At 44.5% G+C, this 72,089-nt stretch overlaps 1 long non-coding RNA gene across 1 annotated transcript; it reads left to right on the top strand.

Moving 5' to 3' along the window:
• Nucleotides 1–37,469: 37,469 nt before the first annotated feature.
• On the top strand, nucleotides 37,470–40,256 carry LOC147711255 (uncharacterized). Its single transcript, XR_015295683.1, has 3 exons — nucleotides 37,470–37,628; nucleotides 39,400–39,477; nucleotides 39,959–40,256. It is a non-coding gene; the product is annotated as an uncharacterized LOC147711255 (long non-coding RNA).
• The last annotated feature ends 31,833 nt before the right edge of the window (nucleotides 40,257–72,089 follow it).

Here is a 72,089-nt window from a genome sequence, read left to right as displayed (position 1 = left end):
TCGACGTGGTTAAAAATCTGGGAGTCTGGCTGGATTCTAATCTTTCTTTCACCAGCCATACGAAAAAGATAGCAGCTACCTGTCATGGTATTCTGCGAGGACTCAGACCAGTCCTCAAATTTTTCGATCCTCCCACACGTCAACTGGTGGTGCAGGCCTCCATCCTGTCTCGGATAGACTATGGGAGTGCCTTACTACTTGGAGTCAACCAGGCGGAGGCGACTAGGCTCCAGAGGGTGCAGAACGCTGCTGCACGGGCCATTGTTGGCCTCCCAAGACGATGTTCGGTTTCTCCCGTCTTGGCCTCTCTGCACTGGCTTCCGGTCAGACAGAGAATCAAATTCAAGGCTCTCTGCCTGACATTCAAGATTTTAAAACTGTCTTCTCCCCCGGCCTTGACAGGCCTTGTCTCTTCTTATGCCCCTACACGATCTCTTAGATCAGAAACCCAGTTTTTGGCGAACAAGCCTAGGTTCAGGCTCAGTAGGATGGGAGGTCGTTCCTTCCGTGTGATGGCGGCGGATTTATGGAATTCTCTCCCTGTTCAAATCCGCGCCCTTGACAGCCTGACCCTTTTTAGACGGGTCATTAAAACCCACCTATTTACCTCTGTCAGTTAAATATCCCCCTTGTTCAGCTTTGATCTGTTATGTTGCTGCATATGATCTGGCGCCAGGACGCCCCTTCGCTGGGGCAGCTGTTGCGCCTAATAAATGTTATTAACATAACATAACATAACATAACATGTGGAAGGAGAGGCAGCAAAAGGAGATGCGCAAGCAAAGGTGCATGGAGGTTCACAAGTGCCCACAATAGTTGTTCCTCCCGAAGTAGGGGCACATTTGGAAATCGACATTGAAGCTGAGGTATCATTGGAAGCCACTCCTCCTGATGATCATTCATTGTCTTCCACATCCCTAGCAAGGAAAAGATCAAGGGGGGTGTCTACATCTTCTTCAAGCCCACCTCGTTCTGGTGCAAGTGATCTGTCTTGGGAACCACAACAACTGCGGTCTGACAGTGAGGCAGAGGCACACCATGATCTGACACCGGCACCTAAGCGTAAAAGGAAGGTCGTCCAAAAACTCAAACCTATGGAGTGTGATGAGGCTCAACAAGAAGTGACAGATACTGCTGGTGATGAAGCCTCTCACGATGACGACGAGCCAGTCATCACAAAGGTCACTGCAGCCCCACCGGGCATGCAGCAAAGAGACATTTTGACCCTATCCCGAGAAGCTGCTGAGCGTGATGATGATGTCGGCGAGGAGGCAATGGAAATGGAATCATTAGATTTGGAGTTAAGTAGTACACCAAAACCTACCGCTTCCATATTTCTTCGCAAGAAGGTACCCACCTCGTCCTCGACCTCAATTCGTGGTGGTGAAAGTGCAAAACGTACTGAAGTTCGGCAATCCACATCCTCCACTTCATCTGTCATTAGCAGCAGGACCACCACCACCAGTATCGCCGCCTCCTCCGGCCCCCGAAGACATTTCAAGTCTCCAGTTTGGGACTTCTTTAGTGTTTGCCCAAAAAAGGAAAACATAGCCATTTGTAGCCTTTGTAAGCTTCGATTTAGTCGTGGTAAGCTTGGTTCTAACTATGGTACCAGAGGCCAGAGAGGTCATCTTGAGAGAAGGCACGCTGTCGAATGGTTTCCGCACCTAGAGGCGGTCAAGAAAGCCGGAATTGCACGTAATTAAAACGTTGATTTGTCATCTGCTGATGACGAGGAGGTAGAAGAAGACGATTCAAACACTTCACTTACACCCAGTTCCCATGTCAGCAGCACACCCCATGGGAGCCACACTAAGAGTGTGGGAGAGAGTGAGACATCAATGCGGAAAAGTTCATCAGCGAGCGTAACTGGGTCGAAGAGATCATCATCATCCCGTAAATCATTGGTCCAGGGCAACATTAAAAAGATGTTGTTTACAGAAGCGCAATATGAACGCAACCACCCAATGACCCGTCTGTATAACACTAAGCTGGCTAAAATGCTAGCTCTGGACCTTCTCCCTTTTTCTTTTGTAGAAGGGGTTGGTTTTCTAGAATTAGTGGCAGTGCTCTGCCCTAAATGGAAGGTTCCTAGCCGGTTCTATTTTGCCCGAGTTGCGGTTCCAGCACTACATGAAGATGTTCTGAAGGTGATTGGGGCAGCTTTGCAGAAGAGTGCTGTTCACACTATACATCTGACAACAGACATGTGGACCAGTGGCGCAGGCGCTGATTACATGTGCATCACTGCACACTGGGTCTCTTTTTCAGGGGCTAAAGCAAAGCTAAACTCAGGTGTTGACACTAACATTGTTTTTAAAGGTGCTCGGAAACATGCAACACTAGCCATGTTTGGTTTGGAGAAACGTCACACAGCAGAAAACATTTTGGATGTCTTTAACACAAAGGTCCTTAACTGTCTGTCCCCACTAAAACGCAAGGTTGGTTATGTTTCCACGGACAATGGCTCCAATATAGTTAAGGCCATGAGGGACGGTTACTATTTCAGAGTGCCGTGTTTGGCGCACTGTATAAACCTGGTTGTCCAAAAATTCTTGGGTAATAAACGCAGTGCAGCGTACAGTGTATTGGAGAACTGCCGAAAAATTTGCAAGCATTTCAGGCATTCTTTTAAGGCCCGCAAGCAGCTGAGGAGCATGCTATATCAATGTCAAATGCCAGTGAAAGCACTCATCCAGGAGGTGGTAACACGTTGGAACTCAACCTTCTACATGCTTGAGCGTCTGTATGAGCAGTATACGCAACTCGATCAATATTTCTTGAAAAAGGGTATAGAGGAGCTGAGGATGGGTGGGCCGCAATGGAACATAGTTGAAAGCCTAACACGCACGCTTCGTCCTTTTGAGGTCTTCACGCGTGCAGTCAGCAAGGAGGACTCTAATTTGGGAAAAGCTATCCCATTGTTGTACATGCTGGAGGACCAACTGAAGGAGGTGTGTTCTGTGTTTCGAAAAGATGACAAAAAGAAAGACTCTTTGCTTCTGGCTGAGCAATTATTAGAGCTCCTACAAGGTGATGAACGTCTTAAAAAGATCCACTCAGAACAGCATTACATTTGTGCTACTATTCTGGATCCACGCTACAAAAAGGCGCTGGCAGGCAGAGCATTCTTTCCTTTTGCTGATGAAGATGTTACAAAGTACAAACGTTGGCTAGCCTTGTCAGCCAAGAAGTTTGAAACAGAACGGCTGGAAATTGAAGGAAATGGCAGTACATCAGCAGGCCATCCCCAGTCAAAACAATCCACTTCTGCACCTGTGGCTGTGGCACAAGTGACCTCTCAGCCGTTAAAGACACCGGCAACCGGATCATCTGCACGAAAGACAACAGAAACATTGGAGGCTGAAGAGGATTGGCTAGCTCTGCGTGGGTTTGGTTCTCAAAAGGTCAGAGGCACAGCAAGAGCTACGCAAAGTGGAGGAACCTTGGAGGAGGACCTTGAGTCGATGGTGAAGGACTATCTGAATGACTCCACAGAGGTCTATGTTAATTCTGACCCATTGGCGTATATGCATGGGAAAAAAGAATTGTGGCCACAGCTCACCAACCTGGCTTTAAACTACTTGTCTTGCCCACTCGCAAGTGTGTCTTCTGAACGGGTTTTCAGTGCGGCTGGTGGGATTGTAACTCCCAAACGGAGCCGCCTCTCGCCCAAAAATGTGGAGAGGTTAACAATGATCAAGATGAATCAGCACCTCATACCACCAGATATAAGAGTACGAGAGAGCGTGCCGGATGAAGAGGAGGTGGCCAGCACCATAGATGAGGGAATTTCTACTCTGTCAGGTGGCACTGACCTCACCCTGGCTGAATTCGCAGAGTATGATGACGAAGCCTTATTCTTATTCCTGGACCGTGATACCGACTTCGAGCCCTGAAAATGAGACAACGAATCAATAACTTTCTTTTTCATCCTTATTCACTTTTATTCCTGTGTGTCTGTCTTTCTTTGTTGTGCACAGTTAATATAATTCAAACTTTAATCAGATAATCACAAAAACAAGCCCATCAGCAGAACTGTCTTCACTTGTTTGCTAATTTATTTGAAGGTGCCGCAGTCTGCATTCCTCAGGTTCACAAGTTCAGAAGAACATGCTCCTCTATCCTCCTCCTCCAGACTCCTATTTCCATCAAAGCAGAGGGCTGGTTTACGCCCAATGAAGAAAGACTCAGCACTTGTGGGGGTGTTGTTCTACCTCTTTGCAGGTGAGTTGACGGGTCTGGGGCCATTGCTGGGAAGCACTAAAAGTGGTTTGTGCCAAATCCGAGGCGGAAAATTTTTTGTGTTTTTGATGACTTGCTTGCCTTTGAGGTGCTCTTAGGGGGGGTTCCGTCTGTTTGTGGGTGAGTGTCGTGGTCTGAGAGCATTGCTGGGACACTCTAATCTTGATTGCATTTGCTTTTCAGGAAATCCGTCGTGCCAACCCCGACTTATGGCCTAGCTACGCAGCGCGTTTGGACCGAAGGCCCAGAAATATTGCAAGTATGAGATTTTGCTTTTGGCCTGTTTGGGGGTGTTATGCTTCTTGGCGGGTGGGCTGCCGGGTCTTGGGGCATTCCTGGGAAGGTCTAATACCGGGTAGAAGTGGTTGGGACAAAATTCAGGCCGATTTTTTTTTGGGCTATTTCTGACATTTTGCTCTATGTAGCGTTTTCGGGGGCCTGTTTGGGGGGCTTCCTGGTGTTTGTGGGTGAGTTTCGTGGTGTGGGAGCACTGCTGGCTATATATACTTTACTTTGCAAGAGGTTTGAAGCAAATCCATGGTGGCTGAGGGGACTTAGGGCCTAGCTGCAGAGCGCGCGCGGAGTGATTTGGGAAATTTGTGAAAAAGTGACTAAGTCCCCATTTTTGTACTTTTGCTCTTTGGCTGTTTGGGGGTCTTCTACTCGTTTTCTCCTGGGTTGACGGCTCTGGGGCCATTGCTGGGAAGCTCTAATACCGGATAAAAGTGTTTTGGACCAAATCCCAGGCGGAATTTTTTTTGTGTTTTTGATGACTTGCTTGCCTTTGAGGTGCTCTTAGGGGGTGTTCCGTCTGTTTGCGGGTGAGTTTCGTGGTCTGGGAGCACTGCTGGGACACTCTAATCTTGATTGCATTTGCTTTTCAGGAAATCCGTCGTGCCAACCCCGACTTATGGCCTAGCTACGCAGCGCGTTTGGACCGAAGGCCCAGAAATATTGCAAGTATGAGATTTTGCTTTTGGCCTGTTTGGTGGTGTTATGATTCTTGGAGGGTGGGTTGCCGGGTCTTGGGGCATTCCTGGGAAGGTCTAATACCGGGTAGAAGTGGTTGGGACAAAATCCAGGCCGATTTTTTTTTGGGCTATTTCTGACATTTTGCTCTATGTAGCGTTTTCGGGGGCCTGTTTGGGGGGCTTCCTGGTGTTTGTGGGTGAGTTTCGTGGTCTGGGAGCACTGCTGGGACACTCTAATCTTGATTGCATTTGCTTTTCAGGAAATCCGTCGTGCCAACCCCGACTTATGGCCTAGCTACGCAGCGCGTTTGGACCGAAGGCCCAGAAATATTGCAAGTATGAGATTTTGCTTTTGGCCTGTTTGGGGGTGTTATGCTTCTTGGCGGGTGGGTTGCCGGGTCTTGGGGCATTCCTGGGAAGGTCTAATACCGGGTAGAAGTGGTTGGGACAAAATCCAGGCCGATTTTTTTTTGGGCTATTTCTGACATTTTGCTCTATGTAGCGTTTTCGGGGGCCTGTTTGGGGGGCTTCCTGGTGTTTGTGGGTGAGTTTCGTGGTCTGGGAGCACTGCTGGGACACTCTAATCTTGATTGCATTTGCTTTTCAGGAAATCCGTCGTGCCAACCCCGACTTATGGCCTAGCTACGCAGCGCGTTTGGACCGAAGGCCCAGAAATATTGCAAGTATGAGATTTTGCTTTTGGCCTGTTTGGGGGTGTTATGCTTCTTGGCGGGTGGGTTGCCGGGTCTTGGGGCATTCCTGGGAAGGTCTAATACCGGGTAGAAGTGGTTGGGACAAAATCCAGGCCGATTTTTTTTTGGGCTATTTCTGACATTTTGCTCTATGTAGCGTTTTCGGGGGCCTGTTTGGGGGGCTTCCTGGTGTTTGTGGGTGAGTTTCGTGGTGTGGGAGCACTGCTGGCTATATATACTTTACTTTGCAAGAGGTTTGAAGCAAATCCATGGTGGCTGAGGGGACTTAGGGCCTAGCTGCAGAGCGCGCGCGGAGTGATTTGGGAAATTTGTGAAAAAGTGACTAAGTCCCCATTTTTGTACTTTTGCTCTTTGGCTGTTTGGGGGTCTTCTACTCGTTTTCTCCTGGGTTGACGGCTCTGGGGCCATTGCTGGGAAGCTCTAATACCGGATAAAAGTGTTTTGGACCAAATCCCAGGCGGAATTTTTTGTGTGTTTTTGATGACTTGCTTGCCTTTGAGGTGCTCTTAGGGGGGGTTCCGTCTGTTTGCGGGTGAGTTTCGTGGTCTGGGAGCACTGCTGGGACACTCTAATCTTGATTGCATTTGCTTTTCAGGAAATCCGTCGTGCCAACCCCGACTTATGGCCTAGCTACGCAGCGCGTTTGGACCGAAGGCCTAGAAATATTGCAAGTATGAGATTTTGCTTTTGGCCTGTTTGGGGGTGTTATGCTTCTTGGCGGGTGGGTTGCCGGGTCTTGGGGCATTCCTGGGAAGGTCTAATACCGGGTAGAAGTGGTTGGGACAAAATCCAGGCCGATTTTTTTTTGGGCTATTTCTGACATTTTGCTCTATGTAGCGTTTTCGGGGGCCTGTTTGGGGATGCTTCCTGGTGTTTGTGGGTGAGTTTCGTGGTCTGGGAGCACTGCTGGGACACTCTAATCTTGATTGCATTTGCTTTTCAGGAAATCCGTCGTGCCAACCCCGACTTATGGCCTAGCTACGCAGCGCGTTTGGACCGAAGGCCCAGAAATATTGCAAGTATGAGATTTTGCTTTTGGCCTGTTTGGGGGTGTTATGCTTCTTGGCGGGTGGGTTGCCGGGTCTTGGGGCATTCCTGGGAAGGTCTAATACCGGGTAGAAGTGGTTGGGACAAAATCCAGGCCGATTTTTTTTTGGGCTATTTCTGACATTTTACTCTATGTAGCGTTTTCGGGGGCCTGTTTGGGGGGCTTCCTGGTGTTTGTGGGTGAGTTTCGTGGTGTGGGAGCACTGCTGGCTATATATACTTTACTTTGCAAGAGGTTTGAAGCAAATCCATGGTGGCTGAGGGGACTTAGGGCCTAGCTGCAGAGCGCGCGCGGAGTGATTTGGGAAATTTGTGAAAAAGTGACTAAGTCCCCATTTTTGTACTTTTGCTCTTTGGCTGTTTGGGGGTCTTCTACTCGTTTTCTCCTGGGTTGACGGCTCTGGGGCCATTGCTGGGAAGCTCTAATACCGGATAAAAGTGTTTTGGACCAAATCCCAGGCGGAATTTTTTTTGTGTTTTTGATGACTTGCTTGCCTTTGAGGTGCTCTTAGGGGGGGTTCCGTCTGTTTGCGGGTGAGTTTCGTGGTCTGGGAGCACTGCTGGGACACTCTAATCTTGATTGCATTTGCTTTTCAGGAAATCCGTCGTGCCAACCCCGACTTATGGCCTAGCTACGCAGCGCGTTTGGACCGAAGGCCCAGAAATATTGCAAGTATGAGATTTTGCTTTTGGCCTGTTTGGGGGTGTTATGCTTCTTGGCGGGTGGGTTGCTGGGTCTTGGGGCATTCCTGGGAAGGTCTAATACCGGGTAGAAGTGGTTGGGACAAAATCCAGGCCGATTTTTTTTTGGGCTATTTCTGACATTTTGCTCTATGTAGCGTTTTCGGGGGCCTGTTTGGGGGGCTTCCTGGTGTTTGTGGGTGAGTTTCGTGGTCTGGGAGCACTGCTGGGACACTCTAATCTTGATTGCATTTGCTTTTCAGGAAATCCGTCGTGCCAACCCCGACTTATGGCCTAGCTACGCAGCGCGTTTGGACCGAAGGCCCAGAAATATTGCAAGTATGAGATTTTGCTTTTGGCCTGTTTGGGGGTGTTATGCTTCTTGGCGGGTGGGTTGCCGGGTCTTGGGGCATTCCTGGGAAGGTCTAATACCGGGTAGAAGTGGTTGGGACAAAATCCAGGCCGATTTTTTTTTGGGCTATTTCTGACATTTTGCTCTATGTAGCGTTTTCGGGGGCCTGTTTGGGGGGCTTCCTGGTGTTTGTGGGTGAGTTTCGTGGTCTGGGAGCACTGCTGGGACACTCTAATCTTGATTGCATTTGCTTTTCAGGAAATCCGTCGTGCGAACCCCGACTTATGGCCTAGCTACGCAGCGCGTTTGGACCGAAGGCCCAGAAATATTGCAAGTATGAGATTTTGCTTTTGGCCTGTTTGGGGGTGTTATGCTTCTTGGCGGGTGGGTTGCCGGGTCTTGGGGCATTCCTGGGAAGGTCTAATACCGGGTAGAAGTGGTTGGGACAAAATCCAGGCCGATTTTTTTTGGGGCTATTTCTGACATTTTGCTCTATGTAGCGTTTTCGGGGGCCTGTTTGGGGGGCTTCCTGGTGTTTGTGGGTGAGTTTCGTGGTCTGGGAGCACTGCTGGGACACTCTAATCTTGATTGCATTTGCTTTTCAGGAAATCCGTCGTGCCAACCCCGACTTATGGCCTAGCTACGCAGCGCGTTTGGACCGAAGGCCCAGAAATATTGCAAGTATGAGATTTTGCTTTTGGCCTGTTTGGGGGTGTTATGCTTCTTGGCGGGTGGGTTGCCGGGTCTTGGGGCATTCCTGGGAAGGTCTAATACCGGGTAGAAGTGGTTGGGACAAAATCCAGGCCGATTTTTTTTTGGGCTATTTCTGACATTTTGCTCTATGTAGCGTTTTCGGGGGCCTGTTTGGGGGGCTTCCTGGTGTTTGTGGGTGAGTTTCGTGGTCTGGGAGCACTGCTGGGACACTCTAATCTTGATTGCATTTGCTTTTCAGGAAATCCGTCGTGCCAACCCCGACTTATGGCCTAGCTACGCAGCGCGTTTGGACCGAAGGCCCAGAAATATTGCAAGTATGAGATTTTGCTTTTGGCCTGTTTGGGGGTGTTATGCTTCTTGGCGGGTGGGTTGCCAGGTCTTGGGGCATTCCTGGGAAGGTCTAATACCGGGTAGAAGTGGTTGGGACAAAATCCAGGCCGATTTTTCTTTGGGCTATTTCTGACATTTTGCTCTATGTAGCGTTTTCGGGGGCCTGTTTGGGGGGCTTCCTGGTGTTTGTGGGTGAGTTTCGTGGTGTGGGAGCACTGCTGGCTATATATACTTTACTTTGCAAGAGGTTTGAAGCAAATCCATGGTGGCTGAGGGGACTTAGGGCCTAGCTGCAGAGCGCGCGCGGAGTGATTTGGGAAATTTGTGAAAAAGTGACTAAGTCCCCATTTTTGTACTTTTGCTCTTTGGCTGTTTGGGGGTCTTCTACTCGTTTTCTCCTGGGTTGACGGCTCTGGGGCCATTGCTGGGAAGCTCTAATACCGGATAAAAGTGTTTTGGACCAAATCCCAGGCGGAATTTTTTTTGTGTTTTTGATGACTTGCTTGCCTTTGAGGTGCTCTTAGGGGGGGTTCCATCTGTTTGCGGGTGAGTTTCGTGGTCTGGGAGCACTGCTGGGACACTCTAATCTTGATTGCATTTGCTTTTCAGGAAATCCGTCGTGCCAACCCCGACTTATGGCCTAGCTACGCAGCGCGTTTGGACCGAAGGCCCAGAAATATTGCAAGTATGAGATTTTGCTTTTGGCCTGTTTGGGGGTGTTACGCTTCTTGGCGGGTGGGTTGCCGGGTCTTGGGGCATTCCTGGGAAGGTCTAATACCGGGTAGAAGTGGTTGGGACAAAATCCGCGCGGAAAAGCCTTTAGTTTTGGCACTTTTTGTAACTTAGGGTTCGTTAGGGTTAGCCCTAGCAGCAGGATTGCATGTGTTTCTGGGTGTTCTAGATTTTTCAAACTGAGTTCTGGGGTCTTAGAGCACTCGTGAGAATGTGTAATTTTGGTTGCAAGTCATTTGAAGAAAATCCATGGTGGGAAAGGGGGGATTTGGCATAGTTAAAGAAAGCCTTTGCCACTATTCTTAACTTAGGGTTCGTTAGGGTTAGCAGTATTTCTATTGCATGTGTTTGAGTGGGGGGGATTTCGAGTCTTGGAGCGATGCTGGCTATGGCTACTTTTGCTTGGTTGCTTGCAAGTGGTTTGAATGCAATCCACGGTGGGTAATGGGTAATTAGGGTACTTCGGCCTACTTTTACTTTCAAAGTAAGTTTTGTCACCAGTTTTCTGCTAGGCCTCGTTTTTTGAGATTTGATTGGGGGTCTTCTACATTTTTGCGACTGGCTTTAGTAAGGGTCTGGGTGGGAGCACTGCTAGGAAGATCTAATTTTGTTCTAAAACACAGTTTACAGCCTACATACCTTATATTTATTTATCAGTGGTGTTGTAATATTATATCACTTCCTGTTTTTCGTTGAATAATTACAGGCCGGGTTTCAGTCTCTGCAATGGGGAAAAAAGGATGGAGTCAGGCTTCACAGTAGCGAGCCACAATTCAGCATCAGGCAGGCAGTGGACAGGGTGTCTTCTGGTGACCAACATCGATGGACGAAGCGTCGGCTGCAATGGAGGAGTGCCGCTAATAGGAGGATTTTTTTTCTGCGGGCAACTTACTTACCACTTCCAACAGGACCACTACAACCACATAGATACAGTATCCCTTGCCTTTTTCTCTGACTGTGACTGCATTTCTTGGCTCTCTCTCTGCTTCTACATTGATCCCTTAACACATCACTTAGTCCACTCCACTATCACATCTGCACCACACATAGTCATTTGTAAGTGCTCCTACGTAATTCGCAAGTCGCAGCACGCCCCAGGCCGTAGAGGACTGGGATGGCCCCAATGATGAAGCATGTCACCAAGGGGCAACCCTGGTGAGTGAGGGGACACCTAGAAAAAAAGCAATTTCTCCTTTTCTATCTACTATACCTTCTGTCAGGTTACGCAGCCCCTAAGCGCCTACCGTACTATGAAACTACATTTCCCATGAGTAGGCGGGAGACTTGCAGACTATTTAGTGAGACTATATGAGAGTACCCTTGTATGTTAGGACAGCACTTCACTGATGCCTGTCTTGTCTTCTGTTACAGGTATCCTTTCCCTGCTGACCCTACCTTTACCCATCCCACATTTTTTATTTTAGTTTGTTATTTTTCTCCCCCGCCTAATGCCTCGAACACCCTGTGTTTACACTTCTGGGTGTTGGTGACATTTGGAGGTGGAACCATATTTGCATCGACTGGATCACGGGGAGTAAACCTGACACCTTCCAGACCAACCCCATTGAGTGTTGTTGTGAATGGATTTATAGTGACCAGCAAGCCTCTCAGGTATCTGGCTACAGAGACCTTATGTTGAATATAGTTATCAATATTTCCACCCACGCCCTGTACTGTCGCATTCTTTCTTCCACAGTTGTCGAAAGTACTAATTACTTTTAACTGACATGCATGCAGTTACAGTAGTGTATGCACTTTCAAAGATTGATGGATAGGTTTGTACCCAAAGATTTGTTTATGTTCACAATTGTTCGTCCATGCTGTGCTACTTTTTCTTGTCTCCCAAAACCTTTCCCAAAAACCCCCGTACCCATCCATTTTTCAAACCCTAACCCTCTTCCCCCGGGCTGTGTGGTTTTGATTGATGTGTGACTAAATTACAGCAATAAATCCACACACTTGCTGGGGAGGATAAGGTGATAGCAACAGGCTGGTGAAGAAATCCGAGGATATATTCTTACTCTGCTTGACAAAGACCCATGGCTAATGTCAAAGAACTTCAACCGAATTAGTTATACTTTAACATTTGTTAGGCTACAACGTGGCACTGTTCTAGTGTACTTCTGTCACCTGCTATATTCTGTATTGTACCTTTGTATTGCTCAGGAGGACAAACCAGATTTCATTTTCTTTTTTTCATAGGCAAGCAACTGCCACTGTGTCACACCACTAGTACCACCGCTATGAGGAAATTTTATCCGCCCAGGATTGCCAACCTTATTTGCTGTTTCCCGTGGAGCCAGCCCTGGGCCTAGCCCTACTTGCAAACAGAAATTACAGGTAAGATAGGCGTTTGGTTGGAGGTAGTATAATGGAGTATTAGGAGAGACGAGAGATTTGATTGACGGTAGTACTACTAAAGTCCTAGGACTATTCAGGAAAACAAACTTACTGTTATGTTAAACCCCCACCCACCAGACTCAAAAGCAGTAAAAAACAGGTATGGTCAGATAAAGTTTCAAAAAGTATATTTTTATAGCCCTAACAAAAGAATCTCCCGCAAGACCCTCCCTAACCCCAACGATTGTCCTTCAAAAGTCCCCAAAAATCCCAACTCCCAATTCCCACCCCCCAAAAGTCTCTAAAAAAGGGGCAAGGGACACTATGGCAGGGTGCTGTTGGAATTAGCAGCCAGGGCATCATGCTCCTTGCGGAGGGTGGCAAGTTCGAAGCGGAGGCCCTCCACCACGTTCTTATAATTATGGACCTCCTGCTCCAGGTAGGACAGTCTGAGGGATAAGCGGCGCCGGTGTGCCTTGCAAATCCTGTGAGGGGCAGCTGCTTTCTTTGCTGCTGGGCGGTGGCGTTTGGCTTTGGTAGCCCGGCTCCGTACCGCTGGAGCACTGCGCTGGCTGGCAGCCCGCACGGAGGAGGAGGCAGCTGTCCCAGTGGACGTTGTTGTTGTTCCAGACTGCGTCTCCTCCTCCTCCAGGAACACCAGCCGCCGATATTCAGCAACAGTGGCATCCAGCCTCCGTTGCCGGGCCATTCGAGCCTGCTCCTTCCTCCTTGATGGTGTCTTGGATTTGGAAGGAGCAACTACATGAAAAAAGAAAGACATAGTCTGTAACCAATGCTCCTTAAGATTAACACAAAATGATTGAGCAGAAAGTTGTCACAGTACAAGTAGCAAATTGAAAGCACAGTGCATAACTATTGAGGACAGTATCTATGTAACCTCCGACTTCTTCATCCTTGCTCTAACATTAGTGGGAGTTTAAGGAACAAATTCTACGAGCACTATGGACTTCTATTACAGTCGACTATGACAGTACACCACTCTTATTCTTCTTCTTCTCTCTTGTTTAGGAAAATTGGTACGTTATCTTATGCAAGCCGGCATAATGCCAGCGCAGTGAACTTGCACCCGAGAAAAACAGACGCACACCATGGTGAGTGAGACAGACTTGCGTTACTGTACCGGTCCAGTACATGCAGGTGGTGAAGCTCTTACTTTTCTATTACGGGTGGCACTGAGAATACTCTGTTAAAAGGGCTACTGCTTAATTAATTTAGCTTTCACCCTACAGTGCAAATGAGTATTAGAAAAGGAAAATGAAGAAGCTAAATTATCTGATTATCTATCACTTCACATGGGATGTATTTGATGACATATGGGATGACTTTAGGTGCTTTGCTTATTATTGAGTGAACAGTGATACCCCCACACATGAATGACGTACTACTACTAAACTAAAGTTATTAAGGGAGGTAGGGAGTGCCCACCGTAATAACTGGATATATGCTGTGCTTGCAGTTGCAATACAAACTACTGCTACTATTCATGGTAGTCTTTGGACAACGTTACAACTTCTTTTCCTTGCCTTTCCTACACTGGAACGGACGTGCGGGACGGGTGCGGTGTTACATGCTCTTCAAAGTAACACTTAGTTCATCCAGTGACCGTCTACTCTCTCTAGATTCACATATGCTATCTAAGAGTCAGATAGTACCATGAATGATCCAGGCATCCATCCATTCAAAGTATATTGCACACATACAGTTTCTGTCTCACCCACCCAGGCTGTTCTCCTTCCACCCATCCTTGCTTCATCATTCACCCAGCCATGCACCATACCATTTTCTTACCTTCCCAGCCACCTCGGGGACCAAGCAAACACATATCATTCTTCTTTGCCAGTCATCATTACATTTCTCGTGCTTCCACACTTACTTACACCCTTCTTTCGCTTTTCGTTCATCCCATCCATCAAGTTCACCTCAGATCTGATTGGGATTCTTCTCGCCAAAAACTTCACAGCTAAGTCGAAGTACATTTAGAGGAGGCTACTACCTGCTTTTTTTTATAATACACCCGTGCAGAAAGCACACTCTGCAGTCTTCAATCTCAATGACTAAGGAATGTATAGCTTACCTCTGCCCGCCACCACCGTGTGAACCCTCACAGGCATGTCCTTTTCCGGCACTTGCACCGCCTCCTCCCCAGAGTTGTCCTCCTCGTCCAATGCCACCACCTCCGCGCTGGCCCCGTCTCCAGATGTTCCACCTACAAAGTACATTTAATAATGTTAGAATACACCACTCACTACTATATAATATTTGGTCTAGGAGGAAGAAAGAAATGTGAAAAAAAGTGTACAATTTAATAATTTTTGACTGTGTACTCTAGAGTAAAAATGTCCCTTTTTCCAGGGAAGGCTGTTGTCTTGCTGCACTTTTTGGCACAACTGATGAATGTTTGCTTTTTACTTTTTAACACGCACCACTTTTTCTCCTAACAGCCAGAACCTTGACTTCTAAGAACACGAGCAGGATCAAGTTCAAACCAGGTGAGAGCTCGGCTCGACCACAAGAAATGTGTCCAATTAATCGTCAGCACTAAGCACTTTTCCATTTTCAGTTACACGTTCACTTTTATGACAAACTTGAATTTAATAAATGTGTTTACTTTTAATAAAGCTTTTAAACTTAAATAGACTCTGTGGTTTTTGGTCCTCCAGACTAGAGTGGATGAGCTAAAGGTTTTCGAATTTTTGCAAGCATGAGTCCGTGCCTCTGCCATCGGTGACTTTGGGAGCTAAATGACTCTGCCACACTATCTAGTCAGTAAGGAGATTGGGGGTTCAACTACAAAGTCTGTTATCACTGAGGTATGTGGAAAGTCTAACAGTTACAGCACCTATTATAATTGATAAGCTAAGCGATGCATTATTTAGTGTCCATAGTTCTGTTTGTGCAGATTTGTCCCTGCAACAGTAGTAGAATGGATTGTCCTATCCAAACCAAAAGTAAAGTAGTATCTTATTATTTCTTGGTGGTGGTCATTCACCTTTTTATTGTTGGCAATGGTCAAAGCATAAACATTTAGAATACTTGAAAAGACATTATGGACAATCCCAGAGGACTACACTCAGTGCATAGAGCTATTGCTGACTAGAATGGGAGTCCAATGGAAATGCCAAATGTGCAATCTTAGTTAGCTACACAGACAGACTAATAAGAATAATCTAGTAATACCACACGGAGTCATAGGGATAAGAATTTAGATCCTGTCTACAAGAAGATCAAAGACGATTTAGAAAAAATCGAATGAGGAACGCTAGGAAAAAATAAGTACTCTATATTAAAATTAAAACTTACTGGGGCCAGCAAAGGAGCCCTCGACTGCCCGGTCCTGGCCTGCATCGACAACAGCACCCTCCTCCTCCTCCTCCTGTGTCCTCCTCTTGCCCCTGGGGGAAGCTGATGTACAACATGAAAGAAAGAAAAACAGAAAACATGGATGATATTTATTTCTCAACCAAATCAAACATTTAAAAAAGAACTAACAAAGTAACAAAATATTTTTGCGAAATAGCAAATAGGGAACGACTCCACGGGATATATTATTGACCAATCTCATGTGGTCGACTACGTCATTACTTTAGTATTGCTTGATTTGCGGACCGTCGAATTGGAAACTACCCTATGTAACTCACTAAACAAAGTACTAAAAAGGTTTGCCTAGGATTGGCAGGCAGCAGTCCGCAGCACGCAAAGTGACAGCCAAAGTCCATCGTGATTGAAGATCAGCGACAACACTAAAGTTTCCTACTACATTCACCAGTCATTAAAATACTCAAACTATTAATCCACCACCACTATTTCTTCTTATCGCCATGTGTACAAAGGAAGGACTGGACTTGAGTCTGTAGGGGCTGATTTATAAGGCCCTTGCGGCTCTTTTGCTCCATTGTTGCGTGACTTTTGTGACGCAGCGACAGCACAAAAGAGGCGCAATGGTGCGGCGTATATTAACAACGTGACGCATCTGGGAGATGCATCACGTTGTAAAGCCCTGCGCCAATAGGGGTGTTCCGGCGCAAGGGAGGGCGTTCCTGCGCAGGAACGCATCCTAAAAGTGGCTGAGGGAAATCTACAAGATTTCAATCAGTCACTTTGAGGACAATGATGCGTGACTCAAACCCTGCGCCTGCTTGAAGCAGACGTACGGCTTGACGCAGCATTGGGGAGATAGGGCACCCCAGAGAATTGATGGAGCTGCACCATCGTTGCGACGCAACTCCAGCAATGCGCCACCTTTACGGCACAGATGCGTAACGCTTTGGTGACGTTTTGGGCCCATGGCGCGCCGCATTGTAATACGGCGCACCATGGGTGATGGTGGCGTGACGCACAATTACTGGCGCATCCCTGCAACTTTGCAGGGATGCGCCGGTAATTAAAAATCTGAACCTTAGTGTGTAGCATTGCGCAGTTCTTTCAACTACACTCATACATAATTTCACAGGCCAATGAAATGAACACAAAATCTAAAACAAATAAGCATAGTAGCAACACTACTGAGAAGGAGAGCAGTGTACCTGAAATGCACAGAAGATTTTGAAATAAAATGTACCTACAATGTAATGAGCAGCATTATTGCTCTTGGTAAAAAACAAAAATTTGCAATATAATAACACAGCAGGAGAAAACATAGTAGTAAAGACATAGCTACTACTACTCACCAAGCCCGGGGATCTCAAGGCCAAGGAGGTCGAGCAGATCTCGCTCACGGGTCAGGACATCCGTCCAGCGGTGGGTGGCCTGGTTGTAGGTGCGCCAGACCCGAGAGTGGTGGTAAATGGCCTGGCACACCTTCTCCCACCGCTTCCGGCGCTCCCGGGCCCCGTACCCGGCACTGATCTTGCCGCCTCCCATGATGGTCCTGGGGAGGCGGCGCTGAACATAAAAAATGAGTTGGGCCACCTCCTCCGGGGTAAAGATCTCCCGTGGCATCACTAGCTCCCCCCTCAAACGCCCGCACGGGAGCCGGACACGGGGTGCAGGACCCTTCCCCTTCTCGGGATGCTTCCCGGCTCCCTTCACCATGGTCTGGGCGGAAAGGAATAAAGAAAATAGAATAGGGAAGAGAAGAAAAGAAAAGAGTTTACAAAAGTAGTTTAAAATTAACCAAAAGTAGCAGTAAACACAAAAATATAGGGCTAGAAAAATAGAGGGATAGATAATAAGTAAAATAGATAAAAAAAAACTTCAAACAAGCAAAGGATGGCAGAGATTGACAGAGGATACAAAGACCATGCCCAGAACCATAGCAATGAATGAGAAACAAGATGGCCGCGCCCGTTCACGACCGCGCGGGTAAGTTCGCGCGAGATTTTCCTTGCGAACACGCGCGAGACTGTACTGGCAAACCGCGGACTTTGCGAGATTACACTTCGCGCCCGGAAACGGAAATACGTCAGGCAAACAAGATGGCTGCGCCCTTGAACGACCGCGAGGGTAACTTCGCGTCTTGCGCTACGAGCGGCTCGCAAAAACGCACAAAACCTTGCCAACTAACACGCCGCAAAAAAAACAAATTGCATATTCGCACGAATTTGCGGCTTCCGAATCCGATCTTGCGCGTGTTCGCACCCCGCGAACCCCGTGAAATTGCAGAAAAACGAGTTTTTCAAAAGTGAAAGCACTCGGCAGGGGCAAGAGTTCAAATTCATCATTAGTAACAATTCCCGGTAGTGCTTCCTGACTGGGGCCCCTCCAGAATTCAGTTGCTAGTTGCAACAATTGTATGACCCTGCTCTGACCCTCACAGCAGGCTCATACAATAGCTACAAGTAGGCCACAAAGAAGGTCCTGGGGAAAAAAAATGCACTGCAACAGAAAGCAAAATTACAGATAAGGAAGCAGGTGCCAGACTGGAATTTTAAAACAGTGACACATTAATAAACTAACCCCAAATTAATTCATCTGAGTTGAAGCAGGGATGGTGTGCTTGCTTTTCCCCCCCATAATCTACAGTAATGATGAACCAGAGGGTGGCATTGATGTAACAGAGGGTTGCAGTGGTGAAACAGAGGGTGCTGGGAACCTGTGATGATGAACCAGACGTAGAAACAACATAATTCGCGACCGTTGCGCGACGAAATGTAAGTTCGCAATTGCGAACTGGTACGAAACCCTCGCGAACTGGCAGAAATCCTTGCGAACACAAAAAAAAAAAAAATCCGCAAATTCGCAAGAATTCGCGGATTTTGCGGATTGCGAGTTCGCAAATCCGCAAATTCGCGAACGCGAGATCCGCAAAATTCGCCCATGCTTAACTTAGAGTCACTTTTTCCTCTCTAACTTGCAGGTGATAGTGCCTACGCAGTGCGTGATTTCATACTCACCCCATACTTGAATCCTGCAAATGCAAGTGAAAGACGCTACAACAGGGCACACCGGTCCACACGTGGGGTAATAGAACGTACATTTGGAATTCTGAAAAGCCGTTTCAGACGCATACACAAAAGTGGAGGTGCATTGCAATACAATCCAGAGACATGTTGCAAAATAGTGACAGCATGTGCAATGCTGCATAACATGGCAATCCGCAAAGGCACAGAAATTGAAGTGAGTGACTCAGACACATCTGATGATGATGATGATAACCCTCCCCAAAGATTGGCAGTGGCAGGAGTAGGAGCCATGGCTGGTCGTCAAAGGAGGGCAGAGATTACATGTAACTATTTTTAGGTGAGAAAAAACCTAAACACCATTTTCACTTTGCTATTGTTCTGTTATTCAGAACATGCAAACAGTGCTATATGTATGTTTAATTATTTCTAATCATTGTGAATTTACATATCCATACTAGTAAAACCAAACAAAAAATAGTATCAATGCATGACTGCTGCATAGGTACTTCAACATGGTAAGTCATTTTTTCCGTTGGCGGCTAGAAGCATGTTGCTCAAGTGGAGGCATGGCCTCTTGCTCTGCTCCAGTAGTGGAACGCCTTCCACTCCTGCGTTGCACCATGATGTTTGTTGGTGTGGGGTTGTTGCTACTCCTACTGGAGTTGTCCTCGCTTTCTCCCGAGCACAGGAGAGCCCGTGCACCTGAGTGGGTTGTTTGCATACTTTCCAATACCAATGTCATATTGTCCACACTCTTTCCAACTGAACGTGTGCATTCACTCAATTCACGCTGCATGTTCACACTGCGACGTGTGAAGTTGCTGGTGACTGCACATAGCCTGTTGATGGCTTTGGTGTAGTTGTGCATTGTGTCCTGCGCAGCCTGTGCAGCCCTGTTCCGTGCCTCCTCTGTGTTGACAAGTGTCAGGCAAAGTTTATCTATGGCATCAGCCATGCGTTCCTGGTTCTTGTTGGATTTGACTAGCTGCCTATTGATAGATCTCAGTGCCTTATGTTGAAGGCGTTATACCTCAAGCATGTTGTGCTCAAGGCCTGCAAACACTGTCACTACTTCACTTTGTCCTGTGTTATTTACAGATGGCTCAAGACGGAATGCACGTGCCCTCCTTGGACTTTGTGATTGCTGTTGTGCATCTTGGGAGGACACAGTGACTGTCTCATTGGACACTGCTTCTACATCTGAATTTTCATCCTCTCCCATTGGTTCTAGAGGTAGAACTCGTCGGCGCTTCCTTTGTATGGTCACAGGGGCATTAGTGACTTCATTTTCTATATCTGACATCACATGGGGAGGCGACAATTCAACATCATTGTCAGTCCTGTCCTCACTGGTATGTCCTGTGAATGTAGAGTGCAAAATATGAATTTGTGTTCATGACAAAATAAAAATTCTCATGGCAGAGTATTACTTGTACTGCACTGTTTCAGCATTACGAAGTCCCAATTTAAAAAGTTATATAAGTGGCTATGATTGAGAGTGTTACTATGTCAATGGGGCTACCACTCCCATAATGCATTGCTCTGTTCTTGTTTCACAGTGTTAATGGACTAATGGTAATCTTGCATGCAGTGCACACACACACACACACATTCTTTGTACACACACACGGGTGCACTTTCAAATCCTCTTACCTTGTGCTGTTGCTGTGGGTTCTGAGCTGCCAATGTTAGCCACTCCACTCACACTTTCAGTTGACAGTGTGGATTCTATCAGTTCCTCATGGGGTGTGGGTTTGTCCACCATGGAAGTTCCACCACCTGTTAGGTTGGCATCTTTGATCCTCTCAGCAAGTCTTTCTTTGGATCTGAGTCTCATGTCATACCACCTTTTTTTGATTTCATCAATGGAGCGAGTGGTGACTCCTACAGAGTTGACTTTCTCCTGGATCTCCAGCCATATTTCTCTTTTCCTGAAATCAGGTACCTTAAATGATTTTTTCCCAAACAGGTCCTCATGGTTACACACCATATCTTCTATTAGCACTTCTTGCTCCTTTTCTGAAAACTTCTGCTTTCTTTTTCTCTTTTCAATTGGCTGCTCCTCCTGTGCCTTCTGTGACTCCATTGCTGAACAAACAGGTCTGCTCTGCCTCAGCACACTCTTCCAACTGCCACTGGGTGTGGCTCTGGGTAGCAGGTGCAAGCAATCACTGGGACTTCCTGCTTGTGATGTCATCAACTTGTTCCTGCATTGCATGATTCCCGTTTTTGCGAATTCTTAAATTGCGAAAATCGCAATTATGCGATTCGCACATTAATCGCAATAATTTCTGCGAATTTTAAGGAATCGCTATTTTCTCGTAATATTTTTGTTACATACCATTTTGCGATTCCAAAATTGCGATTCGCTACAAATCGCTATTACGGACTCGCAAAATGTTTTTTTGATACATCTGCCCCTTATTGTCTTCAAGGAAGATGCAGATGTTCATAAATGTCTGTCTTTCCAGTAGTCTCCCTAGATCACAAAGCAGGGAGATAGAGTGGAGGTTATTGGACTTAAGAAAAGGGATTTTAGTAAATGTTTCACAAATGCTGATTTCCAAATTTCTGGAGAGAGTCCTCTTTGTTAAAAATATTAAATATCATATGGAGTTCCTGAAATATAAAAGGGCACAGAGGTTCCATGAATCTAGAAGGACAAAAAGGGTTGGACTATCTGGGGGGTGATTTGTTTTGTGTCTGATCCCATTATTTCCATACCGTATTCCTTATTCCTGTGTGGGTTAGAATGTCTTCCTGAGTAATATGATTCAGATTCTTAAGAACTACTAGCATAGTTCTTGTAAGACTATGCTAAACCCTCACCTGGAAAATTGGCAGGCATGATAGAAGTATGAGTTGACCGAATTCTTCATTATTTGCAGTTTAAATTAATATTGCTCTCCCAAAATATTCATGCTGTACACGACTACGTTGCGCTTAGGGTATATGAACTCAACGTGACTTTGAAGGCACTTGATTTTTAATACAAAATGCTTTCATGCCATGTAAGCAGTATGTTCATCCAACCTAAGAAGTCCAAAATCAAATTTTCTCCAGTGCTACTCTTTCATTTCTTAATGTGATATGCCAGTGGGTGTTGGTGAAATTCAGTCAATACCTATGGTACACTGCCTGTACAACAGTACAAAGTACCAGCCCTTGTTAGCCTTATGACCGGGGAGGCTTCCAAAGTTGCTATGGTCGTAAAGCTAGGTAAGATTTCCTAACTAGCGTCTCTCCTTGACGTGTATCAAATGCAGTGTCTGCCTGCTCTTCCACCCTTACATAGAAAGACTGTGTTTTCCCATTTGCAAGGACTTCCATATAGGCTAACTTTTGGGGAATCTGGAATACCTGTATTTTACATTTGAGGAACCTGTTACATATTGTAAAATAATTAAAACCACCAGAACACTTCATATTTATTTTGAATAATCGTTCTTCAATATGTCAACGTCTGAAGAAGCTTGCTTGTTTTGCCAAAATAGACTTTGTTTTTCAGTAGTTTATAAAAGGAGAAAAGTCTTGGTTCTCGTTATGAGTCAATCATTAAGGTGCTCCTTTTTCCATAAGTTATTGTTAGATATACTCGATTTTTTAAAAGTATATGCAAGAAGTAGGAGGTAGCTTAAACAAAAATTACTTCACACAGAAACAGATGTAGTGGTGTACTGGGCAACCGCAGTATTGGAGGATGTGACTGTGTACAGTGGATCATGACATGAGAAATGCTGTGGGATGACCGATGGCTCCTCTGGAGACCAACAGTTTCAGAGCAGGTGAGTTGGGGTTGAGAAGGGACCCTAGGGTAATAGGCCTGGGACGAGGTGGGCTGGTGGCCATATACACCTTGAAATAAATCACAGAGGCCAAAATGCTCCTCTGAAACTCCTGGAGATGGCATACACATCCTACCTTTGAGTGGAGCATGGGGATGAAGATAGCTGACATTGATAAAAGTTAATATTACATTACCAAACCCACAAATCATATGGCCCACAAGGAATCCGAATAGGAACACTATGGTCAAGCTGGTCGAATCACAAGTGCAAACTAAAATAGACCAGTTTGTTTCCAACCCTCAGGACATGGTAAGTTGGGCTTGTGCGAAATTTTTATATTTTGTTTTTGCACTATTATGTGAAATTTAGAGTAAACTATGTAAAACAGACGTAATTAATCAAAATTCAAACACATCATTAAGCACCATATCTTGGAACAAGTAGCACAAAAAAACCAGTGAGGCAAGCAACAGCTGCTTTCATTCTGGCTGTTTGTTTTATTCCTGCACAGTTGTGAAAAACTTTTACTGTGAATGTCGTGTGATTACATGATGTGGTATAATTTCTGTAATTTCTCATTACAAGCATAATACAAAATTCCCCAAATTACATGAATTACACTAGTGTATGTACATTTCATCCAGGCCTAAGGGTGACCCAGCTCCTTGTTTCATCGGCAAAGCCAGAGTACCAGCCACAGAACAAGACATATATAGGTGCCATTTTACTGACCATACAGGACACTCACTTCTCTGTGGAATTCCATATGAGGGAAGGTACCTCAGGCATCTTTCCTTTGTGCTGAGATTTATGTAATGCCATTCATCACGAAACAACAGCAGAAGAGCAAATGTCAGATGCTGAAGATACATTTCACTCCCTGTAGAGCACAGTGAAAAGCCTGGGGCACACAAATCAATATCTCGAAATCAGGATGGAAAATGCAGTAAGTGAAGCTCGGAGAAATAACATGTGCATAGCTAATATTTAAAGAGAATTGGGGGCAAGACCCCAGAAAGCTTTATGCAGCTGTGGTTGTACAGAAGATATTTCTCCACATGTTTCTGTTGAGAGGTTGCACAGAGACATCTTCTAATTTGACCAGGCAAGCATGACCCCTGGTCTGCCTCTGCAGCCTGGCAGCTGCAGCTCAATCAGTCCAAATAAACTATTTTGACAGGAGGAAATCTTCTAACCTTCTTTTTAATAATAACAAGTCCTTATGTAGTACTTGTAGCGCAGAAAGCAGAGTACATGGTATTTGAAAGTAGGACATGTAGACATTTAAAGATAATATGTCTTTACAGTGGTAAGTTCCCAAAGGCTGTTTTCACTGTAGGAAGACTGGTGGCTAATAGAAAAACATTGTGAAACAAGAATACATATTAATTCTGATATCTCAGGCTGGAGATTGACTAGAAACAGTTTTTAAGATTTATTGAAAACGCAATTCAATGTTAAATTAATTTTTTATAAATATTAGGTAAAGGGGATTTTTAGGAAGGGGCCTTTTGTTTGCCAGATGCTCCCGAAGGCTAAAATAATATAACCTCCAACTGTCACCCAGCTGGTGAATAGTCCTGATGAGGGTGAGAAATCTGCTCTCAGAGCAAAAACAAAGGCCTAACTGTGGGGAGTTGTATTGTTCCTCTTGCAGGAAGACCAGTTGGGCAGTGCCAAGGATCAAACATGTCTGCAAAGGGGCCTCTACGGACAGATGACATCTGTACATGCGCTTCTTTTGTCCTACCAGTCAAGCAGACACCATACCCAGTGGCAGGGAAGTTGCCCCAGAACTGATTTCGAGTGACGAAGGAGGAATGGATTGCTCAGTAACCTGCCAAACCTCTAGGTGGGTACATGGGCTCTTCACAGTGAGAGAGGGTTTCCCTATCTTGGATTTAGTGAGAAAGGGGCACTGTTGGGTTATTTGCATTTGGGGAGATAGTAACCATTCCAAAGGTGTGTAGGGTTACCACCGGAATTTTTGTCCCTATTGGTTGAGGAGGGGTCTTGAGTCTCCCCAATCCACAAGCCTGGTGCCAGGCATAGATGTGGGACCACCTAGCACCTTCCTCAGAACACTTTCTGGACCTGTGAACGAGCTGAACAAGACTGCACTCACTTTTTTAGAGCTGTGAGGACACCTGAATGGATAAAGAAGTGGATTCCAAGAGTCAGTTCGATTACCTCCTGTATAAGATATGGGGTCACAACAAGCTGCAAGAGGCCTTTTCTTGAAATGCCCAATTTACCTGTACCAACTGGACCTGACCTGGATCCTGCTGATGGCCTCTCCTGGAGTGATTTTTGAAACCCAAGTGCTGTTTTTGAGGTCCTGGTACACTTGGCTGTGTCTAATTAGATTTCTCTTAAAATCCCTGAAAACTTGTTAACCCGACAATTTTTGGGACTTGAAGATTACTGGAGTATGAGGACAAACCTGCTACGCTAATATGCCCATGGTCCGGTGCCACTGGGCTGAAGAAACAGGTTCTCCCCACACTGAACTTCTCTGCAGTAGCAAACCAGTTTCAGCTGGAAGGGATCCAGCCTTATGGAGCCCTCTATGGATATAACCTTCCCCCATGGCAGGATTCTCAGACCAAAGGCACACATCTTGACCTGGAAAATTCCTCAAAAGTATCCAACCAGCAATAGGACTTCAATGGGCATGAAATTAAAATTGTATTACTCTGACAGATTTTCCTGCCAAAATCAATGTCTTCATCAGGACTTCGTCCAACATCTATCCAATTCCATGGAGCCTTCTTCGTATACAGCCTGCAGACTTGCACTTCTGAAGGATTCTGGCTTCCAGAAATAAGTTCTAAGGTAAACCCTCCAATCGTGTCAAACCTGGCTGGTGTATTCAGCCTGCACTCCATCGGTGTCGGCTTAAAATATACCTAGATCCTGGTCTATGCACACCATTGAGTACCATTGGTGCATCACACTCTTTAGCGCTTTTCTAACTTACAATTTAAAAAATCATATCTCCTGTTCCTCCTTTTTATATTTTTGTGTTGGGATTTTGATTCTTTAACTTCAGGAAACTTGTTATGAACGTGGTCCCTCACTCAGAGCATCTGTATATTCCCCTTTTTCTTTATTTAGTTCAGATTCAGGTTACTCCACGAAGCACTGTTAATGAATGACAGTCTCATTTACAAAATTCCATTAAAAAAAACAAAATTATAAAATAACATACTAGAGTAGAAAAGTGAGACAGCCAATCTACCCTGAGACAGTGTATAACAAGTTTTCAGCATATAGGGCCTGATGTAGGTCGCCCAATACCGGTCGGTAACAGCCGATTTCGGCCATTACCAACCGGTATTTGGCTTTTGACATGTAGGTGGCACTGAATTTACAGAATCGGTATAATTACCGATTCGGGAAATTTACCGCTTCAGTATTTTTCTGAATCAGTAAATATACCGATTCTGTAAATCCATATGTGGGTGGCACAGTTTGCAATGCCACAGGCCCTTAGGAATTCTTAATTTACCACCCAATACTATTGGGTGGTAAATTAAGAATTTCTGTATTTGGTATCGTAGCGCTGCTTTGCCTCAGAAATTGCCAACTGATATTGCCTGCTGTCTGCCTGACTGCCGCTTTGCTTGATTTGCACTTTAGTAATTTATTACTGCTGTTTTCACTTTGGTCGCGCGTCTGCCTCTAGCGCTCCGCTGTGCTCCCCCCTCCGCCTCCATTTTGATTGTTGTTGTCGACCTCGTGTGCCCGCCCCGCCTCCCAGCTGAGACGCCCTCGCCCCTCCCCCTCCACTATCCATATATGACAGTTGTTCCCGCGCGCAGCGTTCACGCGCAGCGACCGCGCCCAATTCGCGCCGAAGGTGCGCCAAAGGTAAGCCCGTCTACGCCCGTCCGCGCCTGGACCGCGCCCAGCGCCAGACCCCCTGCCCCTCGCGCTGCCCAGCCCTCCCGCATTACCTACGATGCCACCACCCTCCTAGCCCTTAACCCCGGCCGCTCCCCCAACTGCGTCCAAGCCGCTCCTGGACACACCCATGGACCTTTCTCATGCTACTCCTGCAAATTCATCGGTACCGTCACCAACTCCGCTACGATCACACCTCAGATTCCCGACCCTAACCGCCTACAATGCATCCTTCTCAACACCCGATCGGTCCACAGGCACGCCATCGACCTATGGAATCTACTAGACACCATCTCTCCAGACGTCGCCTTCCTAACAGAAACATGGATGAACGCTTCCTCCGCCCCAGACATCACCATTGCCATCCCTGAAGAATATAAGATCACACGCAAGGACCGTACCGGCCACACAGGAGGAGGAATCGCTATCGTCCATAAGAAATCAATCCACATCTCAACAAGCTCTGACGTCAATCTCGCCAACTCTGAACACCTTCACTTCCAGATCCACATCGACCCCAAGACCACACTCAGAGGCACCCTCCTCTACAGACCACCAGGACCCCGCGTAAAATTCAGTGAAGACATCACGGACTTCATCACTCCACACGCGCTCCCCTCCAAAGATTACATCCTTCTGGGAGACCTCAACTTTCACCTTGAAAAGAACAACGACCGCAACACCACCACCCTCTTGGACAACCTCGCCAACCTCGGACTTAAACAACTGGTCACTTCCCCCACCCACATCGCAGGTCACACACTCGACCCTATCTTCACCTCCAGCAATCATGTCTCCTTCAGCCACACTACGGATCTCCTCTGGACTGACCACAGCTGCGTTCACTTCACCTACAACAAGCCGAAACCCATCAACCACCCCCAACCAACTCTGCAAAGAAACTGGAACAAAATCACCATCGACCAGATCTCCTCATCTCTCCTTCTAAACACCCCAGCCCACTCTTCTAACCCAGACCAAGCCGCCACCAACTTCACCCTATGGTTATCCAACACCGCTGACATCCTAGCACCACTGAAAAAACGTCAACGCAGACCTGGCAGCAAGAAGGCCTCATGGTTCAACGATGATCTTAAGAAGTCCAAGAAACTCTGCCGCTCCCTTGAAAAGGCCTGGAAAAAAGACCCAACCACTAGCACCAAAGACGCCTTCAAAAACGCCACCCGCACACACCACCAACTAATCCGAAAGGCCAAGAAAACAGCATTCAAGGATCGACTAGACAACAACGCCTACAACAGCAAGGAACTTTTCAACATCGTCAAGGAATTTACCAATCCCTCGGCCAACTCCAATGACATCACCCCCTCTCAAGCCCTCTGCGACTCCCTGGCTTTATTCTTCCACAACAAAATTGCAGACATCCACAACAGCTTCGACAACCAACCCGGAGACCAACCCACCCAACCATATGCTGAACATTCTCCCCCCTTGAACACCCTTAACGACTGGAACCCAATCTCCACTGAGGACACCATCCGCCTGATGAACTCCATCCACTCAGGATCCCCCACAGACCCATGTCCTCACCACATCTTCAACAAAGCAGACTCCGCCATAGCACCGCACCTCCGAGACGTCATCAACTGCTCCTTCAACTCCGCCACCTTCCCGGAAAGCTGGAAACACGCTGAACTCACCGCCCTTCTGAAAAAACCCACAGCGGACCCCACCGAACTCAAAAATTACCGCCCCATCTCGCTCCTTCCTTTCCCGGCCAAAGTCATCGAGAAAGCTGTCAACAACCAGCTCGCCGCCTTCCTCGAAGCCAACAAATCCCTCGACTCCTCACAGTCTGGCTTCCGAACAAAACACAGCACTGAAACCGCCCTCATCGCAGCAACAGATGACATTCGAACTCTACTGGACAATGGAGACACAGTCGCCCTCATCCTCCTCGACCTCTCTGCAGCCTTCGACACAGTCTGCCACAGCACCCTTTTACAACGCCTCAGAAACATCGGAATACAAGGAAAAGCACTTGAATGGATCACCTCGTTCCTCACCGGAAGAACCCAGAGAGTCCGCCTTCCACCATTCAAGTCCGAGGCCACCGAAGTCATCTGTGGCGTTCCACAAGGATCCTCACTCAGTCCCACCCTCTTCAACGTATACATGAGCCCCCTCGCGGCCATCGCCCGCCAACACAACCTCAACATCATCTCTTACGCGGATGACACTCAACTGATCCTTTCTCTCACCAATGACCCCAGCACCGCCAAAACTAACCAACACGAAGGAATGAAAGAAGTTGCCGAATGGATGAAACACAGCCGTCTGAAACTGAACTCAGATAAAACAGAAGTCCTCATCTTAGGTACATCCCCCTCTGCATGGGACGACTCTTGGTGGCCGGAAGCCCTTGGAAAAGCACCCATCCCGACAGACCACGCAAGGAACCTAGGCGTTATCCTGGATTCTTCACTTTCAATGAACAGACAAGTCAACGCCGTCTCCTCATCCTGCTTCAACATTCTTCGCATGCTCAAAAAAACATTTCGCTGGATCCTCACCGAAACCAGAAAAACAGTCACCCATGCTCTGGTCACGAGCCGACTGGACTACGGAAACACCCTCTACGCAGGTACTACCGCTAAACTCCAGAAGAAACTCCAACGAATCCAAAACGCCTCAGCCAGGATCATATTAGACATCCCGCGTAACGAACACATCTCTGGTCACCTGAAAGACCTCCACTGGCTACCTGTCAATAAGAGGATCACTTTCCGACTGCTAACCCACGCACACAAATCACTCTACGACATCGGACCAGAATGCCTCAACTCACGACTGTCCTTCTACACCCCCTCCCGCCAACTACGTTCTTCCAACCAAGCCCTCGCTACTGTACCTCGCATCAACAAGACCACCATGGGAGGCAGATCCTTCTCATACCTGGCAGCTAAAACATGGAACTCACTCCCCACTTACCTTCGCCTTACCCAGAACCACCTAGCATTCAGAAAGCAACTTAAAACGTGGATATTTGACAAGTAATCCTCCTCCCCTTCCATAAGCGCCTTGAGACCCTCTGGGTATGTAGTGCGCTATATAAATTCTTTGACTTGACTTGACTTGACATACATGCCCTAAGGGCATGTATGTGTGTCACATGGCACACAAGCCAGAAACAGCGGTGCAACGGGGTGTCAAAGTGACACCCTGTCCCCCTTGGCAATTCGGTATTTTACAGATTCGGTAAAATACCGAATCGGTATTTGCCATAGATTCCTATGGGCTTCAAGGCCCATAGGAATCAATGGCAAATACCGATTTGGCAATTACCGAATCGGTAAATACCGAAACTTTGCGATTCGGTATTGAATTCGGTAAAAATACCCACATCCCGATTGCCACTTCTTAAATACCGAATCGGTATGATTCGGTATTTAAGAATCAGTAATCTAGGATTACCTACATCGGGCCCATAGTCCTTTGGGCAACAGTATCCTAAAGAAACTACCTTTGCAGAAAAAGAGCAAAACCCTGGAACCAAAGGGATCTAACAGCCTGATTCATGTACAGGCCGTTTTGCGTGGCCCTAATAGCGAATCATAGCGACTCGCTATTGAGGACACGCAAAACGGCATTCATGTAGGAATTGCTAATAAAATAGCGATTCCTACATGTTCTTTATTTGCGAGTAGCAAATTGCTACTCGCAAAAACTCCCCATTCATTCCTATGGGCCAAGAGGCCCATAGGAATGAATGGGGAGTATCCCTTATTTGCGAGTAGCAATTTGCTACTCGCAAATAAGATAGCGATTTTAAGGGTGCCAGGGGTGTCCAAAGGACGCCCTGTAGCACCCCTAAAATGCACATTTGAACAGGTGTTGCGCACACACATGTCCGAAGGACATGTGTGTGTGCAACATGCAACTTAGAAAAATGCTTTTAAAAGCATTTTTCTGAGTTTTTGCTATTTACCGACAGGTCTGACCTCTCGGTAAATAGCGGCTCCAAAAGTGCAAAATCGCAATTTCTTGATGTGTCATGAATAGCATTTGAGGAATCTCTATTAGAGATTCCTTAAATGCCATTCCTCGCAAATATGCGATTTCTTAAATAGCGATTTTTGCATTTGGGATTGTGAATACCAAATGCAAAAATCGCACTCGCAAAGGGCCAGATTCTCAGAATCTGGCCCTTTTGCGAGCGCTATTGCCTACATGAATCAGGCTGTAAGTCGGTTGAAAATGTAAAGCAAATATGGGACTGAAAAGCACTGCTACATATCCTCAGATGAAAGTTTCCTCATAGATAAGTTAGGAAGTAAATTACATCACGGAAAAATGGTTGGCACAATTTTGGACAGGAAATGTTGTTATCATAAGCTGGAATAACGACCATCTTGGCTAGGGATGGATATAAGACTAATGTTGCCCTTGTATAGCAGGAAAAAGAAGGGAAACTGCTTGACATCCTGCTATTCATCTATCTGATGCCTCGGATCCTCCATACTCTCATGCTCCTTCGTCTAACTCTTAATCTTGGACCAGGTGTCCTGGACCACAAATAGAGAAGCTTGCTGGAAGGGGAAAGCCCTTGAATACTCCCTGCACCAAGTGCAGTGATCTTTCATAGAAAACACAACTGTCTTCCACTCTGCGGATGCAGCATCAGATGAACACATTGAAACCTCAGTGGAGCCAGAGCCTCTCACTGATGAGTTCTGTTTGTCTGCCATCTAAGGTTTATTAGCTGGCAACTTCATTCCCACTAGCATTAGGGACAAGGACCCAGTGATTGTTATTGCACCTGCCTTTCTGTGAGTAGTTCACTCTTACTTGTTCTTTCGGACACTACACAACGCCTGCTCAGGTAAATCACTTAAGTAGGGCCCCTTTCGGAGATACCACAAGAATGTTGCATGAGGACCTCCCCAGGTTAAAAATCAATGCTGTACTCAGTTCCTGAGACCACTTTTGGCCAGTGGCGGTTTGTCATTAGCTCTTCCCATTGGGACCATCACCTTTGCACTGCAAATTGCCCCGTTGTTTTGTTTTCCAGTTTAAGACAGCTACTGTAATAATTAGGACCTGGATATGTTCCGCCAGCATTTCCAATTTTAATATTTCACCCCAGATTATTGCCTTTATAAACACATATCACTAGCTCAAATTGGCCTTCCTCCGGACATTCAGTTGGCTCTTCAAAGATATAATTGGTCATAGAAATTAGACTCCCATTTCTCTACAGAAGAATGGTAAAAATGATATGGAAATAGAAAACTAAATGCAGGTTACACATTGAAATACAAGTCTAAACAAAGAGAATGTCTGAGCAATGAATGGTCTTAGTGCAATCACAAAGTTTAAGATCCCTATTTAGGCTTTGCTTTATTCCAACACGCAAAAACAAATCTGTGTGACAATATGCAGACAGGCTCTTGATAATAATTAAAAAGCAATTGTTATTACAATAGTGCTTAGCCTGTGGCTTTCCTTTAAAAATGATACAACTTTAGTATAAAAACTCGACTTTTTAGTGTAATAGAACATTTTTCTCTCATTCAGGTTTCTTTTTCGACAATTACTTAGAAATAAGAGATCAGGATGCAATCTTGATTGCACATAAAGGTACGTTTTAGCAACGAAGACAGACACATTTTTATCAGACAATTATTCTAAAATTTGCCATCATATTCACCCTGTCTATCTTTCCTGTAGGAGTGCCACACGTAAGAGAAATAAGATGCCCATGGAATATGGTGAGAGAAGTGAACTCGATGCAAAACATATTTAGCATATTCAGTTCCAGTTTCAGGCACAGATTGGGACACCTCATAATCCATGGCCAAGTTGTCCACTGTGAGAATCTGATAGCTACTCACCATAAAACTGTAGTTCGAGTCATGTCAAACAGGAAATATTTAGGATATAATCACACCCATTGTTCTACCTCCCTCATTACTACATTAATACAGAAATCATTTGCAACATATGTCACAACATACAATTTCCTATTTGCAAACTGTGTGCCTTGCTTAAGTAGTTTTATTTTTAAGGTGTGGTATGGAATGATATACATGGAATGGCCCTGCCTGAACGAAGGAAGAACAGCATTGCCAAAATATGTGTCCTATCTCGACGGTCTTTTTCCCCCCTTTTACATCCTCTGCCAAACCAGTTAAACAAGGGGTATTACAGACAGGCCTGGGGGTAGTTTGCAGAGTTTTGCTACGCGAAACTCTGCGAAGTTACATAAAGACTTCTGCGAGTGTCAGAGTGCTGTACGAACTGCAGTTTGTGCTGTTATTCCTGCTGCTTGGGTAGAAATTGGGTAGAACTTACTGTTTGCGATTGTTATCCTACCGTTCACGATCGCAAGCGGGGAAATAACTCCCATGCACATTGTGAAACTGAGTTTTCTGCACTCTGTGAGCTCCATGGAGTGTGTCGTGCATAAAACTCTGCAAACTCCATGAACGGAGCGAAGTTCACCGCCCAGGCCTAATTACAGGGACCTTCCCTGAATCTGGCTCTTTTTAATATCCATTTGGTCTCTCTGGCTAATTTCATGGAGGCATGGGGTGTAAGGGTCATCTCATATGCAAATGACATGCAGTTGATGTTCTCAATCCAGTGGAAGAGTATGGGAGTATCAACTGCATTCAAGGAATTTCTGAAGGCTCTCACCAAATGGATCAATCAATCAATCAGTGACACTTATAAAGCGCGCTACATACCCGTAGGGTCTCAAGGCGCTGGGGAGGGGGGGTGCCGCTACTGCTCGAACAGCCAGGTCTTCAGCTTCTTCCTGAAGGAGAGGTGGTCTTGGGTTAGGCGCAGGTCGGACGGGAGGGAGTTCCAGGTCTTGGCGGCCAGGTAGGAGAAGGACCTTCCTCCTGTAGTCGCTCTTCGGATGCGGGGGACGGCGGCGAGGGCGTGGTTGGCTGATCGGAGGTGGCGTTTGGGAGCGTAGAAGTTGACTCGGCTGTTGAGGTAGCTCGGGCCTTGGTCGTGTAGGGCTTTGTGTGCGTGGGTGAGGAGGCGGAAGGTGATTCTCTTGTTGATGGGGAGCCAGTGAAGGTCTCTCAGATGTCCGGAGATGTGGCTGGACCGTGGGATGTCGAGGATGAGTCTGGCTGAGGCGTTTTGGATCCGCTGGAGTCTCTTCTGGAGCTTGGCGGTGGTCCCGGCGTAGAGGGCGTTGCCGTAGTCCAGTCGGCTGGTGACGAGGGCCTGGGTGACGGTCTTCCTGGTCTCTGAGGGGATCCACCAGAAGATCTTCCGTAGCATGCGTAGGATGTTGAAGCAAGCCGAGGAGACGCTGTTGACTTGTCTGGTCATGGAGAGGGAGGAGTCCAGGATGAAGCCCAGGTTTCGTGCATGGTCTGTCGGTTTGGGTGCGGTGCCCAGGGCGGGAGGCCACCAGGAGTCGTCCCAGGCGGAGGGTGAAGAGCCCAGGATGAGGACCTCCGTCTTGTCCGAGTTCAGTTTCAGGCGGCTGGTCGTCATCCACTCGGCTACCTCTTTCATCCCTTCGTGCAGGTTGGCTCTGGCGGCGGCGGGGTTGTTGGTCAGGGAGAGGATCAGCTGGGTGTCGTCGGCGTAGGAGATGATGCTGAGGTGGTGTTTGCGTACGATGGCCGCGAGGGGGCTCATGTAGACGTTGAAGAGGGTGGGGCTCAGTGATGATCCTTGGGGGACGCCGCAGATGACTTCGGAGGCCTCTGACTTGTACGGTGGTAGGCGGACTCGCTGTGTTCTTCCGTCGAGGAAGGAGATGATCCATTCCAGCGCCTTGTCCCGGATTCCGATGTTGCTGAGGCGCCGTATTAGGGTGCGGTGGCAGACCGTGTCGAATGCCGCGGAGAGGTCTAGGAGGATGAGGGCCGCTGTTTCTCCATTGTCCATCAGGGCTCGGATGTCATCGGTGGCGGCGATGAGGGCGGTCTCGGTGCTGTGTTTGGCTCGGAAGCCGGACTGTGAGGGGTCGAGGGATCCGTTCGTCTCGAGGAAGGCGGCCATCTGCTTGTTGACGGTCTTCTCGATGACTTTGGCTGGAAACGGGAGAAGCGAGATGGGGCGGTAGTTCTTGAGGTCGGTGGGGTCCGCTGTTGGTTTCTTGAGTAGAGCGCTGAGTTCGGCGTGTTTCCAGCTTTCGGGGAAGATGGCGGTGTCGAAGGATGTGTTGATGATGTCTCGCAGGTGGGGTGCGATGACAGCGTCGGCCTTGTTGAAGACGTGGTGAGGGCAGGGGTCGGTTGGTGATCCGGAGTGGATGGAGTTCATCGTGCGGATGGTGTCTTCTGTGCTGATGATGGATGAATGTCAGCTGCCTCAAATTAAACTCTGACAAAACAGAAATACTTTTTTTTGGCACTTACAATGACCCAGTCAATTGGTCACCTTCTGAGATTCCTCTCCCTCCCCCCTTTCACCTGTGGTAAGAAATCTCGGGGTCAAATTTGATTCCAATATATCTGGTGAACCTCATGTTAGAGCTGTCTCAGACAGCTGTTTCCTCATGCTGGAAATCGGTCAGGAAGATGATCCACTTGATTCCTGAGGAAAACCATGAATCCATAATTCATGCCCTGGTAACCTCAAAACTTGATTATGCAAATAGCATCTACCTAGGTCTAACATCGTATCTCCTTCACCACATGCAGATTATTCAAAATGCTGCAGATCGGCTGATTCTGAAGATTCCTCCCACTCCTCTGTCATTGCATCCCTACGATCAGGAGAGATCACAATTCTCCAATGGACAAAAACTTCTATATGAACCTAGGGTCAGCAAGTCAAGAAAAGTTGGTCGCTCCTTTTACTTCTTAAGTGCCAAACTCTGGAACTCTTTGACTTTGACTCTTCACTTAGCCCTCACCGAATAAGTTTTCTGTAAACTTCTGAAGACCTATCTGTTTGATATTCAGGCCTCCCATTCTGGGTTCGATCAACTGCTTGTTTTACTTTAAAGACACTAGCACTGGGACGGGTCTTCGGCTGCAACTGTGCGTTTTATAACTTCTATTGTATGTATGTGTCATTTATTCTATACTCCTTGCTCATCCTTTCACTTTGGCTCTGGTTCTTGCTGATTATTGCACCATGCTCTCAGGGAGGTTGTCTGGACAAACAAAATCCACCATTGAAATATAGGGAGCACAGACCAGAGAATATCCCTGTGTTTCACAAGAGCCGATCATGCCATGCCCAGAGAAGCATATCTGCTAAGGGTGGAGGACACCACCACCAGCAAGTGTGTGACAAAATGCAGAGGTTCATAATAATAGTTTGAACATTGGACTGTTGTGAGCTCTATTGAAAGCAATGGCGTGCTACGGGCGTCTAATGGCTGGTAGAAACCTGGAGCTCCAATATTCCAATGCTGTCCTTCACAGTTGTTGTGTGAACAAGGCCTCACAGAGGCCGAGGGAATTTCACCCCCCTTGGGCTCCGTAAGGCCTTTGTTTTATTTGTTAGAACATTCTGCACTCTAGTGGCAGAATGTTTTAATAGCCTTATAACCCTCCGTAGCTGGGCTATACTGGCATTAAAGTCTAACTCCCTTGCTAAAGTCCCTTGCCCTGATGGAGCAGGCCTTTGCTGAACAGTATAGTCCTCCACACGAGGGCTTTAAGCCTATATTAAAAAGCAGTTGTTAGTAGAATAGTGCTCTGCCTGTTGGTTTCAGTCTGTACCTCAACATTCTAGCAGGGCACTTTCTTAAGAGTCTTTGAGCAAAGTTGCGTATTTAAAAGCTTTTTATTCTGGAATTGCTATCACTATTAGTGATAGTTAAGAAAAGGAAAAATGGACTTTCAGTAATATCAGATAAAGTCAGTACCTGTAGCACTGGCCACCTTTGAGATATAGGGAGCACGGACCAGAGAATATCCCTGTGTTTCACAAAAGCAGATCATGCCATGCCGAGAGAAGCATGTCTGCTAAGGGAGGAGGACACCACCACCATCAATTGTGTGACAAAATGCAGAGAGGTTCATAATAATAGTTTGAATATTGGACTGTTGGGAGCTCCATTATAAACAATTGAGTGCTACGGGCTTCTAATAGCTGGTAGAAACCTGGAGATCCAATATTCCAATGTTGTCCTTCACAGCTGTTGCTGTGAACAAGGCCTCACAGAGCCCGAGGGCATTCAACCCCCCTTGGGCTCCGTGAGGCCTTTCTTTTATTTGTTAGAACATTCTGCACTCTAGTGATTGAATGTTTTAATAGCCTTATAACCCTCCGTAGCTGGGCTATACTGGCATTAAAGTCTAACTCCCTTGCTAAAGGCCCTTGCCCTGATGAAGTAGGCCTTTGATGACCAGTATAGACCTCTACTCGGGGGCTATAAGCCTATATTAAAAAGCAGTTGTTAGTAGAATAGTGCTCTGCCTGTTGGTTTCAGGCTGTACCTCTAGATTCCAGCGGGGCACTTTGTTAAGAGTCTTTGAGCAAAGTTGCTGATTTTAATGCTTTTCATTGTGGAATTGTTAACACTATTAGTGGTAGGATGTCCAGTAGGCAGGGTACCCACAACAAAACTTCCTGTTGTATCTCTCAATGGAGGTCCACATCCTTCCCACAGGATCACGGTGCGGGGAGGAAGGCTGGAGCAGACATGCAGAGTGGAAGGACAGCACGCTAAAAGGGCTGTGAAGAATGGGGATAGAGCAGAGCTGGACGCCCACTGCCCCTCATGGTGGCGGCAGTGGTTTCATGTTGTCAAAGAGTGCTAAGGCTGCCTATCTCTCTTTTTGATACTTCACTAGATTCGCACGGCATCAAACGCTGATGCCTTTGGAAAATATATTAGGAATATGCAAGTCACCTATCTTTAGAACTTCACATACAACTGGTTTTCTGTCCCACAGAGATTTCTTAGAAATTCTAAATTTCTGTAACAAAACTAAATCCATGGGCAAGTTGTCCACTTAAAGAACCTTATTGCTCTTCACCAAAGAACTGGAGTTTGGGTCAAGTCAACCAGGAAATGAAATATTTTGGATATAATCTCATCACTGATTGTACGCCCTTATGCAGAATATATGTGACAATATTTAATTTCCTAATCCTAAACTGTGCAGCACGTTTTAAGTGTTTATTTTCAAGGTGTGGCCTGGAATGCAAGACAGGGAAATGCCCTGCATGACGGAAAGGGATACCATCATTTAGATGTGTCTCATTTATTCCATGCTCATCATTCGTCTTACCACATCACGATTGAGTCAGTTTCATGATGAATACGGCCCCACCGCTCATGGGTGGGGCTCTGCTTGGGGTATATAATCACCTTCTTGAGATAGAGCAAGCACAGATCATAGAATTGCTTCTCCAGTTTTCCTTTGAGAGCGGATCGCGCCCCACACAGCCTGAAAGAACCATGTCTGCCAAGGGCGGAGGACACCACCAGCAGCACCAGCAAAAGCCCCAGTGCCCGGAGCCGTGCCAGCCAGAACCCTGCCAGGAACGTAAGTGATGCCAGGCAACAGCACCTTCTTAATTATATATATTTGATTCAGAGGAGAGTACTAGACAATACCTATGTTTTGCCGCACTAATTAGCTATTAGCAATGTTCTTCAATGACACCGCATCAGTGACGTAGGCAGGCATTGCATGAAATATGCTGATGCACTGAAAGACTGTGTAGGTGTTTCTCTGCTGATGTACCTCGGAATGTACTGATACAGCAGAAAGATCAACATATACAACTGCAGGTGAAGCTGTACATAAAGGACTGTGCGATGAAACTTGTAGAGCTGGGAACTGGAGTACTAAAAGGGTGTTCATTCTCTGAGTAATAATGGTAAATCGAGGGAGGGGTCTCCCAGAAGGAGGGATGTAAGATAAATCAGAAACGCAATAATGTATGGGAATTAGGCATTGGGTAAGAGCAAACACAAACTTTTAGACGATGTATTATGTACTGAGTTAAAACAGGGATAGACTATGAACCATGTATTGTGTTACACCAATCATGGAAACTGCAAGTTGGATGACAAAATGAGCATCTATATTCAGAATGTAGGTAAATATTTTGGAAGTTTAAATTTGCTTTATCTAGACTGATACATTTGATTAGTAAAAGTGTTTGAAATTGTTAACTGTATATGCATTTTACAATCAGTTTGAAAACATTTGCGGGGCTCTTTTGAATGTCACAATAGGGCCACCAAACTGACAGGGATCTGCAGTATCAGTTGGGAAATGTTGCTGAAGATTCTACCATCAACCCTTTGGGAACACTCCCAGGGGCATTGCAGTGACAGACGGGTGGCCATAGAATAGTGGTCTGCTAAACATTCATGTTTTGCTTTTCAAGACCAATCGCCCGAAACTAGTTTATTATTTGTTTTAAAGACTGATGTGTTAAATTATTTACCTTCTATCCACCACTTAAGTACGCACAGTGTAAGCCATCTATCTTCCTTCCTGTGTAAACGGAAAGACTAAATGGAGCCCCAACATCATATTGAGCTATAGAAATCCATAATCATCCAGGAATCCAACAATTTTAACCAGTAGAATACATCCCTCTTTCAGAGTGTATAAATGATGTACTGGTCTTCTTTCCTTTACATTTAACAACAATTTACATTTGTATAATTCATCATAACATTGCCTTTTCCTAATATATTACATGTGAATTCCAAAGCTCTAGGATATCAGGTTTGGCTTCTGCATTGTGTATCATCAATGCAGGTACTACCTTGTGTTCTCTACTGGGTGGTAAAATATCAATTGAGTAAAGTTTGGCTTTTCCAGTCAGTTTCTTGCTCTGTGAAGTCATCAATTTAATACCCTAAATTACTGTGTTTTATATTTCATATTCTCTTTAAGATCTCTCCCTAATTCCGAGGGGGCAACCAATAAAAGTTAATGTCTCCACTGGCATTAAGCGATCCAGGAGAACGCAATGATCTGTTTAGGATCACCCTGAGAGTGCAACTGCTGAAAGATGCACACATCCCTGGGTGATGCTCCAGAGAAATAGGGGAATTACTGGGAGAATGGAACCCAGAATTGCTGATTCCTCTGATAATTCGTAATTCCTAAAGGGAACCTCAGGCTGTGGCTTTAAATGTCCCTGTGGTTGCCAATGCCCCTGGTAAAGGGACCATGTAATGAAGTCCATTAATGTTGAAACATTCAACAGCCTTTAACTTTTTTGAGAAAAATACAGAGATGACTTTTTTGATTTTCAGCTCATTTTCTAAATTGTTCTTACTATTAATTTCAGCCTGTCCACCAGTCCAACAGTGCCAGGACCGGGTAGTTCAGCAGTGCCAGGACCAGGCCCCAAAGTGCCCTGAGCCAGGTATGGAAGATGCACCACAACTGTCATGTTGATACACTGTTAATCACCTATTTCACATTATCAACTTGTGCTGCAGTTTTCTAAATGTAAATTATAATGATATAGATTTTTTAATTATACCTTTTCCACATGGAGGTCTATTTGTTATGATATGCAATATGAAACAAAGTAATAATGTGAATAAGTGCATGCTTAGGTTCATGCGAAAGCACTTATGTTTGTTTAATCATCTATCAGTTATGAGGTATGGATTTTCAGCGCTCTATGCAAATCGAATTTTGCCAACTGGGGCACTCCCAGTACAATGATTTTTTAAAATAATTGTTTAATATAAATTGTAACAATAACTAGGTGAAACTGTAAGGGTTCTGAATTAAATCATACAACAGGAGTGTTTTGCTCACTGTTTATAACAAAGTCTATGGAAATTGAACATTTAATAAGATTTCATATGTATTAACCACATACTACTCCTTTCCAGTGAAACCCTGCAACCCTTGCCCGCCCGAGCCTTGCCAGGACCAGCAGAAGCCATCCCATCAGGGTGGATGCAAGAAGTGATGTGCCCAGACCCAGATTCAACATACCCCACCAACTGTGCGCAGCCCTATAAAGTGTGTGTTCAGGAATCGCATGAAACATGCTAGAATGCTATACCACTTGTAATATTCAGACCAGTGCCTTCCTGATTAACCATATATTTAAAATGTGAAACTTTATTTATGATTACTGTTTGGAAATTTTGCAAGCACCAATATTAAAATCTTTCATCAAATAAACTGCCCCATGCTGGTTCTTTGGCCTTGTCAGAGCTCATTGCTTAGAAAATGAATCAGCATTATGAACGGAATACAGTACTTCTGATTAAACCTGCTAAATATAGTTGTAAGGAAATTTTTGAGGAGTGCATCTCATATATTAAAGAGACACAGAAAATACCTGGAGCTAGATTAAGGGAAAAGGAGAACTGTTGTTATAAATATATGTACCAAAAGAAATAGGCAACACAAGAAATTGCGCAACCAGCTGTGAAGGTGAGAAATTGAGGGCGTACTGTATCCTCCTAGAATATTCAGGCCCCTCAAAAACCTACAATAAATTGTCTGCTTTTTCTATGTCTTTTCCTTCTTCAGAATCCCATGTATGTTATTTCCAAATACTTGAGTGAAATGTTGGGTTGTTTTCCTGTTACTGGAACCTGCTGTGCTGTCCAAGCGCTAAACGTAGTCCCCACCCTTGCTTCTGTGTATGTTCACAAATAACTGGACATATGTTCAAAAGGAAATTGGCCTCACATTTAAGGCTTCCCTTAGTACAGCAACAGCAAGGGATACTCTAGTGGCTCTCTGAAAATGGTTCAATGAACATAAAAACATTATTGAGACAACAACAAAAAGTGATACTATGGGAGCGGAACCCCAATAATATCCACAACCCCAGTTTGTGATCGCCCTCATTTTACCAAAATAATTCAGCTCTGGTGTATCCAGTTGATCTACTGGATGGAGACTGAACTGCTCATCAGGAACATGCAACTTAGCAGAGGTAAACAAATTACACTCTTGAAAACTTAAAGACCTGAGTTGTAGAGCAAAAATAGGACAAATAGTGAATTTGTTACAGAATTTTCAAAATGTGAGACAGAGAAAAATGCATGAAATGCGATGAAGGCCCAATTACAGATGTACAGAGGGATGAAAATTCATAAACCTAATAATCTGTAGTTAGGCAGAACCTAAGTAAAAAATTCTAAGTGTCAAACTCACAGCATCCCAATAGCAAGTCTTGGAGGAAAATGTAAAATTACCCAGGGAATAGTGAAAGAAACATCCCACAAAAACAGAAACCCAAAGGTTTTATAGACAAATCACAAAAGAGGTTCTGCAAATTCAGCACGGAATAATCAACGTTAGGGTTCAAGGGTGTCTTCTCTGCAATGGCGGAGGAGAGGTGCCCCACTGGCTCAGAGCCAGCAGCTGAAATATAAAACAATATTGTATCATTGTTTTGTTTTTCAGCTGCTGGCTCAGCCATCCTGTGTTGGGAGGGTCAGGGCCAGTGCCATGGGAGTGGGAGTGGGAGCAGGAATGGTTGGTGTACTTCTAAGTGTGCATGTGTGTTTGGGCGGCTGTTGTAGGCTGGCCAACCACACATGCACACTTAGGCTTCTCCAATCCAGCTGTATTGCCGGAGAAAGATGACTTTGCAGTTATACACTGATTGGGAGGAGCAATGGTAGCAGCAAGTTGAGTAGAACACCAGAAACTACATCTATTTTAAAAATGTTGGTGTATTACACAAAAAAACTTTTCATAGCATTATTTACACTCCTAAGTGACCTAGGTAATTTGTTTCAAGTGCAACATCATATGTTAATTATTATGATTCTATGAATAATTAAAAACAATAATTATCAAGAATACTTTTTTCACAATATTTTTACATTTGACATATTTTGAAAATGCTACATGCCAGATGTAAAATTGTGAAACCAGCAGAGACCTCTAAACAAGCCAGTACCCCACCTACCTTCTTCGCGGAGGGTTCTCGGAAGCTGAAAGGTTTACCCCATAGTACAATAAAACTCAACTGAGAGTTGTCTTAAATTGAGGCAGTGACATAACAAATCCATAGAATGACAGTGCGTGTGGAGTGGAAACTCTAAAAGAAAACAGCTACACTTTACATAGAGGAAATCGTAAATTGTGGCAAGAGGAGTCAATCCTAAAATAGGATAAGATTCTAATGATCATTGTATCCAACTTGCAGAAGATTATCAGCACTTGGCGTCTGGCAGCACTGGTAGTGTTTTGCCACCATTTCAGGAGTTTAGAGGATCAGAGCTCACCAAGCAAATTTCAGCTTTGTCTTCCCATAGGAACAGAAGAAGCTGACATTCCTTCTAGGTGGGAACATTTCTGTTTGCCCATTAAAAAATTTCAATGAAGAACAAAATGTGAACTTCTACATCGTCACAGCCTAATTGACTGAAGACCACCCCTTTACTTGCCTGATTAGGTCATTCTGTTCCCTGTACAGAGAACTCATATTTGGGTTTTTAGAAGACGGGGGTAATAAGGAAGGTTTATTGGATATAGAAAAGTGTTTGTTATTTGACACAGATAAATTATTTTGCACCGCATTAGTGAATCTTTATAATAAAATTTAAGGTTACTAAGGTATAATTTACAGAATATTTAGGCCTCTGCTTCAAAGGATTTGCTTATTGTCTGGGGCAGGGATTTCAACTGTATGCTATGTAATCATGTGGACGGGGATCTTTGTTGTATTGAATTCGATAAAAATGCCTATTTTACCCATTTTGTTCGTACCCATTACGGTGAGATGCTAAATGACAATTTGTTTGAATTAGATCTAGACTTTGCTAATGATTTATGCCCTTCCCTGGTTCCCTTTAAACCAACGTTCAATAGGCGAGTTACCTTCTCGACAATTGATTTTATTTTAGTGACCAGTAGGCATGCTTCCAGAGTGGCAGATTTTAGTACCCACAACTTTGCCTTAAGCTATCATTTTGCTGTGATTCTGGCTTAAATAGTAAAAGACAAGGCTAGCTGTGCGAGGGATCCTCCATCTCATATTGTTAAAAATATCACCCTGTCTAGCCAAAGCGGGTTTGCCCTACATTGGGATAAATTGGTCCCTGAAAATTTTACAAATAAGATCATCAAAAACTGTAATCAGGAGATTATGATATGCTTAGATGAAACCGTAAATAACTAAGATGTCTCAGAGGGCTTCTCAGCTATCGCAGGGTACATTAAAAAGGCTTTATCAATAAACTCTAACAAAAATCCGGGTCACAAGCATGGGTGGTTCAATTCAAAATGCACTAAACCAAATTTATTTCCAGTTTGCAACCAAAAGAGATATGCACTTGATGTTCTGAAGATCTCTTTCTGAAAGACTTTCAATACAAGGTCGTCTTTCTTCATAGGGTCCTGTGATTCATTCCTTTCCAGGCAAAGTCTCTTGGGTAGGGCTTCCCCCTTTCCTTGGATGAAATAGTTTTCTCCAATATATGTTGTCTAGCCTAAGTGGATTTGGATACTCCAAGGGCTCCATTATTCCTGTATTAAGACAAAGGCCAGTTTTCGGAGATCCTCGTCTGGCCAGCAACTTGTTTGCCTTCTTTATGTGGTATGAAGGCAATCAGTCAATAGGCTATTGGCTCCAGCCTAAAATATGTTCCCTCCAGTCTTGGGCATTGTCTGTATAGCCATTTTTCACTGATGTAGTTTCTACCTTTAAAGGTTTTAGCACCACACTTCTTCTCCCTTTGTGTAGTGCTTCCTGAATCATTGAGACCAATTTGCTAACCTTATCATCTCTCCTTTTTCTATATTGCATACCTCTGGAGCCCCCAAGGTAAGTCCAATGAGGTGCCATGTCTCAGCTCCCTACCCCTCCCGATAAGGCCACTGTTCCTACAGTGACAGTTGAGTACGTTCCTGGGAGACAAAAGACTTCTCTGTGTGTGTGGCCCTTTAATTTTTCCTGATGGGGGGTGATAACACTTGGAAGTAAAATGATTTGTCATGGTTAATTGCAGTTTCCTGATGTGCCTGTCTAAAAGAAAAAATTAGGATGTAATTTATGGACATAACAGGCTGGGGATGTGGATGCTACAGTGTTCCCCCAAGACTTAGCATTGACCCACGGGCAAGTCATTCAGGTCTATGTCATTGCCAGAGTCTCTAGCATCAGTGAAGTGAAGTTGACCATACAGGGTTCGACCCACTGATGTTATGTTATATGTTATATTATAAGCACTTATAGAGCGCATGGCTACCCACAGACATCCCAGCGCTGATAGTATTTCACATAATACTTTATCAGGGGGGACCCTGTAACTGGGATAGGTTTCAAAAAGCCAGGTCTTGAGCCTCTTCCTGGAGGGAAGCAGACAGTTTTTGGAGCGGAGTGAAGAGGGGAGGGCATTCCACAGAGAAGCCGCTCTATACAAGAAGGATTGTCCTCCTAGTCTCTCCCTCCTAATCCAATGGATGATGGATGGTTGGCCAGAACTCTGGAAACACGATTGGGAGAGAAAATGAATTGGGTGTCAATCAGCATAGGTGTCTATTGAAATTCCAAATGGAGTAAAGATGTCTGCCAAAGGTCTCATGTAAACATTAAACAGTTCAATTCAATTCAAATTCCTTTATTCGGTTTTCAGAATTTAGAAAAACCATAAAAGTACATTGAAAAATACATAAAAACAATAGATAAAACTGCATCTTATTAGAATTTCAGGAGTTAAAAAACAATGATGAGCGAACCAGCAGATAAAGTGCTAAGATACAATCCCACGTTAAAACACTGGTAGAAAACAGGTTATAATTAGGAGGAAAGTGCAAAGTTTCTTTGAGTAAACTTAGCAAAACAAAGCTTAATCAAGATTTGACCTATGTTTAACACAAAACTTAAGAAATCGAGCAATGTTTTTTGCCTAAGATTCTTCCTCCAAGAATTGTAAGACAAGAAAAGCTGGGCGACATCTGCGAAAAATCCAATATTTTTAAAAATGGCAATAGCCAGCACTTCCTAGGTTCTTTTTAGAATTTACAAAATAAGACCACATGGATCGGGGATTGAGTGGATAATTCGTCACAGGGACAAGTCGGTAAATTCTTTGACCAATCATTTGTTTGAGGAAAGGTTACCAAGCGATGGAAAATATTAAACCTAAAACGAGTCAGAAAGAATCTTTCATAACCAGCCAGTTTAAAAGTTAAATAAGGTTGAATAACCAGAGTAGTTTGAATGGGTAACATATGCTGAACCGAGATTTTGCTTGCCTCGGTGGCTAGTCGTGATTGGTCCATATGTGACAAACATAATTTTTTCAACTCCTTTCTAGATAATTCTGAAATTGTTGTGGGGGAATGGTAATACTCTGCCAAGCCCAAATCATACAAGCATTTTTTGACATAAAAGAGCCAGCCGATCTTATGCCCATTTTCAAGAGAAAGGCTGTCGCGCAAAAGGCTTCAGCAAAGTTCAGTTTTTGTGGATGACCAAACACGATGCCACAAAAGAATTGGTTGAAGTTTAACAATGTCGGATACATATGACAGACCCTATTCTAAGTGGCAAGTATAAGTCGAAGAACTTTACGGAACTGCGAGAAGGAATCTCACAAAACTTTCCCCACACCCCGGCTCCATAGGTCACAATGCTAATGCATTTTGCCTGATACATTTTGATCAATTCAGTAGGTGGCCTTTTACCTAGCCTTTGGCCAAAGGCGGCTAGTGTGGTTGTTGCCCTCATAAAAAGCAGTTTTCTTGCCTCAATAGTCTGTTTCCAAGAACACTTGTAATCTATTAAAATTCCTAAGTAAGGGTACGTATTTGTTTTCTCCAGCTTTGTATTTTCAATATAAATGTCCCTTGTTTTCTTAGGTCTAGGTCCTGAGAACATTACAAATGTTTTTTTGATATTTATTCTAAGGTCTAAATTGTCCATAATACTGTGATACCTCTCCACGGCACGTTGAAGTTCCAAGGGAATTCGAGTTAAAATCACAGCGTCATCGGCATAGAGGAGGGCTGGTATAGGGCATTTTCCAATAAGAGGCCGGTCCTGGCACCCCTTTAACATAGCAAGTGCCAGACCATTGGTATAGAGTGTAAAAAGAAAGGGCGCCAGGACACAGCCCTGCCTTACCCCCCGCCACGCCGAATGCAGCTGTGAGTTCCCCCACCAAGCCGCACCTCACTCTGGCCGTGGCATCACAAAGGAAATTTACCAGGGGGAGTTCTACTCCCATTTCTGAAAGGATTGACCATAATTTGGAGTGGGTTACGCAGTCAAAAGCTGCTGTTAAATCAATGTAAGCCATGTATAGGTACCCACCCTTTGCACTAACATATTTACCCACTAAGAGGGTCAAGTTGAGGGCTTGTTCCACTGTACCCAATCCTTCTCTGAACCCATACTGGATGTCGGAGACTATATTAAAATCATCTGCCCAGTTCTGAAGATGTTCAAGAATTATACATCCCACTACCTTGCCCAGGGAGTCTAGCAGGGAGATGGGACAATAGCACAATGGGCGTTAGTGGTCTCCCTTTTTTAAAAATGGGGACAAGGTATGAAGCTGACCATGATTCTAAAACATTAAACAGTATAGGGCTCAGGGAAGAACCCTGAGATACTTCACACTTGAGTGGATGAGTTTCGGAAAGACCACTGACTTCGAAGACCTGAAAAGCCCTGTCTTGCAGGAATGATGTAAGCCATAAGAGGGCAGTTCCTGAGATTCCAATGTTCATCAGTCTTTGCACAAGGATGTTGTGATTTACAGTTTTGAATGCTGAGCTTAGATGGAGCAGGATGATGGCGACCAATCCTCACTGGTTGATTAATCTCTTCGATTCTTCAAACACTGCTAAGATGGCAGTCTCTTTGGCAGGAAGGGGTCTAAACCCTGCCTTGGTAGGGTGGAGTAGGTTGTGACTCTCTAGATGATCGGAAATAATCTGGTTAACAGATCTTTCCTCTATGTTGCTAATAAAAGAAAGGAGACAAATGGGTCGATAGTTTCCCAACTCCAGGGGTCCAAGTTTGTTTTTTCAGTAATGCTTTCAATTTCAATTTCAAAAGTCTTTATTTCGATTTAGATATCATAAAAGACAACATTTAAAAAATAACAATTTTAACCATTAGGTAACATATCATGCAGAGGATTTTATAGCACCAAGTAACATCTGGACGATATATCAAATTGTCAACCGTCCAACTACTAATTAAAAAAATAAGTAGGTACATTAATTAAGGTGCAAAATATATTTTAACATCAATTTAATACACATTTAATTCATTATATAAAAACATTTTTTTTGATTTTTTTAAAACATTAAAAGGAATTCAGAAGATTCCATATACAACAGATGTCTATATATAATATTTAGGTAGCAAAATCATAAAATCTATAATTTTTAAAACAGTTCACAAGTAGTCAATGAAAGCTCAATTTACGAGCTCGGATAATCCACATCCAGTGCAAAAACCTTGCAACAGCTATAACCACAGGCTGGGAGCTATTTGTTTTAAAAATCCTTAGAGACTCACAGCCTGTTTTAAGACCTAACTGCAAGCAGATAGGTTTTAACCAAATTTGCTTTGGAACTTTATATTCGGGACAGATAAATAAAATGTGACCAATGCTTTCCCGTTGAGTGGGGCAAAAGGGACAACTGGGGTTGCCTTCTCCGCTCCATTTTGCAGTAAAAGAGTTAATAGGTAATGTTCCTACCCTAAACTGGTGGTATCTCTTCCTATCCCCAGGAACAGTAATACAATCCCAGTAACCCTCTAGAGCAGTTGAATGTTTTAGTTCCAAAAAGTCTGCAGTTCATGACGGGCCGGAACAATGGCTAAAAGTTTTCATTGAAACCATGCTCCAGTAGAGTTCTCTAGAAAAAATTCTAGGTGGGAATGTATTGGCTCTTGGGTCATCCCACTAACTGGATAGCCCCATAGCAGAATATGTTGCTCTTACCTCCCTCATCCATGGGATTTTATGTGCCCTGTCAGCGTTTTTGACTTCAAGGAATGCCCGTGCATACTGGGAGAGATCTGGTGTGACCCACAACCTCCTCCAGTATGCCACTGGTCTGTTTCGGGACATATCTTCCAAACGTTGGGATCCCAGGTCATAAAAAAGAGGAATCAAGGGGGTAGATGCTGGGAGGCCTGTAATTCCACGCAAAAAATTGTTTTGGGCGCCAGTCAATTGGGTACGGTTAGGATACCCCCACAATTCTGCCCCATAAAGAGCTGCTGGACCAATCTTCCCATTGTAAATTTTGAGTACTGGAGTAACGGGCCTAGAATGGGAGAGGTGAAACTCTTTAGTTAGGGCTCCTGCTTACTGTGCATGTTTCGTGACCAACTGGTTAGTATGGTGTTTCCAATCTAATTTAGAAGCAAGGGTTATCCCCGGATAAGAAAAAACCTGTGTCTGTTCGAGTTGAACCCCATTCATGGCCACCTTCCCTCTGACAAACTTGGACTTGTGGAGGACCATGAACTTAGTCTTGCTTACATTTATAGAAAGTCCTTGGTTTTTGCAGAAAACCTCAAAAACATCTATGGCCTTTTGCAGGCCTTGTTGTGTTTTTGAAATTAGTAGAGTATCATCTGCAAGCATCAACAGGGGGATCAACTTACCTTCCAACTTGGGTGCATCAGTTGGTTCATTCTCATAGTAGTTGATCACCCTGTTGATGTACAGCAAAAAGAGGGTCGTGCCAGTACACACCATTGGCGTAATCCCCTAGCAATTGGAAACTTATCTGTTACACTCCCCAGTTGGTTCCAACGCACTTGAGCAAAATTGTCCTCATGTCATTTCATTAGGAAGGACTAAATATCCAAAGGCATGCCTTGGACAGCAAAAACAGCCCACATTTTTGCTGGTGGCACCAGGTTGAACGCAGATTTAAGGTCGACAAATGCCGCGAAGAGAGTACCCCCCCAACACTACCACCCGCCAATAAATTAAAACAAATCTAAAAACCTGGTCAATTGTGCTTGTGTGATTGCGGAACCCAGCCTGGAGAGGTGACAGTACTTCTTCTTCCTCAATCCACCCTTGGATTCTCTGCAAAACAAGCCTTGCTACCACCTTCTGAATACAGTCAATTAAACTTATGGGACTGTAATTTCCCGGATCTGAGCGCTCCCCCTTTTTAAAGATCGGAAAGATCTCGGCACCCTTCCAGGTATCAGGTATGGGTGAGCCTATGGCAATACCATTTGCTAGAGATTGAATATACGGTGCCCAAACCTCCTTATCATGCATAAAAAGATCGTCTGGAACTAAGTCCAAACTTGGTGCTCGACCCTTGGGAATAGTATTCAGTATCTTTCTAACCTCGCTTCTCTCAAAGCGTAGCGGAGTAATTTCCATATTAAGGAGGGTAGAATCTTTACTCGCATCACCAGCCATTTCTATAGATGCAAACTGGGACGCGTAATGAGAGACCCCGAGGTTGGGTGGAACATGGTTTGTTGGTTCTCCCCTTTCAATCCCCCTACCCCACTTAACCATATCCCGAAAGGAGCACATAGTTCGTTCTTTGCTAGCACAATACAACTCCCTCCAATAATCCTCATCCCATGCTCATTTGGCATCATATTGGGCTTTTTTATAGAGAGCACAGGCATTCTTAATTCTTTCTCTAACTTTTGACTTAACGGCCTCTGCCTGGGCTTTATACGCGGCCCTGCAGGACTTCCCATACCATTGGTCTTCCTTTTTAGTAGGCCTTTTCTGTCTATTTGACGCCTTTTTTATAAAAAAAATCTTAATTGATTAAAAAGTTTATTATGGATTGGATTGACATTTGCTATAACCTCCTTCTGTGTGGTACATTTTTGGAATTTCACTGTTGCCTGGACAGTCAATTCCCTCATTACCACTATCTTATCTTCTCTCACTAGACAATTTGCCCATCTGATACCTCTAGTATCATTTGTAAGGACAATATCAACACAGTCCTGAGGACCCTCCTGGTGGTAAGATTTAAATAGATTAAATGATAGGATTAAAGGGTCATGATCACTCTCGACCCTTTCAACTATTGTTATGTCCTTGATATTGGGCCAATTCTCTTTATTAGTGAATATATAGTCAATACGGCTCCTACATAAGCCGATATTGAAAGTAAATGCACCATGTTTATCAGAAGCTGATCTTCCATTTATTGCACATAGCCCTTGTCCTACACATAGAACTTTGAGCTGAAGTACGGCCTCTGTTTTTCAGGGAGGGGCATCGGTGTTTTTCACCCCGGGCTCAGTGGACATCTAGGTAATCGTATCAAACCCACACATTTCTGAAAACTAGACACCCTCAGGAGTCCAGTGAGTTATGGCTTGTGTGGGTACCCTGACATTTCCTTACCCAGAATCCCCTGCAAACATTTTGCTGAAATACATCACAGGGGATCCACTACACGCCATTGTCATACCCATTCTGGTCAGCCCCACCCCTGAATTTTTCAAAAGTATGTATCCCTGGGGCCAAGTGGGCTTTCTGCCCCCCTGAGGGGGCAGGTAAGGGGCTATTGCCCCCATCTGCCTCCTGTGAGGGGCAGACAGACTATGGCAATTTCTGGGGGAGGGGGCATTAAAATGCCCATTCTGGGCAGCCCCCATTCCTTTGTATAAAAATACATCCCTAGTGCCTAGTAGGCTTTCTCCCCCCCCTGGGGGATAGGGGGGTTACTGATCCCCAACTGCCTCCTGGGGAACGGGGGCAGAGAGATGGTGGCATTGTTTAGCAGCGGTGGGGGCATTGGCATGCCCATTCAACAGCCCCACCCCGAACTTTGCAGAAAAAATTTCCCTGGTGCCTAGTAGCCTTTCTGCTTCTCTGGGGGCCAGACATGTGGCTGTTGCCTCATCAGCCTCCAAGGGGGGGGGGGAAGAAAGACAGTAGCATTTTGTTGGTGGTAGGGGCATTGGCATGCCCATTCTGGGCCTAGTGGCAGATCAGGGGCTATTGCCCCCATCTGCCTCCTGAGGGGGGGGGCATAACGTATTTTGCCTTCTCAGGGGGGTAGGGTGAAGGCATTGGCATGCACATTCTAGCAGCGCCCACCACTGGCCTATAAAGAAAGAATCCCTGGCGCCGAGGGTAGTTTATGTCCCCCAGGGAGAAGAATAGGGGCTTCTGCCACATATGCCCCCCAGGGGGGCAGAAAGACTGTCTGTGGCAAAATATAATGGGGGAGCAAATGCCTTTGCCTAAGGTGCTGCTCCCCCTACCTGGGGACTAGTGGGTGGATCCCTGCTTGGGGATTGCCCTCCGGAGTGATTCCCAAGCAGGGATCCAATAGGGAGGGTACCATTGTAAAGGGGCGTGTCTCCCCTTTCCAACAATATCTCACTCACGTGTTTCAGTGCTCGGGGCTGAGATAGTCCCATGGGCACCTAAACAATAAAACTGAAACAATGTTTCAGTTTCATTCTCAATGCAATGACGTCAGCTCTCCATGCACGCGATTGTCATTGCATTGGAAATACAAAAACAGCCTCTGGATGTTGGGGAAGCTCTTCCCTACTTCCAGAGGCCAACAAATAAAAAGATAATCTCTCTGCTGTTGGCAGCAGAGGGATTTAGGGCCTCTGTACTCATGATGGAATTATTCCGTCATGAGCACAGGAGCACTGGTGCTTATGACAGAAAAATTCCTTCATGAGCACTGCAAGGGTTAAGAGCACAGTAGTCCATCTGACAGAGTTTAAGTTCAAGTTTCAAAAGTGTCAGATTTTAGGGTGTCAGAGACCAAGTACATATACCCAAAAGTGCCTTTGATGTATGGGGTGAATTCAAAGCAGCTCTCGGAAATACACAAGGATCCCATTCAACCCAGTCCTATCTGCCAGGCTATATTTGGGGGGTAAATACGTGTTTTTGTGTGGACAGAACACTACCTATTGAAGTGTAAGGGTAGGACCTCACAGTAATGAGAAATTATGCAGGCTGTTTGTCACTGCCAGGACATGCAAATATAAAGGTACGTGTCTTACTTTTTACTTGCATAGCACCCTGCCCTTAGGGAGAAACTTAGAGGTGACTTATTTATAAAAAAAGGTGAGTTAAAGGCTTGGCAATTAGTTTTAAGTGCTAATTCGAAGTGACAGTAAACAGCACACACGGGCACTGCAGTGGCAGGACTGAGACAGTTTTGAAAGGCTACTTCTGTGGGTGGCATAATCAATGTTGCTGCCCACTTGTAGCATTTGAAATACAGGCCCTGGGGATATGGGATACCACTTTACAAGGAACTCACCAGTACAACAAATATGCCAATCAGGTATAAACCAATGTCATCATGTTTAGGGGAGAAGCACATGCACTTTAGCACTGGTTAGCAGTGTTAAAGTGCTCCGACTCCTAAGACCAATATACATTATTTCCAATCCAACTGTAAGTGCAGTGGTGCCATTAAGAGTATATGGTGCTGGGAGTTTCTCTTTACCAACTCCATTGCACCATAATGGCTGCACTGAAGACTGGTAAGTTTGGTATCAAACTTCTCAGCACATTAAACCCACACTGATGCCAGTGTGGGATTTAATGTAAGATGCACGACAGAGGGCATCTTAGAGATGCCCCCTGAAACTCGACCAACACCTAGTGACCTGACTGAGTGGCTGCCAAGGATGCCACCATCAGACATGTTTCTGGACCCCTGGGCTCAAGAGCTTGCTGCTCTCGGGGGCCTGAAACAAAGCACATCCTGGTACGAGGTACCAAGCCTCCTCCCCCAGGATGGGCAGGGTTCATGAAGGAAAAGCTTCAAAGGCATACCACCTTTTTAAGCCTCTCCAGACCACTTGCCATACTCAGCAACTGGTCCCCACTGGTTCTACCCCCCACTTTGGGCGGGAGACCCGGCAAGAAAAGCAAAGTGAGGAAGAGAGATGTGCCCACCTCTGCCAACTCCACCCCTAAGGTGGGGGAGGCAAGGTGAAGCACAACCTTGAGTCCCCGCCATCTTGAGGATGGGGGACCCAGCCAACCAAGGAATGGCTCCTTCCCCCCTTCCACTGGAGAGTAGCAGAATAGGGGGTGTACCCACCCCAGGAAAGGGACCCATTTTCCCTGCCCTTCACCTACTTGTAATGCCCCTAAATTTAGTATTTAGGGGCACCCTGAACATTCCTTCCTCAGATCCAGCAACCAGAAGAAAAGGAGGACGAGAAACTGTGCAGAGCTAACAAGAGGACGACGCCCACTGACTTGGCCCCAGCACTACAGGCCTGTCTCCCCTCGAACCTGCTCCTGCGAAACCCCAGCGTGTCCAGTGGCCAGCAATCTCAAAAACCCCAAAGGACCTGCCTGCATTCACTTTCCAAGCTGTTTCTCTCGTGAACACCTTACATGTATGTTTGAACTGCAGTTTCTGGTGCCAGCCAGAAACTGCAAATCCAGCCCACTCTGCACCAGCCGAGCCCAGCCCGAGTTTGAGTGAACAAACACCACAAGGAGGTTCCCCCAGTGATCCTGACCAGAGATCCAGTTACCCCTGACCTGCCTCAATTCTCCAGACAACGCCTGCATTCTCAATCCATAGGACCCCACCTACAGCGAGCAGAGCGGGTAAGAAAATCCTACGTCCCAAGGCACCCCGGCATCTGACACCCCTGGCCTTGTGTGCCCAAACCAGCAGTGCCTAACCAACCCTCTACATCCCTACTTACCCCTCAAAGTTTTGGTCACTCCAGGAAGATGTTCATCCCCGAGCCTGCAGTGTTTCTTTGTCCCGGAGAATCTCCATTGAAATCAACGGGGTACCTGACCTCAAAACAGCAACCTACACTTGGCTTCCCTAGCGCAGCTGAGGGTGCTCCTTTGGTGCTAACTTGGTCCCCAACTTGCCCTGAGATTAACCCTAGGAGCTTTGCTTCAACAACCCTATGGCCTGCTTGCCAGCCGCCACCAACCGGAGCCCCCCTATCCTCCATACGATAACGTTGGGTCTCAACACTCTGCACCCGTCTGCCAGAGTGCCGCTCAGGGTGCAACAACAGTGCTTCACTGACCCTGGGAGACCCCTGAGTCCCCAGAACCCTAACCCAAAGACCGATTACTTACCTCAAAATGGATAACTCATTTTTCCTCATAGGATAACATTGACACTTTTTCTCCCAAAAAGTTTCAAGTGTCGACTTTTGAAAACTACAAATATTCCTTAAAAATCAGCCGAATAACAAAAATGCATTTTCTCAACTGTTCTCAGGAAATTTCCCAGTGATGAATCTAGGTATCCAGCATTGGTAATAAAAAGTATCGATAACCTAACTTACCTGCTAAGTGAATTTTCTCCAGTAGGATAAAAGTGGTGATTCTATGTGAAAAAGTTTCTAAGTGTCAACTATTGAAATGTAATAATATTCTTTAAAAAAACGTACCTTTAACCAAAACACATTTACTCACCTTTTTTCAGGAAATGTCCCAGGGCTGAATTTAGGATCCAGTCCTATGTTAGCAAAAGTAATCTGAAAAGTAATTAACTGCAATTTACTTAAAAAGCACATTCAATTGAATGTACTATACCTGCAATGTGTTGCACACTGCTTACTTACACTGCAATTTTGAACTGTGTTCATACAAGTAATTTACTGCTGAAAAGCATTTTTATGCTTACCTGTACCAGGCTAGCTTCCTTCTAGAAATAAAACACCAGTATATTTTTTTATACAAAACAATTGCCATAGAGTTCAGTTCTTGAGTGTGTGGATTCATTTGCTGACTGAGTTTGTACATCAAAAGCTTTACAATGTCCTCTGACACTGCCTTACTTCTCAACCAAGCTACCACTTTGGAGAGTAAGGTTCTATCTAACTTTAACCTCTGCCAAACCTCTGGAGATCTTTGGACTCTATACAAACTGTACTTCACGTTGGTGCAGTATATGTAGAGCCAGTTTCTTACACCCTTTTCCCCCCTTAGTCCACCTCACAGCCTACGGCCCTCCCGGTCAGCAGTGATGTAATGACCACTTTCCGCCCTCTCTATCTCTTGATGCTTCACTTAAAAAACTCTTAACTTGTAAATCAGGGTCTCCCGGCGATCCTTGCCCAGTATTTTTAAACTCCTGGCACCTAGCATCAATACCCTACTGAATCAGATATCGAATTCCTCGTTGAGTTCAGGGATTTTCCTTGCAGTGTGAAAACAGGCTTATCGTCTGCTGATCCTAAAAAAACTGGATGCTGATCCAGCTGTTTTTAAAAATTTTAGATCCATTTTCCTGTTACCGGCTCCAGCAAAAATTCTCAAACAAATAGTCCAGGAGCAACTCTCCAACCATCTTGAATCAAGTAATAATTTTCAAGACTCCAGATCTGGCTACGGCATGGAGACTGCCCTCCTTGTAGTGTCCGAGAGTATCCGCGAGAGTATTGATCTGGGCAAAGCAGCTATGCTTGTGCTACTCGATTTGTCCACGGCCTTCGACGCGGTTTCTGACCCTATTCTATTCGATAGGTTAAGAGAAGTGGGTATTCAGGACATGGCTCTGTCCTGGATCCGGTCCTTTCTGGGTAACTGGTCTCAAAAAGTCTTCTTCCCTCCTTTCATAGCAGAGGAGAAACCCTTGCTCTGCGAGGTTCCATGGGCTCTGCCTTGAGTCCTCTCTTCCTCAACGCCTACATTTCATCCCTGTGGTACTGGTCAAATTGTGCAGCGTGCGGGTGGTCCCCTATGCCGATGACACCCAACTGGTGTTCTCCTTCTTGGAGCACTCGGAAGCTGATTTTCCAACTTTAGGAATTGCCTGAGTAACATCTCGGCTTAGATGTCATTGAATTGCCTCAAGCTTAACTCAGACAAAACCAAAGTACTTTTTTAACAAAAAATCTCTGCCCCCCCTGCACTCTGGTGGCCATGGTAGATAAATCCTCCTCCTGATCCTGTTGACTTGGCGAGAAATCTTACTTTTAGATTTGACAACAAACTCTCCTGCAAAACCCAAATCAAGCAAGCCTCCTCCTCATGCTTTAGGAAGCTTCGCGAGTTGCAGAAATTCCTACACTTACTTCCCCTGGATTGTCTTCCCACAGTTGTCCATGCTCTAATCATATCCCATCTAGACTCCATTAACAGTCTCTATCTGGGTGCTCCAGCCTACCTGACTTGGTGTCTGCAGATAATTCAAAACGCTGCTGCCAAATTGATCTGTAAAATACCTTTCCAACACTCTATTACTCCCACCTGAGGATTCTCCACTGGTTACCTGTTATCAAGTGCATCGAATTCAAGGCCCTTACCCAGTCATTCAGAGCATTCCGAAGACTTGGCCCAGAGTATCTGAGAGCTAGACTCCAACACTACCATCACGACCGAACCCTGTGATCTAACCACCAGTGTTTCCTTGCCATCCCCCGGTTTCGCAAGTCCAGGACGGGTGCCAGAGCTTTTGCGGTTAGAACCTCTAAGCTTTGGAATGTCTTGCCACTCTCTATACACTTATCGGAATCAGAACTAATTTTTCGGCATTTCCTGAAAACCTGTTTTTTTTTTACCAGCACCTAGTTTTCTCTTCTCGCCTGTCTGCTTCAGTCTGATTCAGAGCCGGTACACCCCCGTTGGGGGTAGCTGTGCGCTCTACAAACTCCTTAATAATACTTCATATTAAAAATGTGATACTCTTCACCATCCCAAGCTTCTACAAAGACTCTCTGACATCAGAGAGCCGGGCACATAACTGAAGCAGATTGCATCTTTTCTATCAGACAAATCATCATCTCACTCCTCCCTACATGGCAGCTCAACTAATTTACAACTAATGAACCAAACATCTCTACACCCTCTTTAAAATGTACCTTATATCGCACCCAATCTGCTCCTGTTACTGTTAAGCAGATAAAGAAAAAATCATAATGTATGAAAGCCCATTTGGCTTTGACTCACACTCAATCGGATATCTCAAAGTTAAATAATGGATGATATCTAACCACAGCAAATTAAACATGTTACAAATCAAAATATCCATCTGCTTTAAATGGATCAAACACCACTTGCCCCAGTAAGTAGGCTCGCCACCAAACAACGGAGCCTGAAAGAAGAATCTAGGGATAAATACAGACTCCATCTCTGACTCAAAATAAGACTGTGTTTGTCTTGTATGTTTAAAGTGATTTGGCAAGTCTTTCCCTCATATTGGCTATAAAGATCTATCTGTCTACATTGCCTGAAATGCTTGTCCCGCCCCACTGACTGAAGAGTTAGCCTCCACCTCCGAAAGTCAAGTTTAGCTTCGCCCCTGCATGCAGGAACAAGTGGAAAATGCCCTAGAGCAACAGCCAGCTCAGCAGGAGCAAAGCATTAGTCATTAATAATTCTTCTATTGCTCTAATTCAACAGGTATTACCAGCCGAGAAATGTTGCATTTTCTTTCTCAGACCTTCTGTTTTGGTCCTTAGGCCAGCTGAGGTCAAATAACTGGCATAATTCACCGGATCTCCAATTATTATTGCTTCATGATAAAAGATACCATTTGCAGAATTCTCACCACTACTGAAACTGTTCAGAATGCAGTGAGTCATTGAAGTGCTTGTGTCTGTGATGAACCTAAAAATACAACATCCACTTATTTACTGAATTCCTCTGTTGCAAGAACTGAACTAAAGCACAACTGCTAAATCACGTGCATTGTTCAAGTTTTGTTCCACCTTCTAATTAACGATGTCTCACTAGTTTAACATGTTTCCTAAGGTGTTCTTTCCTTCACAATCCTTGGCTGTTAATTCTACTTCAAACATGAAAATTACAGAAAAGGTTCAGATATGGACTAGTTTCTAGAGTGAGAGGGTAGGTTTGGGAAGAGTCAGTCTCATGTTTCATGTTTGCTTCTCCGTCAAAATGGTGGCAATTGGGACAACATTAACGTGTTTACTTTTAACCCATTTTGTTAAGACAGTGATAAGCTTTTCTGTGTGTAGGGTCACATACAGAGAGTGTTTCTGTGCCAGGAAACTTGTTCTACCAGACTTGTACATTAAAAATATTTTCTACAAAAGTGATTTTTGTTATGTTAGATTACTTGTTTAATTCAGATGTATTCCCACCACATCTTTTAAATTCGGTGGCATTGCTTGGTCTTCTTGTGAAATAAGTTCTTGGGTAAAAACTGTCTAAAAAAGTAGTACTGGGAACCTATGCAGTGGGAATGTCATCCTGAGGAAAGATCATATTCAAAGCTTTTGTGGAACTGGCAGGGACCTCCTAGTAACAGGCGACTGGAGGGGTCCCGATGGGCCATTGGCACTCTATGTAACTAGAAGTTGCATTATGGACGGATAATGACCTAGATTTAGAAATAATTGAACCACCACACTGAAGCAATCAAAGCTACTATGCTTCCTTTTATAAAAAAAAAGAATGCTTATATAAGATAAGATATATCATATTTAACCCCTTCGATGCTGATGACGAGCTCAGCACGTCATCAGCCACGGGGGGCGTGTGCGGATGACGAGCTGAGCTCGTCATCTAATTCGGCTTTTGCAAAAAAGCTGCGTAGCGCAAAAATAACCGCCGCAGCGATGCGGTTAAGATACGGTGCATTTTTTCTCTCAGCCAGTGCTGGTGCATTTTTGACTGACATGAACCAATGAACACACTTTTGCACCATAGTGCATGGTATTTGTGTTTTCTAAAGCACAGTGGTGGCTCCTCCGCTAAGGCAAAGGAGGTCACCCCACTGCTTTGCAGCAGTAAAATAAAGAAAAAACTAAATGATAATAACTCAAGCTTATTATGTTTTTATTTGTTCCCTGCTGCGGCAGCTTTGCTGGTGGGGCTGCTCTGGTGACAGAACTGGGGAGGAGTTGTTTGCCCTCCCTAATTGTGCATGAATGTTTGGCCGGCCGTTTTGGACTCGCCAAACAGTAATGCCACTTTCCATGTTCTCCACCCAGGCTGCATTCCAGCCTGGGTGGAGAACATTCCCCGTTCCGATTCCCTGGCATTGCAGCATTGTGATTGGCTCAGGGGAGCCTCAACCTGGATGCTTCCTGTTCCTGGAACACCGGCCATGAGAGAGGATGGCAGGACGACGGAGGACAGGCGCAGCGAGGGGATAATTTTGTTTTCTTTTTTACACCCCCATTACTTACCCAACCCCCGCCCATCCCCGCCACCTCTGATCCGTGCCGGACGCTCCTGTTAAGTCATATGTTTTGTACTGGAATAAAAACCTTAACGTTCAAAAACTGTTATTTAAACCTTTTCCCAGTCTACCATTAAATTCTAGAAAGGCATTTGGGATTTGATGATAAGGCTGATGACCTAATCAAACGTAAGACTGGTACTGGACCAAAGATCAGTTGAATTCTGTCAACCTGCTTATAATATTTGGCCCTTGGAAAGAGGAGCAATTTAGCCATGCAAATCATATATACAATTATGCGGAAAATGCAATAGTATGAATTTGTGAGGAACTTGGCAGCTCACCTTTCTAGATTTTGCAATGTGTATAGGGTAAAGTTGGTACTTGATGTCTTTCTTATAAAAAATATATAATAAATTAGCACAGTGACTGAGAAACTTGATTTTGTTCAGAACTTATAGCATTAGTAACGCTGTTCAGTTACCAATGAGGGAAACCGATAAAAAAACATATGCAAAGTTAGGGGCAGATGTATCAAGTGTTTTGCATGTCGCAAAAGCTGCGAATCTCTATTTTTCAGCGTTTGCGACATGCAAAAAAGAAATTGGCATATATGAAAGAATTCGCATCGCACAATAGGAATTCGCATGTTTGCGAATTCCTAATGTGCGAGAATGGAGAAATCGCAGAATAATTAGCGAATCCCGATTTAGCATTGTCGCATAATAGCTAAATTCGCATGGAGATGTAAGAAATTTTCGCAAATTGCGATTTTGCCTATTTTGCACATTAAGGAATCGCTATTAACACCAGGTAGAAGCCGGTGGTAAAAAAAAAAATCCTATAAATGAACTCCCAGAATGCATTTTCACTGTTTCCAAAATGGCGGGACTGTACCTGATTGCCAGGAGGATGCGCATCCAAGCTCTTGGCCAGAGAAGACAACGGCAGGAAAGGATATTCCGATTACGCATTACGCTGTTCCAGCAGACACAGGAGGAGATATATGAAAAATGCAGGCTACATCCTCACACCATTCTTGACCTCATTACTGAATCGAAACCATTTTTGACACACCCAACTGCCAGAACACAATCAATACCAACACATGTGCAGGTATTGTGCTCAGTGCACCTTTTGGCTTCTGGCTCCTTTCAAACAGTAATAGCAGAGGTTGGTGGAGTCTCACAGAGTGCCCTATCACGTTTCTTCCATGTCTTCTTGGATGCAATGATCAGTAGACTTCAACATCATATATATTTTTCAAATACACATCCAGCCATACAGGAAGCCAAGTTGGATTTCTATCAAATTGCAAGATTTCCACATGTGATTGGATGCATAGATGGAACCCATATTGCCATCACCCCACCAGCAGCCATTGAATATGTATTCCGCAACAGAAAAAGCTACCACTCACTGAACATCCAGGTCATATGCAACGCTAAATACATAATCCAGGACATTGTGGCGAAGTTTCCAGGGAGTACACATGACTCTTACATCTTCAGACATAGTGCAATACATAGACGTCTCAGTGCTGGTCAGTTTGGAGATGGATACCTGCTGGGTAAGTAATACTCATCCATCCTCCCTTCCACCCAACCAATGTAATGGAACTTAGAGTAACTTTTTCCTCTCTAACTTGCAGGTGATAGTGCCTACGCAGTGCGTGATTTCACACTCACCCCATACTTGAATCCTGCAAATGCAAGTGAAAGACGCTACAACAGGGCACACCGGTCCACACGTGGGGTAATAGAACGTACATTTGGAATTCTGAAAAGCCGTTTCAGACGCAAACACAAAAGTGGAGGTGCATTGCAATACAATCCAGAGACATGGTGCAAAATAGTGACAGCATGTGCAATGCTGCATAACATGGCAATCCGCAAAGGCACAGAAATTGAAGTGAGTGACTCAGACACATCTGATGATGATGATGATAACCCTCCCCCAAGAATGGCAGTGGCAGGAGTAGGAGCCATGGCTGGTCGTCAAAGGAGGGCAGAGATTACACGTAACTATTTTTTTCGGTGAGAAAAAAACCTAAACACCATTTTCACTTTGCTATTGTTCTTTTATTCAGAACATGCAAACAGTGCTATATGTATGTTTAATTATTTCTAATCATTGTGAATTTACATATCCATACTAGTAAAACCAAACAAAAAATAGTATCAATGCATGACTGCTGCATAGGCATTTCAACATGGTAAGTCATTTTTTCCGTTGGCGGCTGGAAGCATGTTGCTCAAGTGGAGGCATGGCCTCTTGCTCTGCTCCAGTAGTGGAACGCCTTTCACTCCAGCGTTGCACCATGATGTTTGTTGGTGTGGGGTTGTTGCTACTCCTACTGGAGTTGTCCTCGCTTTCTCCCGAGCACAGGAGAGCCCTTGCACCTGAGTGGGTTGTTTGCATACTTTCCAATACCAATGTCATTTTGTCCACACTCTTTCCAACTGAACGTGTGCATTCACTCAATTCACGCTGCATGTTCACACTGCGACGTGTGAAGTTGCTGGTGACTGCACATAGCCTGTTGATGGCTTTGGTGTAGTTGTGCATTGTGTCCTGCGCAGCCTGTGCAGCCCTGTTCCGTGCCTCCTCTGTGTTGACAAGTGTCAGGCAAAGTTTATCTATGGCATCAGCCATGCGTTCCTGGTTCTTGGTGGATTTGACTAGCTGCCTATTGATAGATCTCAGTGCCTTATGTTGAAGGCGTTGTACCTCAAGCATGTTGTGCTCAAGGCCTGCAAACACTGTCACTACTTCACTTTGTCCTGTGTTATTTACAGATGGCTCAAGACGGAATGCACGTGCCCTCCTCGGACTTTGTGATTGCTGTTGTGCATCTTGGGAGGACACAGTGACTGTCTCATTGGACACTGCTTCTACATCTGAATTTTCATCCTCTCCCATTGGTTCTAGAGGTAGAACTCGTCGGCGTTTCCTTTGTATGGTCACAGGGGCATTAGTGACTTCATTTTCTATATCTGACATCACATGGGGAGGTGACAATTCAAAATCATTGTCAGTCCTGTCCTCACTGGTATGTCCTGTGAATGTAGAGTGCAAAATATGAATTTGTGTTCATGACAAAATAAAAATTCTCATGGCAGAGTATTACTTGTACTGCACTGTTTCAGCATTACGAAGTCCCAATTTAAAAAGTTATATAAGTGACTATGATTGAGAATGTTACTATGTCAATGGGACTACCACTCCCATAATGCATTGCTCTGTTCTTGTTTCACAGTGTTAATGGACTAATGGTAATCTTACATGCAGTGCACACACACACACACACATTCTTTGTACAGACACATGGGTGCACTTTCAAATCCTCTTACCTTGTGCTGTTGCTGTGGGTTCTGAGCTTTCAATGTTAGCCACTCCACTCACACTTTCAGTTGACAGTGTGGATTCTATCAGTTCCTCATGGGGTGTGGGTTTGTCCACCATGGAAGTTCCACCACCTGTTAGGTTGGCATCTTTGATCCTCTCAGCAAGTCTTTCATTGGATCTGAGTCTCATGTCATACCACCTTTTTTTGATTTCATCAATGGAGCGAGTGGTGACTCCTACAGAGTTGACTTTCTCCTGGATCTCCAGCCATATTTTTCTTTTCCTGGAGTCAGGTACCTTAAATGATTTTTTCCCAAACAGGTCCTCATGGTTACACACCATTTCTTCTATTAGCACTTCTTGCTCCTTTTCTGAAAACTTCTGCTTTCTTTTTCTCTTTTCAATTGGCTGCTCCTCCTGTGCCTTCTGTGACTCCATTGCTGAACAAACAGGTCTGCTCTGCCTCAGCACACTCTTCCAACTGCCACTGGGTGTGGCTCTGGGTAGCAGGTGCAAGCAATCACTGGGACTTCCTGCTTGTGATGTCATCAACTTGTTCCTGCATTGCATGATTCCCGTTTTTGCGAATTCTTAAATTGCGAAAATCGCAATTATGCGATTCGCACATTAATCGCATTAATTTCTGCGAATTTTAAGGAATCGCTATTTTCTCGCAATATTTTTGTTACATACCATTTTGCGATTCCAAAATTGCGATTCGCTACAAATCGCTATTACGGACTCGCAAAATGGTTTTTTGATACATCTGCCCTTTATTGTCTTCAACGAAGATGCAGATGTTCATAAATGTCTGTTTTCCAGTAGTCTCCCTAGATCACAAAGCAGGGAGATAGAGTGGAGGTTATTGGACTTAAGAAAAGGGATTTTAGTAAATGTTTCACAAATGCTGATTTCCAAATTTCTGGAGAGAGTCCTCTTTGTTAAAAATATTAAATATCATATGGAGTTCCTGAAATATAAAAGGGCACAGGGGTTCCATGAATCTAGAAGGACAAAAAGGGTTGGACTATCTGGGGGGTGATTTTTTTTGTGTCTGATCCCATTATTTCCATACCGTATTCCTTATTCCCGTGTGGGTTAGAATGTCTTCCTGAGTAATATGATTCAGATTCTTAAGAACTACTAGCATAGTTCTTGTAAGACTATGCTAAACCCTCACCTGGAAAATTGGCAGGCATGATAGAAGTATGAGTTGACCGAATTCTTCATTATTTGCAGTTTAAATTAATATTGCTCTCCCAAAATATTCATGCTGTACACGACTACGTTGCGCTTAGGGTATATGAACTCAACATGACTTTGAAGGCACTTGATTTTTAATACAAAATGCTTTCATGCCATGTAAGCAGTATGTTCATCCAACCTAAGAAGTCCAAAATCAAATTTTCTCCAGTGCGACTCTTTCATTTCTTAATGTGATATGCCAGTGGGTGTTGGTGAAATTCAGTCAATACCTATGGTACACTGCCTGTACAACAGTACAAAGTACCAGCCCTTGTTAGCCTTATGACTAGCAAGTTGCTATGGTCGTAAAGCTAGGTAAGATTTCCTAACTAGCGTCTCTCCTTGACGTGTATCAAATGCAGTGTCTGCCTGCTCTTCCACCCTTACATAGAAAGACTGTGTTTTCCCATTTGCAAGGACTTCCATATAGGCTAACTTTTGGGGAATCAGGTAAATGCCTGTATTTTACATTTGAGGAACCTGTTACATATTGTAAAATAATTAAAACCACCAGAACACTTCATATTTATTTTGAATAATCGTTCTTCAATATGTCAACGTCTGAAGAAGCTTGCTTGTTTTGACAAAATAGACTTTGTTTTTCAGTAGTTTATAAAAGGAGAAAAGTCTTGGGTCTCGTTATGAGTCAATCATTAAGGTGCTCCTTTTTCCATAAGTTATTGTTAGATATACTCGATTTTTTAAATGTATATGCAAGAAGTAGGAGGTAGCTTGAACAAAAATTACTTCACACAGAAACAGATGTAGTGGTGTACTGGGCAACCGCAGTATTGGAGGATGTGACTGTGTACAGTGGATCATGACATGAGAAATGCTGTGGGATGACCGATGGCTCCTCTGGAGACCAACAGTTTCAGAGCAGGTGAGTTGGGGTTGAGAAGGGACCCTAGGGTAATAGGCCTAGGACGAGGTGGGCTGGTGGCCATATACACCTTGAAATAAATCACAGAGGCCAAAATGCTCCTCTGAAACTCCTGGAGATGGCATACACATCCTACCTTTGAGTGGAGCATGGGAATGAAGATAGCTGACATTGATAAAAGTTAATATTACATTACCAAACACACAAATCATATGGCCCACAAGGAATCCGAATAGGAACACTATGGTCAAGCTGGTCGAATCACAAGTGCAAACTAAAATAGACCAGTTTGTTTCCAACCCTCAGGACATGGTAAGTTGGGCTTGTGCGAAATTTATATATTTTGTTTTTGCACTATTATGTGAAATTTAGAGTAAACTATGTAAAACAGACGCAATTAATCAAAATTCAAACCCATCATTAAGCACCATATCTTGGAACAAGTAGCACAAAAAAACCAGTGAGGCAAGCAACAGCTGCTTTCATTCTGGCTGTTTGTTTTATTCCTGCACAGTTGTGAAAAACTTTTACTGTGAATGTCGTGTGATTACATGATGTGGTATAATTTCTGTAATTTCTCATTACAAGCATAATACAAAATTCCCCAAATTACATGAATTACACTAGTGTATGTACATTTCATCCAGGCCTAGGGTGACCCAGCTCCTTGTTTCATCGGCAAAGCCAGAGTACCAGGCACAGAACAAGACATATATAGGTGCCATTTTACTGACCATACAGGACACTCACTTCTCTGTGGAATTCCATATGAGGGAAGGTACCTCAGGCATCTTTCCTTTGTGCTGAGATTTATGTAATGCCATTCATCACGAAACAACAGCAGAAGAGCAAATGTCAGATGCTGAAGATACATTTCACTCCCTGTAGAGCACAGTGAAAAGCCTGGGGCACACAAATCAATATCTCGAACACAGGATGGAAAATGCAGTAAGTGAAGCTCGGAGAAATAACATGTGCATAGCTAATATTAAAAGAGAATTGGGGGCAAGACCCCAGAAAGCTTTATGCAGCTGTGGTTGTACAGAAGATATTTCTCCACATGTTTCTGTTGAGAGGTTGCACAGAGTCATCTTCTAATTTGACCTGGCAAGCATGACCCCTGGTCTGCCTCTGCAGCCTGGCAGCTGCAGCTCAACCAGTCCAAATAAACTATTTTGACAGGAGGAAATCTTCTAACCTTGTTTTTAATAATAACAAGTCCTTATGTAGGACTTGTAGCGCAGAAAGCAGAGTACATGGTATTTGAAAGTAGGACATGTAGACATTTAAAGATAATATGTCTTTACAGTGGTAAGTTCCCAAAGGCTGTTTTCACTGTAGGAAGACTGGTGGCTAATAGAAAAACATTGTGAAATACATATTAATCCTGCTATCTCACGCTGGAGATTGGCTAGAAACAGTTTTTAAGATTTATTGAAAACGCAATTCAATGTTAAATTAATTTTTTATAAATATTAGGTAAAGGGGATTTTTAGGAAGGGGCCTTTTGTTTGCCAGATGCTCCCGAAGGCTAAAATAATATAACCTCCAACTGTCACCCAGCTGGTGAATAGTCCTGATGAGGGTGAGAAATCTGCTCCCAGAGCAAAAACAAAGGCCTAACTGAGGGGAGTTGTATTGTTCCCCTTGCAGGAAGACCAGTTGGGCAGTGCCAAGGATCAAACATTTCTGCAAAGGGGCCTCTACGGACAGATGACATCTGTACATGCGCTTCTTTTGTCCTACCAGTCAAGCAGACACCATACCCAGTGGCAGGGAAGTTGCCCCAGAACTGATTTCGAGTGACAAAGGAGAAATGGATTGCTCAGTAACCTGCCAAACCTCTAGGTGGGTACATGGGCTCTTCACAGTGAGAGAGGGTTACCCTATCTTGGATTTAGTGAGAAAGGGGCACTGTTGGGTTGTTTGCATTTGGGGAGATAGGAACCATTCCAAAGGTGTGTAGGGTTACCACCGGAATTTTTGTCCCTATTGGTTGAGGAGGGGTCTTGAGTCTCCCCAGTCCACAAGCCTGGCGCCAGGCATAGATGTGGGACCACTTAGCACCCTCCTCAGAACACTTTCTGGACCTGTGAACGAGCTGAACAAGACTGCACCCACTTTTTTAGAGCTGTGAGGACACCTGAATGGATAAAGAAGTGGATTCCAAGAGTCAGTTCGATTACCTCCTGTATAAGATATGGGGTCGCAACAAGCTGCAAGAGGCCTTTTCTTGAAATGCCCAATTTACCTGTACCAACTGGACCTGACCTGGATCCTGCTGATGGCCTCCCCTGGAGTGATTCTTGAAACCCAAGTGCTGTTTTTGAGGTCCTGGTACACTTGGCTGTGTCTAATTAGATTTCTCTTAAAATCCCTGAAAACTTGGTACCCCGACAATTTTTGGGACTTGAAGATCACTGGAGTATGAGGACAAACCTGCTACGCTAATCTGCCCATGGTCCGGTGCCACTGGGCTGAAGAAACAGGTTCTCCCCACACTGAACTTCTCTGCAGCAGCAAATCAGTTTCAGCTGGAAGGGATCCAGCCTTATGGAGCCCTCTACGGATATAACCTTCCCCCATGGCAGGATTCTCAGACCAAAGGCACACATCTTGACCTGGAAAATTCCTCAAAAGTATCCAACCAGCAATAGGACTTCAATGGGCACGAAATTTAAATTGTATTACTCTGACAGATTTTCCTGCCAAAATCAATGTCTTCATCAGGACTTCGTCCAACATCTATCCAATTCCATGGAGCCTTCTTCGTATACAGCCTGCAGACTTGCACTTCTGAAGGATTCTGGCTTCCAGAAATAAGTTCTAAGGTAAACCCTCCAATCGTGTCAAACCTGGCTGGTGTATTCAGCCTGCACTCCATCGGTGTCGGCTTAAAATATACCTAGGTCCTGGTCTATGCACACCATTGAGTACCATTGGTGCATCACACTCTTTAGCGCTTTTCTAACTTACAATTTAAAAAATCATATCTCCTGTTCCTCCTTTTTATATTTTTGTGTTGGGATTTTGATTCTTTAATTTCAGGAAACTTGTTATGAACGTGGTCCCTCACTCAGAGCATCTGTATATTCCCCTTTTTTTTTATTTAGTTCAGATTCCGGTTACTCCACGAAGCACTGTTAATGAATGACAGTCTCATTTACAAAATTCCATTAAATAAAACAAAATTATAAAATAACATACTAGAGTTGAAAAGTGAGACAGCCAATCTACCCTGAGACAGTGTATAACAAGTTTTCAGCATATAGGGCCCGATGTAGGTCGCCCAATACCGGTCGGTAACAGCTGATTTCGGCCGTTACCAACCGGTATTTGCCTTTTGACATGCAGGTGGCACTGAATTTACAGAATCGGTATAATTACCGATTCGGTAAATTTACCGCTTCAGTATTTTTCCGAATCGGTAAATATACCGATTCTGTAAATCCATATGTGGGTGGCACAGTTTGCAATGCCACAGGCCCTTAGGAATTCTTAATTTACCACCCAATACTATTGGGTGGTAAATTAAGAATTTCTGTGTACATGCACATCTGTGCATGTACACCTGTGCCATGTGGCACACATACATGCCCTAAGGGCATGTATGTGTGTCACATGGCACACAAGCCAGAAACAGCGGTGCAATGGGGTGTCAAAGTGACACCCTGTCCCCCTTGGCAATTCGGTATTTTACAGATTCGGTAAAATACTGAATCGGTATTTGCCATAGATTCCTATGGGCTTCAAGGCCCATAGGAATCAATGGCAAATATCGATTCGGCAATTACCGAATCGGTAAATACCGAAACTTTGCGATTCGGTATTGAATTAGGTAAAAATACCCACATCCCGATTGCCAGTTCTTAAATACCGAATCGGTATGATTCGGTATTTAAGAATCAGTAATCTAGGATTACCTACATCGGGCCCATAGTCCTTTGGGCAACAGAATCCTAAAGAAACTACCTTTGCAGAAAAAGAGCAAAACCCTGGAACCAAAGGGATCTAAGTCGGTTGAAAATGTAAAGCAAATATGGGACTGAAAAGCACTGCTACATATCCTCAGATGAAAGTTTCCTCATAGATAAGTTAGGAAGTAAATTACATCACGGAAAAATGGTTGGCACAATTTTGGACAGGAAATGTTGTTATTATAAGCTGGAATAACGGCCATCTTGGCTAGGGATGGATATAAGACTAATGTTGCCCTTGTATAGCAGGAAAAAGAAGGGAAACTGCTTGACATCCTGCTATTCATCTATCTGATGCCTCGGATCCTCCATACTCTCATGCTCCTTCGTCTAACTCTTAATCTTGGACCAGGTGTCCTGGACCACAAATAGAGAAGCTTGCCGGAAGGGGAAAGCCCTTGAATACTCCCTGCACCAAGTGCAGTGATCTTTCATAGAAAACACAACTGTCTTCCACTCTGCGGATGCAGCATCAGATGAACACATTGAAACCTCAGTGGAGCCAGAGCCTCTCACTGATGAGTTCTGTTTGTCTGCCATCTAAGGTTTATTAGCTGGCAACTTCATTCCCACTAGCATTAGGGACAAGGACTCAGTGATTGTTATTGCACCTGCCTTTCTGGAGTAGTTCACTCTTACTTGTTCTTTCAGACACTACACAACGCCTGCTCAGGTAAATCACTTAAGTAGGGCCCTTTTGGAGATACCCAAAGAATGTTGCATGAGGACCTCCCCAGGTTAAAAATCAATGCTGTACTCAGTTCCTGAGACCACTTTTGGCCAGTGGCGGTTTGTCATTGGCTCTTCCCATTGGGACCATCACCTTTGCACTGCAAATTGCCCCGTTTTGTTTTCCAGTTTAAGACAGCTACTGTAATAATTAGGACCTGGATATGTTCCGCCAGCATTTCCACTTTTAATATTTCACCCCAGATTATTGCCTTTATAAACACATATCACTAGCTCAAATTGGCCTTCCTCCGGACATTCAGTTAGCTCTTCAAAGATTTAATTGGTCAAAGAAATTAGACTCCCATTCCTCTACAGAAGAATGGTAAAAATGATATAGAAATAGAGAACTAAATGCAGGTTACACATTGAAATACAAGTCTAAACAAAGAGAATGTCTGAGCAATGAATGGTCTTAGTGCAATCACAAAGTTTAAGATCCCTATTTAGGCTTTGCTTTATTCCAACACGCAAAAACAAATCTGTGTGACAAAATGCAGACAGGCTCTTGATAATAATTAAAAAGCAATTGTTATTACAATAGTGCTTAGCCTGTGGCTTTCCTTTAAAAATGATACATCTTTAGTATAAAAACTCAACTTTTTAGTGTTATAGAACATTTTTCTCTCATTCAGGTTTCTTTTTCGACAATTACTTAGAAATAAGAGATCAGGATGCAATCTTGGTTGCACATAAAGGTACGTTTTAGCAATGAAGACAGACACATTTTTATCAGACAATTATTCTACAATTTGCCATCATATTCACCCTGTCTATCTTTCCTGTAGGAGTGCCACACGTAAGAGAAATAAGATGCCCATGGAATATGGTGAGAGAAGTGAACTCGGTGCAAAACATATTTAGCATATTCAGTTCCAGTTTCAGGCACAGATTGGGACACCTCATAATCCATGGCCAAGTTGTCCACTGTGAGAATCCGATAGCTACTCACCATAAAACTGTAGTTCGAGTCATGTCACCCAGGAAATATTTAGGATATAATCACACCCATTGTTCTACTTCCCTCATTATTACATTAATACAGAAATCATTTGCAACATATGTCACAATATACAATTTCCTATTTGCAAACTGTGTGCCTTGCTTAAGTAGTTTTATTTTTAAGGTGTGGTATGGAATGATATACATGGAATGGCCCTGCCTGAACGAAGGAAGAACAGCATTGCCAAAATATGTGTCCTATCTCGACGGTCTTTTCCCCCCTTTTACATCCTCTGCCAAACCATTTAAACAAGAGGTATTACAGACAGGCCTGGGGGTAGTTTGCAGAGTTTTGCTACGCGAAACTCTGCGAAGTTACAAAAAGACTTCTGCGAGTGTCAGAGTGCTGTACGAACTGCAGTTTGTGCTGTTATTCCTGCTGCTTGGGTAGAAATTGGGTAGAACTTACTGTTCGCGATTGTTATCTTACCGTTCATGATCGCAAGCGGGGAAATAACTCCCATGCACATTGCGAAACTGAGTTTTCTGCACTCTGTGAGCTCCATGGAGTGTGGTGTGCATAAAACTCTGCAAACTCCATGAATGGAGCGAAGTTCACCGCCCAGGCCTAAATACAGGGACCTACCCTGAATCTGGCTCTTTTTAATATCCATTTGGTCTCTCTGGCTAATTTCATGGAGGTATATGGTGTAAGGGTCATCTCATATGCCAATGACATGCAGTTGATGTTCTCAATCCAGTAGAAGAGTATGGGAGTATCAACTGCATTCAAGGAATGTCTGAAGGCTCTCACCAAATGGATGAATGTCAGCTGCCTCAAATTAAACTCTGACAAAACAGAAATACTTTTTTTTGGCACTTACAATGACCCAGTCAATTGGTCACCTTCTGAGATTCCTCTCCTCCCCCCTTTCACCTGTGGTAAGAAATCTCGGGGTCAAATTTGATTCCAATCTATCTTGTGAACCTCATGTTAGAGCTGTCTCAGACAGCTGCTTCCTCATGCTGGAAATCAGTCAGGAAAATGACCCACTTGATTCCTGAGGAAAACCATGAATCCATAATTCATGCCCTGGTAACCTCAAAACTTGATTATGCAAATAGCATCTACCTAGGTCTACCATCGTATCTCCTTCACCACATGCAGATTATTCAAAATGCTTGCCGAGTAGCCAAGCTGGCTAGCTCCCTCCCGATCCAACTTAAGCCAGAGGCATTGTGATATGTGACGAGCAAAGGAATCTCCTCAAATGGAAAATGGTCAAAACTCCCCAACTAAGAGAGAACAAGGGGCAGTGTCGGTTAAAAACAACGAGGCAGAATCCTGGTACTCCACATGCATAAGGATAATCGCAAGATGAGGACAAAAAAAAAAAAAGAAAAAAAAAAAAACCTCAAAACTTGATTATGCAAATAGCATCTACCTAGGTCTACCATCGTATCTCCTTCACCACATGCAGATTATTCAAAATGCTGCAGATCGGCTGATTCTGAAGATTCCTCCCACTCCTCTGTCATTGCATCCCTACGATCAGGAGAGATCACAATTCTCCAATGGACAAAAACTTCTATGTGAACCTAGGGTCAGCAAGTCAAGAAAAGTTGGTCGCTCCTTTTACTTCTTAACTGACAAACTCTGGAACTCTTTGACTTCGACTCTTCACTTAGCCCTCACCGAATACGTTTTCTGTAAACTTCTGAAGACCTATCTGTTTGATATTCAGGCCTCCCGTTCTGGGTTCGATCAACTGCTTGTTTTACTTTAAAGACACTAGCACTGGGACGGGTCTTCGGCAGCAACTGTGC

The sequence above is a fragment of the Lissotriton vulgaris genome, chromosome 5 (assembly GCF_964263255.1).
Source record: "Lissotriton vulgaris chromosome 5, aLisVul1.2, whole genome shotgun sequence".
Classification (NCBI taxonomy): domain Eukaryota; kingdom Metazoa; phylum Chordata; class Amphibia; order Caudata; family Salamandridae; genus Lissotriton; species Lissotriton vulgaris.
This window is presented reverse-complemented; position numbering and strand designations above follow the sequence as displayed.